Genomic DNA, 71452 nt, shown 5'->3' with positions numbered 1-71452 from the left:
ATTCAGGATCCGCTGACCGACCTATCGAAGTTGTTGAGGGGGGGGGGGGGCTGCAGGAATATGTCGGCTGTTTGAAGAGGAATACCTTTGTTAAGGTACCGCAAGATCACTTTTATCGGTGGCAGGAGAGGGGGCCCCCTCCCGCCGCTCTCCGGTGTCTTTATTATGGCAATTACTCTTGTTTTATCTATTTCACTACTAGGGGAGGGAATTATATAGATAAAACAATTTAGACATAAAGCGCCTTGAAAAAGTATTCACACCCCTTGAAATGTTCCTCATTTTCTCATGTTACAACTAAAAACGTAAATGTATTTTATTGGGATTTTATGTGATAGACCAACACAAAGTGTCACATAATTGTGAAGTGGAAGGAAAATGATAAATGTTTTTTCATTTTTTTTACAAATAAATATGAGAAAAGTGTGTGTGGGGGGGGGGGGGTACATTTGTATTCGGCCCCCTTTACTCTGATACCCCCAACTAAAATCTAGTGGAACCAATTGCATTCAGAAGTCACCTAATTGATAAATAGAGTCCACCTGTGTGTCTTTAATCTCAGTAGAAATACAGCTGTTCTGTGAAGCCCTCAGGGGTTTGTAAGAGAACCTTAGTGACTAAACATCATCATGAAGGCCAAGGAACACACCAGACAGGTCAGGGATAAAGTTGTGGAGAAGTATAAAGCAGGGTTAGGTTATAAAAAAAATCTCCCAAGCTTTGAAGATCTCACAGAGCTTCTGTTCAATCCATCATCCGAAAATGGAAAGAGTATGGCACAACTGCAAACCTACCAAGACATGGCCGTCCACCTAAACTGACCAGGCCGGGCAAGGAGAGCATTCATCAGAGAAGCAGCCAAGAGGCCCATGGTAACTCTGGAGGAGCTGCAGAGATCCACAGCTCAGGGGGGAGAATCTGTCCACAGGACAACTATTAGTCGTCTCTCCACAAATCTGCCCTTTATGGAAGGGTGACAAGAAAGACATTGGGGAAAGAAAGACATGAGAAGTCCTGTTTGTAGTTTGTGAGAAGCCATGTGGGGGAGGGGACACAGCAAACATGTGGGGGAGGGGACACAGCAAACATGTGGAAGAAGGTGCTCTGGTCACATGAGATCAAAATTGAACTTTTTGGCCTAAACGCAAAACGCTATGTGTGGGGGAAACTAACACTGCACATCACCCTGAACACACCATCCCCACCGTGAAACATGGTGGTGGCAGCCTCATGTGGTGGGGATGCTTTTCTTTAGCAGGGACAGGGAAGCTGGTCAGAGTTGATGGGAAGATGGATGGAGACAAATACAGGACAATCTTAGAAGAAAACCTGTCAGAGTCTGCAAAAGACTTGAGACTGGGGTGGAGGTTCACCTTCCAGCAGGACAACGACCCTAAAGAACAGCCAGAGCTACAATGGAATGGTTTAGATCAAAGCATATTCATGTGTTAGAATGGTCCAGTCACAGTCCAGACCTAAATCACATTGAGAATCTGTGGCAAGACCTGAAAATTGCTGATCACAGACACTCTCCATCCAATCTGACAGAGCTTGAGATATTTTACAAAGAAGAAGAATGGGGAGAAATGTCCCTCTCTAGATGTGCAAAGCTGGTAGAGACACCCCCAAAAAGACTTGCAGCTGTAATTGTAGAGAAAGGGGGTTCTACAAAGTATTGACTCCGGGGGGCGCCATACAAATGTACCCCCCACACTTTTCACATATTTATTTGTAAAAAATGTTGAAAACCATTTATCATTTTCCTTCCACTTCACAATTATGTGACACTTTGGGCCAGATTCTCAAAGACTTACGCCGGCGTATCAGCAGACACGCCGACGTAACTCCGAATCTAAGCCCGTCGTATGTTTAAGTGTATTCTCAAACTGAGATACACTTAAACATGCCTAAGATACGACGGCCTGCGCCGTCATATCTTAGGGTGCAATAATTACGCTGGCCGCTAGGTGGCGCTTCCATTGCGGTCGGCGTAGAATATGCAAATGAGTCGTTACGCCGATTCACGAACGTACGCTTGCCCGTCGCAGTAAATTTACGCCGTTTCCGTAAGAGATACGCGGCGTAAAGATAAACATGTACCCTAGGCGGCGTATCCAATGTTAAGTATGGCCGTCGTTCCCGGATCGAAATGTGAAAATTTTATGTCGTTTGCCTAACTCGTCCGTGAATGGGGCTGGACGTGAATTGTGAATCAAGCACTTGCCAGTAAAACTTGCGGCGGCGTAACGTAAATGCGATACGTTACGCCGCCGCAGATCTACGTGAATCTGGCCCTTTGTGTTGGTCCATCACATAAAATCCCAATAAAATACATTTACGTTTTTGGTTGTATCATGACAAAATGTGGAAAATTTCAAGGGGTATGAATACTTTTTCCAGGCGCTGTATAAGATAATGGTGACTGTTTACTCTAAGCACATACCTAGAAATCACTGAATGTGGGAATCTGACAACCTCTCACCAGCCTCCGGCCAGACACAGAGATGATTGATTATGGAGCAACTTCTGATGAAATTTTGAATTACACATCAATACATTCCTTTGATCTTATCGACCTACACATTCCAAATACTTGATCTGCCACCACATCCCCCCCCCCCCCCGGTCTGGGCTATAAATCCACATTTCTATTGTTTCTAGGGCGTTTTTCATTATATTAATCTCACCCACCCTAAAGCAGTAGTCAGAGGCGGCTCTTTAATTAGGCAAATTAGGCGTTTGCCTAAGGCCTCGCACTCACAGGGGCCTCGCGGCCACCTAACCTACCCAATGCATTACCCAAGTTTTTAGGGACAGGGGACCTTAACGCTGCTGTGCTCAGGCAGCATTAAGAGCCCTCACTCAGGAGCGGGGCCGCCAAAGTCCCTAACAACCAGTGAATATTGGTGACGCCACCCCTTGTGACATTAATGACTCAGCATGCCCTTAGTCAATGACGTCACAAAGGGGCGGGTTCACCAGGTGACATCACTGGGTGGCCCCAGGCATTTAGTTCTTAAAGAGCAAGATCTGGGGACCGCCTTGTTAAAGGGGGCTTCCAGATTCCAATAAGCCCCATGTCCGCAGACCCCCACAACCACCGGCCAGGGTTGTGGGGAAGAGGCTCTTGTCCTTGAATTAATTTTCCCATCATGGGCGTGAGTGGGGGGCCCCATACCAAGTTTTGCCTATGGCCTCACAAAGCCTAGAGCCGCCTCTGGCGGTAGTAAACCGCTGAAACCCCCCACTCCCCCCCTCCCGCCAAAAAAAAACCTGCAAGACAATTGCACAGGAATAAGCAATTAGCGGACCTCCAGCTGTTGCAAAACTACAAGTCCCATCATGCCTCTGCCTCTGGGTGTCATTCTTGTGGCTGTCAGAGTCTTGCTACGCCTCATGGGATCTGGAGGTCCGCTAATTGCGTATCCCTGCAATAGCATAAAGTGCTAGTATGTATCGCACCCCCCCCCCCCCCCCGATCCAGCCATGACCCCTGACATCCCTAAAGAGGTGCTCTAGTCCTGGAAACATGAACCACTTCCATGTCACCAGACTCCCTGCTGTCATCAGCTGTCATTCAAGGGACATTCAGGACCAGCACAGCCAGGGCAGCCATCACAAATTTTGGGGCTTACACAGCTTTAGGCAGGGCCCCCCTGGAGCAGAGAACCGTGGGGGGGGGGGGGGGGTGACGGATAGAATACAAGTGTAATCTCTTCTCTCCTGACGCAAGATAATAAGCAGGGGGGGGGGCCCTGGGGACCATCGGGCCCCTTACAGGTGTAATGCAAAAAAAAAGTCTGGGGGGGCCAGCCAGGCCTGTAAGGGGCCCTCGGGACCATTGGGCCCCTTACAGGTGTAATGCAAAAAAAATGGGAGGGGGGCCAGCCGGGCCCCTGTGGACCATCGGGCCCCTTACAGGTGTAATGCTTGTACCCCCCTGATGGCGGCCCTGAGCACAGCCAATAGTTAAACACTACGGCCCAGATCCACAAAGAACTTACGGCGGCGTATCTATTGATACGCCGCGTAAGTTCTACGATGCGCCGGCGTATCTTTGTTTTGTATCCACAAAACAAGATACGCCTGAATGTGGGCTAGATCCGACTGACGTACGTCTTAGTACGCCGTCGGATCATAGGTGCATATTTACGCTGGCCGCTAGGTGGCGCTTCCGTTGATCTCCGCGTAGAGTATGCAAATTAGGTAGATACGCCGATTCTCAGAACGTACGTCTGCCCGGCGCATTTTTTTACGTCGTTTGCGTAAGGCTTTTTCCGGCGTATAGTTACCCCTGGCTCTATGAGGTGTACGCAATGTTAAGTATGGACGTCGGGCCAGCGTCGAATTTTCCATTGTTTGCGTAAAACGTTCGCGAATAGGGCTTTGCGTAAATTACATTCACGTCGTCTAGCCATTGAGCGGGCGTAATTTAATTTGAAAATTCAACGTGATACTAAGCATGCGCCGTTCGAAAAAAGCGTCATTTACGTGGGGTCATGGTTAGTTTACATAAAACACGCCCCCCTGTTCCTCATTTGATTTAGGCGCGCTTACGCCGGAACATTTACGCCACGCCGCCGTAACTTTAGAGGCAAGTGCTTTGTGAATACCGCACTTGCCTCTCAAAGTTGCGGCGGCGTGGCGTAACTACGATACGCTATGCCCATTTGAAGTTACGCCTATCTACGTGGATCTGGCCCTATCAGAAGATGAGAGGGCTATGATGTACAAAGAAGGGCTTGCAAGATTGCAAGCTCAGAGGTCCATTGAAAGTGAATAGAAAATCATTTATGGAAAGGGAAAACGCTGCAAGCATTGACAAATGACAATTCCTGGTTTTCATCATTTCTCCTGCAATTTAGTAAAGTTGGTGACATGGGGCCAGATTCACGAAGAGATACGACGGCGGATCTCCTGATCCGCCGTCGTATCTCTGAGATCCGACAGTCAGATTTATGCGACTGATTCATAAGAATCAGTTCCGCATAGATCTCCCTTAGATCCGACAGGTGTAATTGACTTACACCGTCGGATCTTAGGCTGCAATATCCCGCTGGCCGCTAGGTGGCGCTTCGTTTTTTTACGCAACGAATATGCAAATTCCGATTTCCGACGATTCAGAAACGAACACCCGCCCGTCGCTTTTTTTTTACGTCGTTTGCGTTCACCTTTTTCCGGCGGATAGTTACCCCTGCTATATGAGGGGTAGCTAATGTTAAGTATGGCCGTCAATCCCGCGCCGAGTTTAGAATTTTTACGTCGTTTGCGTAAGTCAGTCGCGAATACGGATGGCCGTAATTGACGTTAACGCCGAAAACAATGACGTCCTAGCGACGTCATTTGGAGCATGCGCACTGGGAAATTTCTCCGGCGGCGCATGCGCAGTTAAATCGGCGCGGGGACGCGCCTGATTTAAATTGTACACTCCCCCTAGCCGCGGAATTTGAATTCCGCCGGGGGAGTTACGATCCGCCGGCGCAAGTTTGGAGGTAAGTGCTTTGTGAATACTGCACTAGCCTCACAAAATTGCGCCGGCGGATCGTAAATCACATAGATTACGCGGATCTAAAGATCCGCTAATCTATGTGAATCTAGCCCAGGGTCTCTTTAAATCGTCAGAATGTCATTTGACAACCCCGGTGCTTCAGAGTGGATACAAGATATGAGCTGGCACCTGTTCAATCCAGATATGCCACAATTTAGATCACAGACATGTATGGACCATGCAGATTGTGGTAGTTATCAGTTTCCTAGCAAGTCACCCTATAATTAGCAAGCTTGGGCCGGAGGCTGGGGAGGAGCTCACTGCAACTTCACATGAATGGTAATATCTTAAAAAGACAATTTTATTAGATACCAAGGAGTGGATTCACTAAAGGCAAAAAGACTGTGCACTTTGCAAAGTGCCGTTGGTCCAGAACTTAGTAAATGAGGGTGAGCTCCACTAGATGACTTCCATCATCCAATCACGTGCAAGCAAAAATTCCTTGACTAGGGGCAGTTCAGATATCTATTGAATAAGGACACTGGCACTGTATTGGATTTACATGGCCGGCTCGGCCTTTATTAACACAAAAGCAAATAAAATATAAACATTGTTAATCACTTCAGTACCGGGCACTTACCCCCCTTCCTGCCCAGGCCAATTTTCAGCTTTCTGCGCTGTCGCTGTTTAACCACTTAAGGACCGCCTCCTGCAGATATACGTCGGCAGAATGGCACGGCTGGGCACAAGCACGTACCTGTACGTCCTCTTAAAGTGCCCAGCCGTGGGCGCGCGCCTGCAACCTGGTCCGAAGCTCCGTGACCGCGGGACCCACGGACCTGATCTCCGCTGGAGTCCCCCGATCGGTCCCCAGAGCTGAAGAACGGGGAGAGGTGAGTGTAAACACACCTTTCCTGTTCTTCACTGTGGCGCTGTCATCGATCGTGTGTTTCCTGATATAGGGAAAGACGATCAATGACGTCACACGTCCAGCCCCGCCCCCCTACAGTTAGAAACAAAGATGAGGTCACACTTAACCCCTTCACCGCCCCCTAGTGGTTAACTCCCAAACTGCAATTGTAATTTTCACAGTAAACAATGCATTTTTAATGCATTTTTTGCTGTGAAAATGACAATGGTCCCAAAAATGTGTCAAAATTGTCCGAAGTGTCCGCCATAATGTCGCAGTCAGGAAAAAAAACGCTGATCGCCGCCATTAGTAGTAAAAAAAAATATTAATAAAAATGCAATAAAACTATCCCCTATTTTGTAGACGCTATAACTTTTGCACAAACCAACCGATAAACGCTTATTGCGATTTTTTTTTATACCAAAAAATAGGTAGAAGAATACGTATCGGCCTAAACTGAGGAACAAAAAAATAAAATTTTATATATTTTTGGGGGATATTTATTCCTTCCAATGGTGATCCCTGTCCTCTGCTTCTCGAGCAGTGATCTCTGTGCTCTGCCCTGCCGATAGGGATCCCTGTCCTCTGCTTCTCCATCGGTGATCCCTGTCCTCTCCCTTTCTAGTGGTGATTCTTGTCCTCTCTCTCTTTGGTCATGGTTCCTGTCCTTTGACTCTACAGTGGTGATCCCTGTCCTCTGCCTTTCCAGCGATGATCCCTATCCTCTGCCTGACCAGCGGTGATCCCTGTCCTCTGCCTGACCAGTGGTGATCCCTGTCCTTCTCCCTGCCAGCGGTGGCCCCTGTCCTCTGTCCTGTCAATGGTGATCCTTGTCCTCTACTTCTCCAGCAGTGATCCCTGTCATCTGCCTCTCCAGCAGTGGCAGCTGGTGCTCAATAATTTGGGGGGCGACAAACAAACCTTACCACCCCCCTCCGCGGTAGACGGACGGGAAGGTGGCAAACAGTGGCCTCACCTTAGGAGGCCAATGACCAGGTGGTTCTAGATCCGGGGGTAGGGCTCCTGGAAGCTTAAATAGGCTGTTGCTGCCTGTCCACCTCTCCGCCCCTTCCACCTACTGCTCCTCGCTCCAGCTTGCCGAGTCAAGAGCCGGGGCTTCTCCTCCCGGCCAAACAGGAAGTGGCTCATGAGACCGGATTGGTCGGGAGTGCTAGGACTCCCTGGCCAATCCGACTGACTGGGAGGAGAAGGGAACAGAAGCAGGAATACATTAGCGAATATTAAAGTGGAGGTTCACCCTAAAACAATTATATAACATTACATCCAGCATAATTCGGACATGGAAGGTCAGCAGGGGATGAGCCGAGGACAGGGGTAAGCAGGGAGGAGGACAGGAGCCCCTAATCTACATGTGGGGCACCGGACGCATGGATTTCAAGGCGCATAAGGCGCGTCACCAGTTTTCCAACAATAGCCGACCTGTGAGTCGGCTCTATATGGCGCTTGCGCAGTTAGCCCTATATGGCGGGCGCAGGCACCGTATAGAGCCGACTCGCAGGTCGGCTATTTATGGAAAACTGGTGACGCACCTTAGGCCTCGTACACACGACCGAACATGTCTGCCGAAACTGGTCCGCGGACCAGTTTCCGCGGACATGTTCGGTCGTGTGTACGGCCGACCGGACAATTTTCCGGCGGATCGGACAGGTTTCCAGCGGACAAATGTTTCTTAGCATGCTAAGAAACATGTCCGCTGGAAGCCTGTCCGTCGGACATGTTCGGTCGTCTGTACGACTCACCGGACATGTCCGCTCGGCCGAAAGCCCTCGCATGCGTCAAAGTGATTCGACGCATGCGTGGAAGCATTGACCTTCCAGGGTCGCGCACGTCGCCGCAGCGACGGCGCGGCCACGTCACCGAGTTCGCTGTCCGCGGAAAATTTGGTCTGATGGTGTGTACAGCCATCAGACCAAAATCCGGCAGCGGACATGTCCGATGAAAACCGTCCGCGGACCGTTTTCAACGGACATGTCCCGTCGTGTGTACGAGGCCTTATGCGCCTTGGGAAGTTTTTCACCAGACGTCAATCATCTACCTCTGAATAGGAACACCCAGTCCCGCGGGAATCAGAACCCGGAAGGCGGGGGGAAAATAACAATAAAACGGTATGTACGGCGAAAAAAAAAAAAAAATACCAGCATACTGTACATGTCCGAATTATGCTGGATGTAATGTTATATAATTGTTTTAGGGTGAATCTCCACTTTAATCTCACACAACTGGGTGGGCTCAGGTTGCAATGCTCTGTGCCCCAAGCCCACCCTTTTTTTGAGCCAATTAGAGCCCCAGGCTCTAATCATGTGCTTAAAAAGAAATAAAAAACATTGAAATCCTTGCGTCCGGTGCCCCACATGTAGATTAGGGGCTCATGTCCTCCTCCCTGCTTACCCCTGTCCTCAGCCCCTCCCCTGCTGACCTTCCATCCTTTGCGCTGCTGACCCTCTGTACATTGTACCAGATTCTGAGAGCTCCAGTTTTTGTAAATCTCCCTCCCTAGGTGTGTTACGTCGACGACATCTTTCTTTTCTTGTTTTCCGAGCCGCAAAGATGAATGTACAGAATATTGCTGAGCCATGTTCAGGTTGTGTGTGTGAAAATGTCATTGTCTAGACACACCCATAGGCGTGGAATGTCAGCTCCAGGCTACGTAACGTTCTATACAATATATAAATATTTATGGACAATTCCTGATTCTTGTCAGACTGCATCCACCTCGTCAAGCGTGCTAAAATGCGTGCCACCCCCAAACCCCCTCCATGGATCTGCAGGCTCATACCATTCCAATGGTTGGGTGGGTGGTGGGGGGGGGGGGGTTATACAAAAAAAAAGGGCATTTTCTGGGCACAGACTTTGTTGCAGCAATCATAAGATTTAACATGTGTCATTTTCAAAGCATTTCTGCTGAGAATGGTACAGGGTGTAGTCCTTGTTGGGCACCCCCCGCCCCTCTCTGTGGAATGGTACGGCCCTTTTAGGTGTATAAGCCCAGGTACTGGCTGGTTTGCATCAGTCTGCTGCTGAGAACTTTGCAACAATGAGTTGTGGAGGTCCGCGACTTGGGGGGACAAGTCCAGGCAGGACACCTACTAAGGAAGAACAAGCCATCCTCGACAAGGTAAGTGGTTGGGGAACCAATCCTAAAGGGCTTGATCACCGCCGGTATGTCGATCTGCATTGGGACGCTGAGAAAACAATTGTTCTCTGTGTGTCCTGTTCACACCATACAAGTGTGTTGGGGGTGTATTGCGTGTCTGCAGTTTTATGCCACGCACAAAAATGTTTTACAATGTGTGTCAGCATTGAATTAACTAAAGGTTTTCTTTTTCTCACTTTAACCACTTAAGGACCGGACCAATATGCTGCTAAATGACCCGAGGGGTTTTTACAATTCGGCACTGCGTCGCTTTAAGAGACAATTGCGCGGTCGTGCGACGTGGCTCCCAAACAAAATTGGCGTCCTTTTTCCACCCACAAATAGAGCTTTCTTTTGGTGGTATTTGATCACCTCTGCAGTTTTTATTTTTTGCGCTATAAACAAAAATAGAGCGACAATTTTGAAAAAAATTCAATATTTTTTACTTTTTGCTATAATAAATATCCCTCAAAAATATATAAAAACATTTTTTTTCCCCTCAGTTTAGGCGATACGTATTCCTCTACATATATTTGGTAAAAAAAATCGCAATAAGCGTTTATCGATTGGTTTGCGCAAAATTTATAGTGTTTACAAAATAGGGGATAGTTTTATTATTATTTTTTTTTTTTTTTTACTACTAATGGCGGCGATCAGCGATTTTTTTCGTGACTGCGACATTATGGCGGACACTTTGGACAATTTTGACACATTTTTGGGACCATTGTCATTTTCACAGCAGAAAATGCATTTAAATTGCATTGTTTATTGTGAAAATGACAGTTGCAGTTTGGGAGTTAACCACAGGGGGCGCTGTAGTAGTTAGTGTTCACTTAGTGTGTGTTTACAACTGTAGGGGGGTGTGGCTGTAGGACTGACATCATCGATCGAGTCTCCCTATAAAAGGGATCACACGATCGATGCAGCCGCCACAGTGAAGCACGGGGAAGCCGTGTTTACATACGGCTCTCCCCGTTCTTCAGCTCTGGGGAGCGATCGCGATAGGGCGGCTATAAATGAATAGCCGCGCCGTGGTCCCGGATCGTTCCCCGCGGGTTACCGACCGCCGCATGTACCGGGGGGGGGGGGGGTCCCGATCGTTCCCGCGGAAAGACGGGGACGTACATGTACGCCCATATGCCTGTACGTGCCATTCTGTGGACGTACATATACATGCGGCGGGCCTTAACCGGTTAAATAACAAACATGTCATACTTACCTCCACTGTGCAGCTAGTTTTGCACAGAGTGGCCCCCAACATCCTCTTCTAGGGTCCCTCGGTGGCTCTTGCGGCTCCACCCCACATTAGATAACCCCCTTGGAGAAGCTCTCTCCCAAGGGGGGGGTTACCTTGCGGGGCGCGCTCCTGAGTCACACACTCGGCATCCATAGACGCCCGCGTCATTGGATTTGATTGACAGCAGCGGGAGCCAATGGCTGCGCTGCTATCAATCTATCCAATCAAAGCCGGGACTCCGTGGAGAGGACGGCAGCGGGGATGCGCAGAGGAAATGAACGGGCTCTGGTAAGTAAAATGGGATGGGGGGTGGTGATTGCCACGTGTTTTTTCACCTTAATGCAGGTGAAAAAACACAAACTTTTGCAACCCCTTTAACTAAAGTATTTATTTTTATTTTTTTGTCTTTAACTCTTTGAGATCCATGCTATAGCTGAATGATGGCTACAGCGCGGACCTACATTGCCAGGAGGCCGTCAATAGACATCCTCCCCTTTGCACACTTCCCGCGCGCCCCCTGTGATCACAGAGTCAATGAGACCCCGGCCCCTTACCATGTGATCAGCTGTCAGCCAATGACAGCTGATCACGTGATGTAAACAGAAGCTCAGTAATAGTTATTTTTTTCTCTTCACACTGACAGCGTAAGGAGAAAAAAAAAACAGATCACTGGCTTCTGTGCAAGGGACATCTGTCCCGAAGAGAAAGAGACACAGGCACCATATCTGTGCCCACCAGTACTGCCTGCCAGTGCATAACAGTGCCACCTATCAATGCCCACGAGTGCCACCTATCAATGCCCACCAGTGCCACCTATCAATGCCCACCAGTGGCGCCTATCAATGCCCACCAGTGGCGCCTATCAATGCCCACCAGTGCATAACAGTGCCACCTATCAATGCCCACGAGTGCCACCTATCAATGCCCACCAGTGGTGCCTATCGATGCCCACCAGTGGTACCAATCCAGGGCCGATCCGCCCTATAGGCTCACTATGCAAGCCGCTTAGGGCCCCGCAAAGCTGCAGAGGGCCCCCCCAAATTACTAGAGGCCCCGCCTGGTGAAAAGTCATTTTCGGCCCCTCACCCCGCTTCTCAACTGGCTGGCTGCATGGGAGAAGAGGTAAGAAGTCAGCACCGCCCGCTTCTCACTTTAATGTGACATGTCACTGTCGGCAGCGTCCCTCCCCCCAGCTTTTCAACTTTTTTTGAGACATGTCATTTTGCTTAGGGCCCCAGGGAGGTCAGGATCGGCACTGTACTCATCAGTGCCACCTAGCAGTGCCATCCATCAGTGCCCATCACTGCCATCCATCAGTGCCCATCACTGCCACCTATTAGTGTCCAACACTGCTAGCTATCAGTGCCACCTATTAGTGCCACCTATCAATGCCCACCACTGGCGCCTATCAATGCCCACCAGTGGTGCCAATCAGTGCCACCTAGCAGTGCCATACATCAGTGCCATCCATCAGTGCCCAACACTACTAGCTATCAGCGCTACCTATTAGTGCCACTTCTCAGTGCCCACCAATGGCACCTATCAATGCCCACCACTGGCGCCTATCAAAGCCCACCAGTGGTGCCAATCAGTGCCACCTAGCAGTGCCATCCATCAGTGCCATACATCAGTGCCCAACACTGCTAGCTATCAGCGCTACCTATTAGTGCCACTTCTCACTGCCCACCAATGGCACCTATCAATGCCCACCACTGGCGCTTATCAATGCCCACCAGTGGAGCTAATCAGTGCCACCTAGCAGTGCCATACATCAGTGCCAACCATCATTGCCCAATACTGCTAGCTATCAGCGCTACCTATTAGTGCCACTTCTCAGTGCCCACCAATGGCACCTATCAATCCCTTTCGGTGCCACCTCTCAGTGTCACCTATCAGTACCCATCAGTGCCACCTTATCAGTGCCGCTTTATCGGTGCCCATCAGTGCAACCTCATCAGAGTACATCAATGAAAGAGAAAAATTACCTGTTTGCAACATTTTATAACAAAATATAAAACGGTTTTGTATATATATTTATTTTTTTAATTCAGGCTTTTTTTTTTTTAATTTTAACAAAAAATAAAAACCGCAGAGGTGATCAAATACCACCAAAAGAAAAGCTCTATTTGTGGGAAAAAAATGATAAAAATATCATTTGGGTACAGCGTTGTACGACCACGCAATTGTCATTCAAAGAGTGAGAGCGCTGAAAGCTAAAAATTGGTCTGGGCAGGAGGGGGGTTTAAGTGCCCGGTAAGCAAGTGGTTAAATAAAAAAATTGTCATACCCCTGAAATTTTCCACATTTTGTCATGTTACAACAACCAAAAACTTAAACATGTCCGATCCTGTGTACGCGGCTTTAGAGAACCTTAGTGAACAAACAGCATCATGAAGGCCAAGGAACACCCCAGACAGGTCAGGGATAAAGTTGTGGAGAAGTATAAAGCAGGGTTAGGTTATAAAAAAAATCTCCCAAGCTTTGATCATCTCACGGAGCTTCTGTTCAATCCATCATCGGAAAATGGAAAGAGTATGGCACAACTGCAAACCTACCAAGACATGGCTGCCCACCTAAACTGACCGGGCCGGGCAAGGAGAGCATTCATCAGAGAAGCAGCCAAGAGGCCCATGGTAACTCTGGAGGAGCTGCAGAGATCCACAGCTCAGGGGGGAGAATCTGTCCACAGGACAACTATTAGTGGTCTCTCCACAAATCTGCCCTTTATGGAAAAGTGACGAGAAGAAAGACATTGGTGAAAGAAAGACATAAGAAAACCTATTTGCAGTTTGTGAGAAGCCATGTGGGGGAGGGGACACAGCAAACATGTGGAAGAAGGTGCTCTGGTCACATGACACCAAAATTCATCTTTTTGGCCTAAAAGCAAAACGCTATATGTGGGGGGAAACTAACACTGCACATCACCCTGAACACACCATCCCCACTGTGAAACATGGTGGTGGCAGCATCATGTGGTGGGGATGCTTTTCTTCAGCAGGGACAGGGAAGCTGGTCAGAGTTGATGGGAAGATGGATGGAAACAAATACAGGACAATCTTAGAAGAAAACCTGTTAGAGTCTGCAAAAGACTTGAGACTGGGGTGGAGGTTCACCTTCCAGCAGGACAACGACCCTAAACATACAGCCAGAGCTACAATGGAATGGTTTACATCAAAGCCTATTCATGTGTTAGAATGGCCCAGTCACAGTCCAGACCTAAATCACATTGAGAATCTGTGGCAAGACCTGAAAATTGCTGATCACAGACGCTCTCCATCCAATCTGACAGAGCTTGAGATATTTTACAAAGAAGAAGAATGGGCAGAAATGTCCCTCTCTAGATGTGCAAAGCTGGTAGAGACATCATCAAAAAGACTTGTAGAGAAAGGGGGTTCTACAAAGTATTGACTCCGGGGGGCGCCATACAAATGCCCCCCCCCCACACTTTTCACATATTTATTTGTAAAAAATGTTGAAAAACATTTATAATTTTCCTTCCACTTCACAATTATGTGACACTTTGTGTTGGTCCATCACATAAAATCTCAATAAAATACATTTACGTTTTTGGGTGTAACATGAGAAAATGTCAAAAAATTTCAAGGGGTATGAATACTTTTTTCAAGGCGCTGTATCTAGCCACCCTGAGTGATGAGAACCTCCAGGCTGGTGGGACAGAGATGGATGATTAGATTCTGATCCTTGCAATAGTCGGGTGATTCCTGCCTTGCTGGGTGGAGGGAAAAGGGTGCGTTTGGCACTCAGATCTCATTACCATATGGAGGTGTAAAACTTCCCGGGGAAGGTCCCTGGCTGTGGGAACAATTCTCCTCGGAAGGTTTCATCACCTGGAACAGGTTGTTACTTGCTGCTAATTATTATATCATTAAACTGTATCGACTAAATACACCTGAGCACCATAAAACGTATTATACTATATACACTAAGGGCCAGATTCACAAAGAGATACGACGGTGTATCTACAGATACACCATCGTATCTCTGACTTACACTGGTCCTATCTATGCGCCTGATTCATAGAATCAGTTACGCATAGATAGGGCTAGATCCGACAGTGTTACACTGTCAAATCTTTTTTTCAATTTAAAAATGGCGCCCGGGGCGTTCCCGCTGATTTACGATAAATAATATGTAAATCAGCGAGATACGCAAATTCACGAACGTACGCGGACCCGTCGCAGTGTTCTTGCGTCGTTTCCGTAGCGGTTTTCCGTCGTATACTTACCCCTTCTTTTATCAGGCGCAGCCAATGTTAAGTATAGCCGGCGTTCCCGCGTCGAATTTGAATTTTCCTACGTCGTTTGCGTACGCCGATTCACGAACACGCGCGTCGCAAGTCCCGCTCACGTCGCAACCACTGACGTCAGTGGGAGCAATGCACGCCGGGAAATTCCCCGGACGACGCATGCGCATTTAAATCGGCGCGGGAACGCGCCTGATTTAAATATGATACTCCCCTAGCCGCGGAATTTGAATTCCGCTGGGGGATTTAGGATCCGACGTCGCAAGTTTGGAGGTAAGTGGTTTGTGAATTAGCCACTTGCCTCCTAAACTTGCGGGAGCGGATCTTAATTCACGTAGATCGAGCGGATCTATAGATCTGCTGAGCTACGTGAATCTGGCCCTATATTGTCAAAAGTATTGGGACACCTGCCTTTACACGCACATGAACTGTAAATGACATCCCAGTCTTCGTCCGTAGGGTTCAATATTGAGTTGGCCCCGCCCCTTTGCATCTTCTGGGAAGGCCGTCGACAAGGTTTAGGATGTTTAGAATGTTTGACCATTCTTCCAGAGGCACATTTGTGAGGTCAGGCACTAATATTGGACGAGAAGTTCTGGCTCACAGTCTCCGCTATAATTCATCCCAAAGGTGTTCTATTGGGTTGAGGTCAGGACTCTGACCTCAACAAGGCATTTTCCTCCACACAACTGCCGCTCACTGGATATTTTCTCCTTTTCCCACCATTCTCTTTTAACCCGAGAGATTGTGCGTGAAAATCCCAGTAGATCAGTGTAACGGTCACCACCGTTTACGACCTTCCATCAACTACGACAGCTTATCTGACACTCCAACCAACAGGACCCGATCCATCCCATTTCCCAGAATAAGACGAGACACAGCTCTGTGCTTTCTGGTTTCAAATGCAAGACATCTTTAATGGCTAGTTTCAGTCTTATATACAGTACAACAGGTTACAGAAATCATAGGAACAATCAAACGCTCCACCCCCCTCATCACACCATGGGGGGCTTCAATCACATTCTTTTACATAATGATATTCAGAGTTAATTATCCCCCAGACGTTACGTCTCCGACAAGTACATTCCACACATAAACAGTATACATAATGAGAGGTCTAGGAGCCAGGCTGACTCTCAGTTTCAATCCACAGAAGCAGTCTTAGTTAGCATCTCAACAACCTCACACAATTCAGAGTTAATTATCCCCCAGACGTTACGTCTCCGACAAGTACATTCCACACATAAACAGTATACATAATGAGAGGTCTAGGAGCCAGGCTGACTCTCAGTTTCAATCCACAGAAGCAGTCTTAGTTAGCATCTCAACAGCCTCACACAATGGAAGGCCTTTCAAGAGCCAGGCTCATTTAACATGTCACTAGCCAGGGCTAATCATTGAAAAGAGTCATTATTGACCGGTAGGGTCACAATATTCTTTACAGACATTAAAGGATATATGGTAGATTGCTGTCCATGTTGAAACAATCCAATATATGTCTCTTTAGTTCCTGGCTCAATCTGTGCCCAAAAGTGACTCCTGTTACAATCAGCAATTTTTTTAAATACTCAGACCAGCCATAGTTGCCAACATTGTAAAAAAAAAATATTTTTTGCATGTAGGCGGAATATTATTATAATTAGGGGGCGGGTCATTTGTTTGTAGGTGTGCAAAGAAAATTGGGCGTGGTTTAAGTGTCCGCCCGTCCGTGTCCCCAGCAGCGGAGCCCTCCTTACATTAGAGTCTCCATCAGCGGAGCCCTCCTTACATTAGTGTCCCCGGCAGCAGAGCTCTCCTTACATTAGTGTCCCCATCAGCAGAGCCCTCCTTACATTAGTGTCCCCATCAGCGGAGCCCTCCTTACATTAGTGTCCCCATCAGCAGAGCCCTCCTTACATTAGTGTCCGCGGCAGCGGAGCCCTCCTTACATTAGTGTCCCCATCAGCGGAGCCCTCCTTACATTAGTGTCCCCATCAGCGGAGCCCTCCTTACATTAGTGTCACCATCAGCGGAGCCCTCCTTACATTAGTGTCCCCATCAGCGGGGCCCTCCTTACATTAGTGTCCCCATCAGCGGGGCCCTCCTTACATTAGTGTCCCCATCAGCAGAGCCCTCCTTACATTAGTGTCCGCGGCAGCGGAGCTCTCCTTACATTAGTGTCACCATCAGCGGAGCCCTCCTTACATTAGTGTCCCCATCAGCGGAGCCCTCCTTATATTAGTGTCCCCGGCAGCGGAGCCCTCCTTACATTAGTGTCCCCATCAGCGGAGCCCTCCTTACATTAGTGTCCCCGGCAGCGGAGCCCTCCTTATATTAGTGTCCCTGGCAGCGGAGCCCTCCTTACATTAGTGTCCCCATCAGCGGAGCCCTCCTTACATTAGTGTCCCCATCAGCGGGGCCCTCCTTACATTAGTGTCCCTGGCAGCGGAGCCCTCCTTACATTAGTGTCCCCATCAGCGGGGCCCTCCTTACATTAGTGTCCCCGGCAGTGGAGCCCTCCTTACATTAGTGTCCCCGGCAGTGGAGCCCTCCTTACATTAGTGTCCCCATCAGCAGAGCCCTCCTTACATTAGTGTCCGCGGCAGCGGAGCTCTCCTTACATTAGTGTCACCATCAGCGGAGCCCTCCTTACATTAGTGTCCCCATCAGCGGAGCCCTCCTTATATTAGTGTCCCTGGCAGCGGAGCCCTCCTTACATTAGTGTCCCCAGCAGCGGAGCCCTCCTTACATTAGTGTCACCATCAGCGGAGCCCTCCTTACATTAGTGTCCCCATCAGCGGAGCCCTCCTTATATTAGTGTCCCTGGCAGCGGAGCCCTCCTTACATTAGTGTCCCCAGCAGCGGAGCCCTCCTTACATTAGTGTCCCCATCAGAGGAGCCCTCCTTATATTAGTGTCCCTGGCAGCGGAGCCCTCCTTACATTAGTGTCCCCATCAGCGGAGCCCTCCTTATATTAGTGTCCCCAGCAGCGGAGCCCTCCTTACATTAGTGTCCCCATCAGCGGAGCCCTCCTTATATTAGTGTCCCTGGCAGCGGAGCCCTCCTTACATTAGTGTCCCTATCAGCGGAGCCCTCCTTACATTAGTGTCCCCGGCAGCGGAGCTCTCCTTACATTAGTGTCATCAGCGGAGCCCTCCTTACATTAGTGTCCCCATCAGCAGAGCCCTCCTTACATTAGTGTCCCAATCAGCGGAGCCCTCCTTACATTAGTGTCCCCGGCAGCTGAGCCCTCCTTACATTAGTGTCCCCATCAGCGGAGCCCTCCTTACATTAGTGTCCCCATCAGCGGAGCCCTCCTTACATTAGTGTCCCCATCAGCGGAGCCCTCCTTACATTAGTGTCCCCATCAGCGGAGCCCTCCTTACATTAGTGTCCACGGCAGCGGAGCCCTCCTTACATTAGTGTCCCCGGCAGCGGAGCCCTCCTTACATTAGTGTCCCCGGCAGCGGAGCCCTCCTTGCATTAGTATCCCGGCAGCGGAGCCCTCTTTACATTAGTGTCCCCGGCAGCGGAGCTCTCCTTACATTAGTGTCCCCATCAGCGGAGCTCTCCTTACATTAGTGTCCCCATCAGCGGAGCCCTCCTTACATTAGTGTCCCCGGCAGCGGAGCCCTCCTTACATTAGTGTCCCCATCAGCGGAGCCCTCCTTACATTAGTGTCCCCATCAGCAGAGCCCTCCTTACATTAGTGTCCGCGGCAGCGGAGCTCTCCTTACATTAGTGTCCCCATCAGCGGAGCCCTCCTTACATTAGTGTCCCTCTCAGCGGAGCCCTCCTTACATTAGTGTCCCCATCAGCGGAGCCCTCCTTACATTAGTGTCCCCGGCAGCGGAGCTCTCCTTACATTAGTGTCACCATCAGCGGAGCCCTCCTTACATTAGTGTCCCCATCAGCGGGGCCCTCCTTACATTAGTGTCCCCATCAGCAGAGCCCTCCTTATATTAGTGTCCCTGGCAGCTGAGCCCTCCTTACATTAGTGTCCCCATCAGCAGAGCCCTCCTTACATTAGTGTCCCCATCAGCGTTACCCTCCTTACATTAGTGTCCCCATCAGCGGAGCCCTTCTTACATTAGTGGCAACTGAGCCCCCCTTACATTAGTGTCCCCGGCAGCGGAGCCCTCCTTACATTAGTGTCCCCGGCAGCGGAGCCCTCCTTACATTAGTGTCCCCATCAGCGGGGCCCTCCTTACATTAGTGTCCCCATCAGCGGAGCCCTCCTTACATTAGTGTCCCCATCAGCGAAGCCCTCCTTACATTAGTGTCCCCATCAGCGGAGCCCTCCTTACATTAGTGTCCCCATCAGCGAAGCCCTCCTTACATTAGTGTCCCCATCAGCGGGGCCCTCCTTACATTAGTGTCCCCATCAGCGGAGCCCTCCTTACATTAGTGTCTCCATCAGCGGAGCCCTCCTTACATTAGTGTCTCCATCAGCGGAGCCCTCCTTACATTAGTGTCCCCATCAGCGGAGCTCTCCTTACATTAGTGTCCCCATCAGCGGAGCTCTCCTTACATTAGTGTCCCCATCAGCGGGGCCCTCCTTACATTAGTGTCCCTGGCAGCGAAGCCCTCCTTACATTAGTGTCCCCATCAGCGGAGCCCTCCTTATATTAGTGTCCCCATCAGCGGAGCCCTCCTTACATTAGTGTCCCCAGCAGCGGAGCCCTCCTTACATTAGTGTCCCCATCAGCGGAGCCCTCCTTACATTAGTGTCCCTGGCAGCGAAGCCCTCCTTACATTAGTGTCCCCATCAGCGGAGCCCTCCTTATATTAGTGTCCCCATCAGCGGAGCCCTCCTTACATTAGTGTCCCCATCAGCGGAGCTCTCCTTACATTAGTGTCCCCGGCAGCGGAGCCCTCCTTACATTAGTGTCCCCATCAGCGGAGCTCTCCTTACATTAGTGTCCCTGGCAGCGAAGCCCTCCTTACATTAGTGTCCCCATCAGCGGAGCCCTCCTTACATTAGTGTCCCCATCAGCGGAGCTCTCCTTACATTAGTGTCCCCGGCAGCGGAGCTCTCCTTACATTAGTGTCCCCTTCAGCGGAGCCCTCCTTACATTAGTGTCCCCGGCAGCGGAGTTCTTCTTACATTAGTGTCCCCGGCAGTGGAGCCCTCCTTACATTAGTGTCCCCATCAGCGGAGCTCTCATTACATTAGTGTCCCTGGCAGCGAAGCCCTCCTTACATTAGTGTCCCCATCAGCAGAGCCCTCCTTACATTAGTGTCCCCATCAGCGGAGCTCTCCTTACATTAGTGTCCCCATCAGCGGGGCCCTCCTTACATTAGTGTCCCCATCAGCAGAGCCCTCCTTACATTAGTGTCCCCGGCAGCGGGGCTCTCCTTACATTAGTGTCCCCGGCAGCGGAGCCCTCCTTACATTAGTGTCCCCATCAGCGGAGCCCTCCTTACATTAGTGTCCCCGGCAGTGGAGCCCTCCTTACATTAGTGTCCCCGGCAGTGGAGCCCTCCTTACATTAGTGTCCCCATCAGCGGAGCCCTCCTTACATTAATGTCCCTGGCAGCGGAGCCCTCCTTACATTAGTGTCCCCGGCAGCGGAGCTCTCTTTACATTAGTGTCCCCGGCAGCGGAGTCCTCCTTACATTAGTGTCCCCATCAGCGGAGCCCTCCTTACATTAGTGTCCCCGGCAGTGGAGCCCTCCTTACATTAGTGTCCCCGGCAGTGGAGCCCTCCTTTTAATGTGTCTGTGCCCACCAGCGACGGCTACAGTTTCCAGCTTTCTTATGTGTTCAGTGGAGAGGGGAGGGGCCTCTGAGCCGTGCAACCAATCTGCTTCAGTGTACAAGAGAATTGTCTACTTGTACACTGTAGAGAGAAGCCGATTGGCTGCCCCTCCCCTCTCCACTGAACACACGGGGAAATAGTCCTCGTGGAGGCAGCCATCTTTTTGTAGCCCGCCAACCGTTTTTGCCTAAAACATTCCCAATTTCCTGGGACAAAGGCGAAATCCCGGGAATTTAAGCGGGATGAGCTCCGATTGGCATGAGGGTCCCAAAATCTGTATTGTCCTGGGAAAATCGGGACTGTTGGCAAGTATGGACCAGCCCGTCTGGCACCGTTAACCAGGCCATGTTCAAAATAACTTAAATCCCCTTTTTCTCCCCATTCTGATGCTCGGGTTTGAACTTCAGCAAGCCGTCTTCACCACATCTAGATGCCTAAATGCATTGAGTTGCTGTCATGTGATTGGCTGATTAGCAATTTGTGTTACCAAGCAATTGAACAGGTGTTCCTAATAAAGTGGCCAGTGAGTGTGTGTATATGTGTGTGTGTATATATATATATATATATATATATATATATATATATATATATATATATATATATATATAAATACAAATGAGTATTTAGTCATATTGGCCTGGATTCACGTAGCACTTACGCCGACGTATCTCGAGATACGCCGCGTAAGTGTAAAGATGCGCCGTCGTATCCGTGCGCTGTGCCCATAGAACTAGATACGCATGAAAATAGGCTTCTTACAAAAGATGTTACTTGCCTACGCCGGCGTATCTTGGGCGCATATTTACGCTGGAGGCATATGGGAAATTTGATTCCCATATGCAAATGAGTGAGATACGTTGATTCACGAACGTACTTGCGCCCGGCGCATTAATATACGCTGTTTACGTAAGTCGTACATCCGGCGTAAAGTTAAGCCTCATAAAGCAGGTGTAAGTCATGTTAAGGTATGGACCAGGGAACAGCCGTCGTATTTTACGTCGTTTACGTAGTAGTACGTGAATAGGGCTGGGCGTAGGTTACGTTCACGTCGTAGGCAGTGATTCGACGTATCTTATGGAGTATTTACTACGTGATTCTGACGCATGCGTACTGGGATGCGTCCATGGGACGGCGCATGTGCCGTTCGTTCAGGCCATCATTTGCATGGGGTCACGCTTCATTTAAATGGATCACGCCCACCTTCCACCTACTTTGAATTAGGCGGGCTTACGCAGAGGAATTTACGTTACGCCGGCGCAACGTTGGGAGCGAGTGCTTTGTGAATACTGGCCCGGATTCAAGTAGATTTGCGCATTTTTTAGGGAGGCGCAGGGCAACGTTTTTGCCCTGCGCCCCCACAAATTTACTGCGCTGCCCTTGATTCACGGAGCAGTAGCTCCGTAAATTGCGTGGGCGCGCCGGCAAAATGCCCGCCGTAAGCGCGCGCAATTTAAATGATCCTGTAGAGGGCGGGAATAATTTAAATTAGGCGCGTTCCCACGCCGAGCGTAGAGCACATGCTCCGTCGGGAAACTTTCCCGACGTGCATTGCGGCAAATGACGTTGCAAGGACGTCATTTGCTTCAAAGTGAACGTGAATGGCGTCCAGCGCCATTCACGATTCACTTACGCAAACTACGTAAATTTCAAATTTCGCGACGCGGGAACGACGGGTATACGTAACATTAGCTGCCCCTGCTAATAGCAGGGGCAGCCTTACGCGAAAACCGCCGTACGGAAACAACGTAAATTGCGTACGCAGGGCTCGCGCAATGTTGTGAATCAGCGTTAGTATGCAATTTGCATACTATACGCTGAGCACAACGGGAACGCCACCTAGCGGCCATCGCAAGAATGCAGCCTAAGATATGCGGGCATAAGAGCCTTATGCCGCGCATATCTTAGGCTGCAGTCGGCGTAACGAGGTTCCTGAATCAGGAGCATTCGTTACGCCGGGGCAAGTAAGCAATTGCGCTGTGTAACTTATGGTTACACAGGCGCAATTGCTTCTTGAATCCAGGCCACTGTGCTCGCCGCTCTGCTATACGTCGGCATAGCGTATATTCGATATGCTACGCCGGCATAACTATGCGCCGCTCTATGAGAATCCGGGCCTATATATTTAGAGGTATATCTATTTTGAATGGTCTTAGTCTATAGGTTAGACTTGTGTCTTTTTTCAACCTTGCCTACTATGTAACTATGTATATCGGTCTTTCCAAACTTGACGCACTTTGTTTGTTTTCAGGTGAAAGATCAATTTGTGAAGCAGTCCGGGACGAACCCCAGCGTATTTAAGGCCGTCCTCGTCAGTACTCAGGTTGTTGCCGGAACAAATTACTTTTTCAAGGTAATGTTGGTTTTTATGCAACATTGTCACCATTCTGTACCAGAGGAGCTTATCCTCTAATATACTATTATTCTTATTATCCTCCAATGGATTATTATTATTCTCTAATGTCCCCTCATATTTTTGCTTGTTTTCATAAACCTTTTTACATCTGTCATGATCCAGCCAGGGGGACCGAAAATTTAGATCAGGGGTCTCCAAACTTTCTAAACAAAGGACCAGTTTACGGTCTTTCCGACTTTAGTGGGTCCGGAGTGTGGCCAGTGGAAGTAAAAAATACCCCAGTGTCAGTGGGAGTAAAAAAAATACATAGAGCTAGATTCAGGTACCCTTTACGTCGGCGTATCTATAGATACGCCGCGTAAGTTGAAAGATGCGCCGTCGTATCTATGCGCGCTATTCAGGGAACTAGATACGCCTGAAATCGTGCTTCATCGGACCGACGTAAGTCTTAGTACGCCGTCGTATCTTGGGGTGCACATTTACGCTGGCCGCTAGGGGCACTTCCGTAGATTTACGCGTAGAATATGTAAATGAGCTACATACGCCGATTCACGAACGTACTTGCGCCCGCTACGCCGTTTACGTAAGGCTTACGTCCGGCATACAGTTATCCCTGCTATATGAGGCGCAGCCAATGTTAAGGTATGGACGTCGGAACAGCCGTCGAATTTTACGTCGTTTACGTAAGTGGTACGTGAATGGGGCTGTGCGTATATCAGTGAAAATACAAAATTTAAGGTGTAATTTGTTTCTAATGAACGTTCTTTTTCTGATCTTCGCAGGTTGAGACTGGAGCTAACGCTTACAGCCACGTTAAAGTGTTCGTACCTATGCCTCAAAAAAACGAAGGACCGTCTTTGACGGCATTGCAGCTGAATAAGACAAAGGAGGATAAACTGTTTTATTTCTAAGATGGAGACGACGACGACAATGAATTGTATCCCGGATGTTCCTTCTGTATCCAAAATTGTCCTGCAATCCTCTTCAACTCTCCTTTTTGCCAGTTCCTTCAATCCCTTCCCCCTCATTCCCATGGTGTCCTGGCACCTCGGAGCTACAAAAGGCAAATTTACTTCTGCTATGTCTTCATTTCAAGTAAAATTCCCTGTTATCTGTATGTGGGGCTGGATTTACGATCAGAAAAGGCAGGCTTGAGCCTATAGGTTGTTGGGGTAAGCTGGTCCAAACAAACTATTTCCGTTTGAAATTGATACCGCTTGAATGCCTCAATCTGTTATCCCAGCTGACTGGACAGAGTGTTTGCAGGTACTGGTTGGGTTGAATACTGGCTCATCGGACACATTGAGGCAGAGGCGGCTCTTTAATTAGATGATTGCCTAAGGCCTCACAATCACAGGGGCCTTGTGGCCGCCTAACTTACCCAATGCATTACCCCAATTTTGAGGGACAGGGGGCCTAAACGCTGATGTGCTCAGGCAGCGTTAGGAGCCCTGACGCAGGAGCTGGGTCGCCGGTGATCTGACGATATGGTTCCGGCTAACGAGCTGGTTACTGTAAGGACTGCGCAGGCCCAATCCTTGCCGACGGAAATCTCCGAACCTCGGCCGGCATCCAGGGCGACGTGGAATTTGAGGAAAGTGGCCAGTCGGCCTCACGTCCTCGCTTCGCTCGGATGGTCTTGCTGCGCTCGCTCGGCCTCCTGGCTCTTTTTTTAACATCCTCCAATCCACAGGGATGTTAAAGAATGAGCGTGGATGCCGCCAGAGGTTCGGAGATTTCCGTCGGCAAGGATTGCGTCTGCGCAGTCCTTACAGGAACCAGCTCGTTAGGGGAACCTTAAAGTCACCGGCGTCCCTACCAACCAACCAGTAAATATCGGTGACACCACCCCTTGTGACTTCAATGACCCAGCATGCCCTCAGTCAATGACGTCACAAGGGGGTGGGTTCATCAGATGACATCCCCCGCCCCGTAATTAGTAAAGAGCAGGATCTGGGGGCCACCTTGTTAACCACTTCATTACTGGGCACTTAAACCCCCTTCGTGCCCAGACCAATTTTCAGCTTTCAGCGCTGACGCATTTTGAATGACAATTGCGCGGTCATACAACACTGTACCCAAATTATATTTTTATCATTTTTTTTTTCCACAAATAGAGCTTTCTTTTGGTGGTATTTGATCACCTCTGCGATTTTTATTTTTTGCGCTATTAACATAAAAAAACAGAAAATTTTGAAAAAAAACACAATATTTTTTACTTTTTGTTATAATAATATCCGATTTTTTTTTTTTTAAATAAAAATTTCCCTCGGTTTAGGCCGATACGTATTCTTCTACATATTTTTGTTAAAAAAAATCGCAATAAGCGTATATTGATTGGTTTGCGCAAAAGTTATAGCGCCTACAAAATAGGGGATAGATTTATGATTTTTATTTTTTACTAGTAATGGCGGCGATTTGCGATTTTTTTATTTTTTTTGTCAGGCGTGCGATATTGCGACGGACATGTCGGACACTTTTGACACAATTTTATGACCATTCACATTTATACAGCGATCAGCGCTATAAAAATGAACTAATTACTGTATAAATGTGACTGGCAGTGAAGGGGTTAACACTAGGGGGTGAGGAAGAGGTTAAATGTATTCCCTCATTGTGTTCTTACTGTGTGGGGGGAGGGGACTGACTGGGGGAGGTGACCGATGCTGTGTCCTTATGTAAAGGGACACAGATTGGTCTCCTCTCTCCCTGACAGGACGTGGAGCTCTGTGTTTGCACACAGAGCTCCACATCCTGCTGTGTCACCGACGATCGCGGGTGTCTGGCGGACATCGCGGCCGCCAGGCACTCGCATCGGCTCCCGAGCGATGCGCCGGGCACGTTGTTTCCCCGCTGCGCGCCCCCAGCGGCGCGCACGGGGAATCACAACAACAGGACATCTAAAGACGTCCACTCAGCACTTGAGAGCCGCGCTGTGGACGTCTATAGCGCGGCCCTCTAGTGGTTAAAGGGGTCCTCCAGATTCCAATAAGCCCCCTGCCCGCAGACCCCCACAACCACCAGCCAGGTTTGTGGGGAAGAGGCTCTTGTGCTTGAATTATTTTTCCCATCGTGGGTGTAAGTGGGGCCCCATGTCAAGTTTTGCCTAAGGCCTCACAAAGCTTAGAGCTGCCTCTGCATTGAGGACTACAAGAAAATGGCGCCCGTCCACACAATGCCTCAGCACATGGTGAGCTCCTCTTAGTAAAAAATGGCTTGGCCTTTGTCTCCTACCTATGAGAGAACCCCCTCTAATATGTATCACCCAGTAGGCACTTAATTGTAGCGGTCATTACTAAGAAATGTGGCTGCTATCAGAGCCGTAAGAACTTTGTATTCATCGGCTACATACATTGTACAGCACTGTCTTCCAGCAGTGGTAAGGGGGACTTCTTGTCCTGCATCTGGAACAAAATAGAGAGCTGCTCAGCCATTCACAGGAAGCTTTGTATTTTTATAAATGAATAAAAGACTTCCTATGGATGAGATAGAGACCTGTGACATCATCCACCCATCTCTCTACCTCAGCCAAACAGAGGAAGCCTTCTATTAAGAAAAATTCTTAAAGCTACCTGTGAATGGCTGAGCAGTGCTTTATTTTGCTCCAGGTGCGGGACAAGAAGTCCCCCTTACCACTGCTGGAACACTGCACCATATAATGTACATAGCTGATGCATACACAATTTATACAGCGCTGGCAGCGGCCACATTTCTTAGAAATGGCCTCTATGATTAGGCCCCTACTGGACGAAACATGTTAGAGGCAGTTCTCTCATAGGTAGGAGACCAAGCTCAAGCCATGTTTTAATACTAAGAGGAGATCACTTTATGCAAAGGCAGTGTGTGGATGGGCACCATTTTTTGCAGTTTTTGATGTGTCCACTGGAAAAACATGTTAGAGGGGGTTCTCCCATAGGTAGGAGACCAAGCTCAAGCCATTTGTAACCAAGAGGAGATCACTTTATGCCAAGGAATTGTGTGGATGGGTGCCATTTTTTTGTAGTTCTTGATGTGTCTACTAGAAAAACATGTTAGAGGGGGTTCTCCCAAAGGGAAAAGGAGACCAAGCTCAAGCTATTTTTTTTACTAAGAGGAGATCACTTTATGCCAAGACAGTGTATGGATGGGTGCCATTTTTTTGGTAGTTCTTGATGTGTCTACTGGACGAAACATGTTAGAGGGGGTTCTTCCAGAGATAGGAGACCAAGCTCAAGCCATTTTTTACTAAGAGGAGATCACTTTATGCCAAGGAATTGTGAGGATGGGTGCAATTTTTTTGTAGTTCTTGATGTGTCTACTAGAAAAACATGTTAGAGGGGGTTCTGCCATAGGGAGGAGACCAAGCTCAAGCCATTTTTTACTAAGAGGAGATCACTTAATGCCAAGACAGTGTGTGGATGGGTGCCATTTTTTGTAGTTCTTGATGTGTCTACTGGACGAAACATGTTAGAGAGAGTTCTCCCATAGGTAGAAGACCAAGTTCAAGCCATTTTGTAACTAAGAGGAGATCACTTTATGCCAAGGAATTGTGTGGATGGGTGCCATTTTTTTGTAGTTCTTGATGTGTCTACTAGAAAAACATGTTAGAGGGGGTTCTCCCATAGGTAGGAGACCAAGCTCAAGCCATTTTTTTTACTAAGAGGAGATCACTTTATGCCAAGACAGTGTGTGGATGGGTGCCATTTTTTTGTAGTTCTTGATGTGTCTACTGGACGAAACATGTTAGAGGGGGTTCTTCCAGAGGTAGGAGACCAAGCTGAAGATTTTTTTTACTAAGAGGAGATCATACTAAGAGGATACTGTATACGTTTATACAGCGCAATTTTTTTGTAGTTCTTGATGTGTCTACTGGACGAAACATGTCAGAGGGTGTTCTCCCATAGATAGAAGACCAAGTTGAGTACAGTGGAGCCTCGGATTGCAAGAAACGCGGGTAACGAGCGTTTCGCAATACAAGCACTGTATTTTAAAAAAATCCTGACTCGGTTTGCGAGTGTTGTCTTGCAAAATGAGCAGATTCAAGCCACAGTGGTGTGCAGTACCACGTTTGGCCTGAGGTGGGGCGGCGCCGGAGATGATCGGTGGCGATCAGGAAAAAATACTCCGTTCCCGAGCCTTTCCAAGGTTTTCCCAGTTCAGCCAAGCTGTCCTCAGGCCTTTCTGAGGCTCTCTGGCGCCCCCCCCAACCACCTCTGGCCACATGCGGTATTGCATACCATTGAAGTCAATGCGGAACAAATTATTTTCATTTCCATTGACTTCTATGGGGAAACTCGCTTTGATATGCGAGTACTTTGGATTACGAGCATTCTCCTGGAACGGATTATGCTCGTAATCCGAGGTTCCACTGTATAAAAGAAGGCACAACATTTAGCAACATATTGCTACACTTAGAGGCGCCTCTCTTCTCTTTTATACTCTGGAGCTCCTGCTGGATTTTGCTTCTAATCCCCTTGGGGAGGCTTCCATTTGTGGATGGACATTTTATGGTTACACAACCCATCACATTGCTATAATCTTTTTATAGGGACTATAAACTGAAGGACTTATGAATAAATGGTTGTGGAACGAATCATTTGAGTTTCCATTGTTTCTTATGGGAACATTTGCTTTGATATACAAGTGCTTTGGATTACAAGCATGTTTCTGGAACGAATTATGCTCGCAATCCAAGGTTTTACTGTATATCCAACCTGAGTCTAAACTTGAACACTAACAGTATATATAACATTGATAATATGTACCTATTTGTAAAATCCTGTTCAGTTTTATATCTTGTTCACTGTGTAACAAAAAATGCAATAAAATTTTTTTTTGGGGAAAAAATATGTTTGTTACATACATTTGCATATACAGGTAAAGCCACATTGGCGCATCAATGTACCGGTAAATAGTTTAGTACCCAACCCTAAACTATCTGAACTCCCAACTTTATCCTGGATCTTCCTCCGCCTTACATATTTGAGAAAATGGTAGACATGTGCAATTCGTTTAGTTTCTAATTCGTTTTTTAATGTTAATTTCGAATTTTCATATTAACAAATTTTTTATTTTCGTATTTTCTAAATTTTCAATTTCCGAATTTTTGCACTTCCGAAATTTCGAATTTCCGAATTTTTTAATTTCCGAATTTTTAATTTCCGAATTTTTAATTTCCGAATTTTTAATTTCCGAATTTCGGAAATTCGGATTTTCGGAAATACGAAAATTTTTTTTTTTTTTTTTAATATTTCGAATTAAACAATTTTTATATTTAGAATTTTCAAATTTAGAATTTTCAAATTTAGTATATTAGAATTTTCGATTTTTGAATTTAGAATATTCGAATTTTTCATTTTCAAATTTCAAATTTCAAATTTTTCGAATTTTTCATTTTCGAAAACTCAAAATTCGAAAATTAAATGATTTCGAAATTCAAAAATTAAATAATTTGAAATTCGAAAATTAAATAATTCGAAATTCGTAAATCAAATAATTCTAAGATTCGAAAATTCGAAAATAGAAAAAATTTGAAAATTAAAAATTGCGAATTTTAGACTTTTAAAATTTTCACACTGTAGACCCTTATATTATAGAGGGTCATGAACACCTTCCCTTGCGGCTGTAGGCTTATTCTGTTGTGCTGGGGTATTCTTCCAGCCCCGGTACTGCAGGTGGCAGCAGTGGAGTCAAGGTTTGGGTGCTCTTTCCCAGCAGCCAATTAGGAGGGTTTGTCCTCGCTGTGCATGCTGGGGAGGGTATCTGGGTCTTCTTCGTCCAGTGTGGCACCCACCTTTAGGGTGGCCACATCACGGCGTTATGGCCTACCTGGCCGGGGCGTGCGTGCCACTCGGTGTTCCTGGTTCCGGGCCATGTTGGCCCGGAGCATCTGAACAGCGACGGGAATCCAGTGAGTGACTGGGATCCCACCTTTGAAGATCCCAAGCTGTACTGCTGATCGGTGGGGAGTCAGTCTGAGGAGCACCATTGAGAGGCTGGCGGTCCAAAAGGGCCTGGACAAACCACCGGGGATCGAGGTAGCCGGACACTGAGGGATTGATCACCTGTCAGTTGGTATCTGGCCGTCAAGTTGAAGGAGATCCAGGCGTAACTCATCTAAGGAGGATTACCTCCAAGAATTCAATCCAGAGAGGGCCTGTGGCAGAGGTGCCTTTCTGAGGCTCACCAAGGAGGGTCTGTGGCAGAGACTTCATCCTACAAATGTCCGAGTGATACTCCGGCTGCCAGGTCAGTGAGAGAGGCCTGTCCGGGTACACTAAACCCACTCCGGCGAGAGTGGCGCAGAGAAGGGTTACGTTTGGGAGCAGGACTGTTTCCTATCATCACGCCTGAATCTGCTATCCTCCATTCTTCTTCAACTTTACTTTCCTCACCACAAGTTTACTGTTTTTACCCGGCTGGGTAATAAAGAGCACAGCAAAGAGCACCTGTCTGGACATTCCTTTACTTCTACCAAATGCAATTCGCATCATCTACCCCTAGGAATTTCGGAGGAGCCATGAGGTAAATGTGCCGCCCAAAAATCCAGCAGCTCCTCCGGGGGTAGTGCTACATATGTAAAAATAAAATGCACTTACAAAACAGGGCACTCCACCAGTGCCCAGTAAACAGCGTGAAAACAATAATGTGTACGATGGCTGCGGCTAGGAAGGTCATGACGTCACCAGCAGCCATTGTACACATTGGGCTAGATTCAGAGAGAGTTACGCCGGCGTATCAGTAGATACACCGTCGCAACTCTGAATCTACGCCGTCGTAAATTTAAGCATATTCTGGAAACCAGATACGCTTAAATTAGGCTAAGATACGAGCGGCGTAAGTCTCTTACGCCGTTGTATCTTAGTAGCATATTTACGCTGGCCGCTAGGTGGCGCTTCCGTCGTTTTCGGCGTAGAATATGCAAATGACCTAGATACGCCGATTTACAAATGTACCTACGCCCGGCGCTATTTTTTTACATCGTTTACGTTAGGCGTTTTTTCGGGGTAAGGTTGCTCCTGCTATTATGAGGCGTACGCAATGTTAAGTATGGACGTCGTTCCCGCGTCGAATTTTGAATTTTTTACATCGTTTGCGTAAGTCGTTCGCGAATAGGGCTGGACGTAATTTACGTTCACGTTGAAAGCAATGACGATTTGCGGCGGAATTTCGAGCATGCGCACTGGGATGCTTTCACGAACGGCACATGCGCCGCTCGTAAAAAAACGTAAAATATGCGGGGTCACCATTAATTTAAATAAAACACGCCCACATCATCCCCATTTGAATTAGGCGGGCTTACGCCGGCCCACATACGTTACGCCGCCATAACTTAGGGCGCAAGTTCTTTATGAATACGGAACTTGCGCCCTAATTTACAGCGGCGTAACGTATCGGAGATACGTTACGCCCGCACATTATTACGCTGGGCTACCTGAATCCGGCCCATTATTGTTTTCACCCACGCCGTTTACTGGGCACTGGTGGAGTGCCCTGTTTTGTAAGTGCATTTCATTTTTACATATTAATAGTTTCTGTCTGGCAGAGAGCACTATGGCCCAGATTCACATATATAACACGTTACGCCGACGTAAGAGCAAATGTGCGCCGGCGTATGTGTGCGGCAGACCCACAAACCAACATGAGCCTAAAACTAGGCTACACCCCGCCGACGTAGCTTGCACACGCCGGCGTAGGGTGGGCGCACATATGGGCTGGGCGCATTGATTAGCCATTCAAACATGCAAATGAGGGAAATACGCCGTTTCACGAACGTGCGTGAGCCCGGCGCATGCTACGCGAGATGCGCGTACGTTGTACGTCCGGCGTAAAGTTATTCCCCATAAATGAGGTGCAACCCAGCAACAGACATGCACAGGTCTGCACCGAGGAACACAAGTCGGCGTATTGTGCGTTGGACGTGTGTCTGGCTGGGCGTACGTTATGTTCACGGCGTACGCGGTGATCCTGCGTAGCTTAGGCAGTTGTGCCGGCGTGGTTGTGAGCCGGCGCAGGGGGGTGTGCTGTGCATGCGTCCACATGACGGCGCATGCGCAGTTCGTGATACGTACCTGTCTGGCGCTCGGCCCATCATTTGCATGGGGTCACGCCTCATTTGCATGGGTTCACGCCCACTTCAACCTACGCCGGCGTGCGCCTTCGAAACCCACGCCACGCTGGCGCAGCGTTGGGAGCACTGGCTTGCTGAATGCAATGCTTGCCTCTCCGCGCTGCGTTGGCGTGGCGTTACAGTGTTTGCTCTACGGCCGCGTAATGTGCGCCTTGCTCTCTGTGAATCTGGGCCTATGTTTCTTCTTTATGCTTCCATGATCCACATCATATGCTCTAAAAATGCACTGATTACTGTGTAAATGACACTGGCAGGGAAGAGGATAACCACTAGGGGGCGAGTTAAGTGTGTCCTAGGGAGTGATTCTAACTGTGGGGGGATGGGCTACGTCGCTGCTTCCGACGACAGGGAGCAAAAGATCAGTGTCCTGTCACTAGGCAGAACAGGGAAAATGCCTTGTTTACAACGGCACCCCCCCCCGTTCTGCCGCTCCGTGACACGATCGCGGGACACCGGCGGACATTGAGTCTGGGGGTTCCGGCGGGCACGGTCACGGAGCTCGCGCTGGGCACTCCCCCACTAGGCGGCGGATTCATAGCAAAGTACCTGTATGTTGATTTGCCTGCCTGTGCCATTCTGCCGACGTACAAGTGCGCGAGGCAGTCGGCAAGCGGTTAAAGGTGACCACTTTAGACAAAGTTCAAAACATTCGTAATTTAATTTGAAACAATGGATAAAACGTATTTGTATAAAAAAATATTCAGATCTGTATGGATTGTGAGGCAAAATAACAGGTACCGTATTTATCGGGGTATACCGCGCGCCGGCGTATAACGGGCACCCCAAGCTGAGAAGGGAAGTTTTGGAATAAACATACTTTTTGGATGCTCAGCCTTGTCGGCGTCCATCAGCGGCCTTGTCCGGCGAACGTCTGCGGCCTTTGCGCGGGGCCTGTCCAGCCTTGTCGGTGTCCGTCTGCTGTCTTGCCCGGCGTCCATCGGCGGCCTTGTCCGGTGTCTGTCTGCCGCCTTGCGCGGGGTCCGTCCAGCCTTGTCGGTGTCCGTTGCGTCCGTCTGCCGGTCCGCCCAGCCTTTTCTGTGTCCGTCGCGTCCGTCTGCCGGGGGTTGCAGCGTTGAATTTGGCGCCGCGGTCGAGCTGTGCAGAGCCGGTTTTCCGGTGTGTTCTGCTCCTCTCGGCTCCTCTCGCGTGGCTGCGGGCGGAGCCGAGCGTGGCCGAGCCTAGCTGAGTGCGCAGTACACTCGGCTTGGTCTTTGTCGGCGGCGCTCAGAGACAGCGAGGATCGTCTGTCTCTGAGGAGGATCGGCGTATATCGCGCACCCGCGATTTTCCCCTGATTTTAAGGAGGAAAAAATGCGCGGTATACGCCGATAAATACAGTATATCATGAAATAAACATCTGGTGCCAGATTCACAAAGAGATACGACAGCATATCTCCTGATCCGCCGTCGTATCTCTGAGATCCGACGGTCGGATCTATGCGACTGATTCATAAGAATCAGTTACGCATAGATCTCCCTTAGATCCGACTGGTGTAAGTGACTTACACCGTCGGATCTTAGGCTGCAATATCCCGCCGGCCGCTAGGTGTCGCTTCGGTTTTTTACGCGAGGAATATGCAAATTCCGATTCAGGAACGAACGCCCGCCCGTCGCTTTTTTTTTTACGTCGTTTGCGTTCGGCTTTTTCCGGCGTATACTTACCCCTGCTATATGCGGCGTATCCAATGTTAAGTATGGCCGTCGTTCCCGCGTCGAGTTTTGAATTTTTACGTCGTTTGCGCAAGTCCGTCGCGAATACGGATGGCCGTAATTTACGTTCACGCCGCAAACAATGACGTCCTAGCGACGTCATTTGGAGCATGCGCACTGGGAAATTTCGCCGGCGGCGCATGCGCAGTTAAATCGGCGCGGGGACGCGCCTGATTTAAATTGTGCACTCCCCCTAGCCGCGGAATTTGAATTCCGCCGGGGGAGTTACGATCCACCGGCGCAAGTTTGGAGTGCTTTGTGAATACTGCACTAGCCTCACAAAATTGCGCCGGCGGATCTAAAGATCCGCTAATCTATGTGAATCTAGCCCCTGGCATCTAGGCTGTGAATACCTGCAATTATAATGGAACAAACACCCAACGCGTTTCAGTTCCTTCGTTCCTCAGGGGTGTGTCCATACATGGGATTGTAGTAAGTATTCAAAACAAAATGCCAATTTTTATATTACCAGAGAATTAAAAAAAGTTCTGTTCCTGGGTACCTTTCCCGCAACGGGCCCTGAAGGAAAGCCAGGATCCAGGTAAGAGGGTACCTGCCAGCGGGGGCTACTAGAGCCAGAAGACGGCCCACCCGGAGGTTAATCCACAGCTTGCAGGGATCACTGTAGTTTGCAAAAGGTTATACCCCGGCCACAGAAGAAATGGAATGCGGTTCCTCATGGGAGGAGCAGGAATTACATGTTCTCGCTGCAGAGTGGGATAAAAGGGACTTCAGCCTGTGGGTCAGCCTGACAGTGGGAGGGGTCATTACACAATTTATTAGATAATAGAAAATGTCACCCGGTGAACCCGCCCCCTTGTGACAACATTGGCTGAGGGAATGCTGGGTCATTGACGTCACAAGGGGTGGTGTCACCGATATTCACTGTTTTTTAGGGACGCTGGCGGCCCCCCGCTCCTGAGTCAGGGCTCATGACGGTGCCTGAGCACAGCAGCGTTAAGGTCCCCTGTCCCTCAAAACTGGGGTAATGCATTGGGCAAGTTAGGCAGCCGCAAGGCCCCTGTGAGTGCGAGGACTTAGGCGACCGCCTAATTAAAGAGCCGCCTCTGAAAATAAGTGTTTATCAATGCAGCATCACCAGTGCCATCAATGCAGCCTGATCAGTTCCCATCTGCAGCCTCAACAATGCCCATCAATGCAGCCTGATCAGTTCCCATCTGCAGCCTCACCAATGCCCATCAATGCAGACTGATCAGTGCCCATCTCCAGCCTCACCATTGCCCATCAATGCAGACTGATCATAGCCTATCTGCAGAGTCACCATTGCCCATCAATGCAGCCTCATCAGTGCCCATCTCCAGCCTCACCATTGTCCATCAATGCAACCTGATTAGTGTCCATCAAAAGCCTCACCATTGCCCATCAATGCAGCCTGATCAGTGCCCAACTACAGCCTCACCATTGCCCATCAATGCAGCCTGATCAGTGCCCAACTACAGCCTCACCATTGCCCATCAATGCAGCCTGATTAGTGCCCATCTGCAAACTCACCATTGCCCATCAATGCAGCCTGATTGGTGTCCATCAATAGCCTCACCATGCCCCATCAATGCAGCCTGATCAGTGCCCATCTGAAGACTCACCATTGCCCATCAATGCAGCCTGATTAGTGCCCATCTGCAAACTCACCATTGCCCATCAATGCAGCCTGATTGGTGTCCATCAATAGCCTCACCATGCCCCATCAATGCAGCCTGATCAGTGCCCATCTGAAGACTCACCATTGCCCATCAATGCAGCCTGATCAATGCCCATCTCCAGCCTCACCATTGCCTATCAATGCAGCCTGATTAGTGCCCATCAATAGCCTCACCATTGCCCATCAATGTAGCCTGATCAGTGCCCATCTGCAAACTCACCATTGCCCATCAATGTAGCCTGATCAGTGCCCATCTGCAGCCTCACCATTGCCCATTAATGCAGCCTGATCAGTGCCCATCTGCAGACTCACCATTGCCCACCAATGCACCTGATCAGTGCCCACCTGCAGCAACACTATTGCCCATCAATGCAGCCTGATCAGCGCCCATCTGCAGCCTCACCATTGCCCATCAATGCAGCCTGATCAATGCCCATCTCCAGCCTCACCATTGCCTATCAATGCAGCCTGATTAGTGCCCATCTGCAGCCTCACCATTGCCCATCAATGCAGCCTGATTAGATAGAACACTGGTCCAATGCCGTTCGAATGTTCTGGTGCGAACCAAACGGGGGGGGGGGTGTTCGGCTCATCCCTTCTCAGCAGCATGGGTCGAGATCTACAGGGTTTTCCCCATGGACTGACTGACAGCAGTATTGTGGAGCCCTGGCCAATCCCAAGATGAGAGCTTGATGGGGCGGGCACCACATAAATACTGCTGGGGCCTGCCATGTGGGGGAGTCGTGTGGTAAGATGGAGTGTTGAGCAAGGAGGGGGCCGCCCTGTTCCTGTGCCACAGTCAGGACTGCCTGCTGGCATTAGACATGCGCACTACCGAAAAATGTGTTTGTTTTCGTTTCATTTGTTTTTTTCATTTTTCGGGTCATCGTTTCCTCTCTAATCTTCAGGTACAGCTAGCATGAGGTGGATAAGCCTGACAGCACCTTAGCAATTGCCCTTTGCAGGCAGGGACTGCAGGCCCCTATGGTGTAGTAAAATAAAACAATTCTCTGATGCTAGCTGTCCTATTTACAGCTACTGATCCCATGAAGCCCTCTTCAGGCTCTGCCAGCCCTCCTGCCTTTTTCCACTGCCCCTTCCACCCAGGGCAGCCATCACAAATTTTGGGGCCCCTTACACAGCTTTAGGCAGGGCCCCTCTGGAGCAGAGAACCGGGGGGGGGGGGGGTGCTGACGAAAAAAAAAAAAAACAAGTGTAATCTCTTCTCTCCTGACGTGAGATAATAAAAATTTAAATAAAAAAATGGGAGGGGGGCCGACCGGGGCTTTAAGGGGCTTCTGCACCCATCTCAGACTGCAAACTCCCAGGGCCGGATTCAGATACCTGAGCGTATCTGTCCGGCCGGCATTACGTATCCTAGATACGTATCTGTCCGGCCGGCGTAACGTATCCTAGATACGTTACGCCGCCGTAACTTTGGGCGCAAGTTCCGTATTCAGAAAGAACTTGCGCCCTAAGTTACGGCGGCGTAACGTATGTGGGCCGGCGTAAGCCCGCCTAATTCAAATGGGGATGTTGGGGGGCGTGTTTTATTTAAATTTGGCTTGACCCCGCGTATTTTACGTTTTTTTTTGAACGGCGCATGCGCCGTTCGTGAAAACATCCCAGTGTGCATGCTCGAAAATCCGCCGCGAAACTTCATTGCTTTCGACGTGAACGTAAATTACGTCCAGCCGTATTCGCGAACGACTTACGCAAATGACGTAAAAATTTCAAAACTCGGCGCGGGGAAACAACGGCCATACTTAACATAGGATACGCCGCACATACCCCTCATATAGCAGGGGTAACTTTACGCCGGAAAAAGCCGAACGCAAACAACGTAAAAAAAAAGCGCCGGGCGGTCGTTCGTTTCTGAAACAACGTAAATAGTAATTTGCGTAAACAAAGGGAAGCGCCACCTAGCGGCCAGTCTGAAAATGCAGCCTAAGATACGACGGTGTAAGACACACCTGTCGGATCTTAGGGATATCTATGCGTAACTGATTCTCTGAATCAGGCGCATAGATACGACCAAGCGCACTTAGAGATACGACAGCGTATCAGGAGATACGCCGTTGTATCTCTTTCTGAATCTGGCCCCCAGTCCTCCTGACTGTGCTTAACTCACCAGCCCTCTTGGCTGTGACCAGTTGTCCTCCCTGGAGTCTCTTAGCAGTGCTCCCTCTCACTGTCCTGACTTTGCTCTCTCTTGTGAATGCGGTCCAGGACCTCTTCATGCGTTCCTGAAGGTAGTCCAGTCTTATACATATTTTTGGTAAAAAAAAGTGCATTAAGGCCCAGATTCTCGAAGGCGTTACGACGGCGCAACACCATTAGCGCCGTCGTAACACCTCATCTGGCCCCGGGTATCTATGCGACTGATTCTTAGAATCAGTTGCGCATAGGTACCCATTAGATCTGACAAGCGTAAGGCTGTTACGCTGTCAGATCTTAAAAGTAATTTTTTTTCCCGCCGCTAGGTGTCGCATCGTCGCTTTTCCCCGTCGTCTATGCAAATGAGGTAAGTACGGCGATTCCCGAAACATACGCGAGGTCAACGCAGCGAATTAACGTCGTTTGCGTAGCGTACCCGACGCGTAAGGTTGCCCCTGCTAATTAGCAGGGGCAACCAATGTTAACTATGGCCGTCGTTCCCGCGTCAAATTGAATCAAAATTACGTCGTTTGCGTAAGACGTCCGTGAATGGCGCTGGACGCCATTTACGTATACATCTAGGCAAATGACGTCGGGGGGACGTCATTTAGCGCAATGCACGTCGGGTAATTTACCCGACGGAGCATGCGCAGTACGCTCGGCGCGGGAGCGCGCCTAATTTAAATGGTGCCCGTCCCATTTGAATTGGGCGGTCTTGCGCCGAGCAATCTAACGATTCACCGCCGCAAGTTTACAGGTAAGTGTTCTGAGAATCAGGATTTAAACCTGTAGACCTGCGGCGGTGAAACGTAGAGCTCATACATTACGCTGCCCAGGAGCAGCGCTAATGTATGAGAATCTGGGCCTAAGTGTATATTGATTGGTTTGCGCAAAAGTTATAGGCCCAGATTCAGAAAGGAGTTACGTCGGCGTATCTCCAGATACGCCGTCGTAACTCCGAATGCGGGCCCTCGCATCTGGGCGCCTGATTCATAGAATCAGATACGCCTCAATGTTGCCTAAATACGAGCGGCGTAAGTCTCCTACGCCGTCGTATCTTAGGGTGCAATATTTACGCTGAACGCCAGGGGCGCTTCCCAAGACTTCCGCGTCGAATATGCAAATTAGGTAGATACGCCGATTCAGAAACGTACGTCCGGCCGGCGCATTTTTTCACGTCGTTTACGTAAGGCTTTTCCCGGCGTAAAGTTACCCCTGCTATATGAGGCGTACGCAATGTTAAGTATGGACGTCGGGCCAGCGTCAAATTTTCCGTCGTTTGCGTTAGTCGTTCGCGAATAGGGCTGTGCGTAAGTTACGTTCACGTCGAAAGCATTGACTATTTGCGGCGTAATTAGGAGCATGCGCACTGGGATAAGGTTCACGGACGGCGTATGCGCCGTTCGTTAAAAACGTCATTTACGTGGGGTCACACTGAATTTACATAAAACACGCCCACTTCTTCCAATTTTGAATTAGGCGGGCTTACGCCGGCCCTTATACGCTACGCCGCCGTAACTTCGGGCGCATATTATTTCTGAATACCAAACTCGCCTCACAAAGTTACGGCGGCGTAGCGTATAGGAGATACGCTACGCCCGCCTAAAGATACACATTTGTATCTGAATCCGGGCCACAGCGTCTACAAAATAGGAGATAGTTTTATGGAAGTTTTTATTAGAAATGGTGGCGATCAGCGATTTTTATTATGACTGTGACAATATGGCGGACACATCGGACCCTTTTGGCGCTATTTTGGGACCATTGTCATTTATACAGCGATCAGTGCTTTAAAAAATGCACCGATTACTGTGTAAATGACACTGGCAGGGAAGGGGGTTAACCACTAGGGGGCAATGAAGAGGTTAAGTGTGTCCAAGGGAGTGATTCTAACTGTGTGGGGGCTGGGGTACATGTGACACGACACTGATCACCGCTCCCGATGAGCATCAGGATGCTTTCTGCATGAAACAGAATAGACTCCTAGAGAGGGATCATCTCCCCCGATGCAAAGCCCTCGGAAGACCTCATCTGGAATATGCAGTTCAGTTTTGGGCACCAGTTTGCAAACAGGGGGGTAGATTCAAAGAGCAATTGCGTCTGCGTAACCATAGTTACGCAGCGCAATTGCTTACCTGCGCCGGCGTTACGAATGCTCCTTATTCAGGAACCTCGTTACGCCGACTGCAGCCTAAGAAATGACTGGCATAAGGCTCCTTATGCCGTCATATCTTAGGCTGCATTCTTACGCAGGCCGCTAGGTGGCGTTCCCGTTGTGGTCAGCGTATAGTATGCAAATTGCATACTAACGCCGATTCACAACCCTACGCGAGCCCTGCGTACGTAGTTTACGTACGTCGGTTTTTGCGTAAGGCTGCCCCTGCTATTAGCAGGGGCAGCCAATGCTACGTATACCCGTCGTTCCCGCGTCGCGAAATTTGAAATTTACGTCGTTTGCGTAAGTGAATCGTGAATAGCGCTGGACGCCATTCACGTTCACTTTGAAGCAAATGACGTCCTTGCGACGTCATTTACCGCAATGCACGTCGGGAAAGTTTCCCGACGGAGCATGCACACTACGCTCGGCGCGGGAACGCGCCTAATTTAAATGATCCATGCCCCCCTACGGGATCATTTAAATTGCGCGCGCTTACGCCGGGCATTTTGCCGGAGCGCCCACGCAATTTACGGAGCTACTGCTCCGTGAATCGAGGGTATCGCAGATAATTTGCGGGGGCGCAGGGCAAAAACGGTGCCCTGCGCCTACGTAAAAACTGCGCAAATCTAACTGAATCTACCCCAGGGTGATCATTTCCAGTATGCATGATAAGCTAGTGCCTCTGAGCTTCCACCCACAGACAGAGCCTCAGGGCCACCCAGAGGTGGTGCGTCCATAAAGGGCGCAGGAGCGCCACCCCCAGTAGCTGCGTTTGATGGGCACAGTGGCTGCTTTTGATAGCACAGTGGCAGCAATTGATGGGTACAGTGGCTGCGTTTCATGGGCACAGTGACTGCAATTGATGTTTTTTTTTTTTTAGTTTGTTTGCGTCCCCCCAAAAATTTTGAGCACCAGCTGCCACTGGTTGGGGGTGAAGAATATAAAAAAATACTTTTCTCAGCACAGACTTTGTTGCAGCAATCACAAGATTTGTACGGAATCATTTCCATCCTCTAGTATCAGTTTTCTCCTGAGAATGGCCCATCGCCTGCAGGGTGTGGTGATTATTGGACACCCCCGCCCTCTCTGTGGAATGGTACAGCCCTCAGGTATATAATCCCAGGTATTCTCTGATTGGGATCAGTCTTTTGAGAACTTTGGAAAGATGAGTGAGGAGAAGGCAGTACTTGGAGGAATGGGGGAGCCCAGGGAACCTACTGAAGAGGATCAATCCATCCTGGACAAGGTAAGTGGTCGGGGATCCAATCCTAAGGACTTGTTATCACTGGGTGTAATGATCGGTGTTGGGATCCTGAGATAACAATTCATCTGTGTGTGTCCTGTGCTCTCCATACAAGTGTGTTGTACTAAAATGTATTTGTGTGTGTGTGATCTGCTTTAGCCTCTCCTGGATCCCTAAAATGGAAACCACAATGGGGGAGATTTATCAAACCTGGAGCAGCTGTGCATTGGCAACCAATTGGCTTTTATCTTCAGCTTGTTGAGTTTTGTCAATGGATGTTAAATGCTGATTGGTTGCCATGCACAACTGCTCCAGATAATGGATGCTCCTGTTTTGATAACTCCCAGGTCCCCCCAAAAAACAGTACCCTTAAATCATTCTTGGGTACAAACAATTTAAAGTTTCTGTTTAATCTAAATATAAAACAGAGTTAACAAATCTGGGGGTTCATCCTGATGTGTGCTGAAGCTGTGTGTAGGTAGCAGTGGCGGTGCGTCCATAGAGGGTTCAGGAGCACCGCCCCCTCTCTCCTGCACTGCCACTGATCAACAATACATAAATTCATGCATTGCATAAATCCATGTTGTTGGTGCCCGCCGCTATTCAGATGGCCGGCCCCCTTGTGAGTGCCGGCCATCTGAATAACGGCAGCTGGTTGGCTGTGGAAGTGTTTATCAGAGCCAGTGGCTCTGATAGGCTTTCCGATTACAGCCTGAGGGCTGTAATCGGCTTCCACATAGTCAACCAGTGGACACACGGGGCGGGGGGGGGTGCGTTCCCTGGTTAACACTGACAGGCGTCTCAGCCAATCAGGTTCACCGGTTCTGGTTACCAGTAACCTGATTGGCCGAAGCAACATCGAGGGACAGTGGAAGGATGGCTGACCCCAGAAAGATAGGTGCTGGGTGGGGTGGCAATCTGGCAGCATATTGAGCAACAGCCGCCACTGGTAGGCAGCATGTTGTGCTATGGGGATGCAGAGCAAAAGCTACATAAACACAGCTGCAGGTGTATGGGTGGCGGGCGGCCCCTGGACACATTTTTGCGTTCAGGGCTGCTCGCCCACACCTGTCGGCTTGGGACTTGCGGCTGTGTTCATACAGAGCAGTGATGGGGAACCTTGGCACCACAGGTGTTTTGGCACTACATTTCCCATGTTGCTCAATTACACTGCAGAGTGCATGAGCATCATGGGAAACGTAGTTCCAAAACATCTGGGGTGCCAACGTTTGTCAGAGTAATGGGCAGACCCAGTGCTGATCCTGACCTCTCTGGGGCCCTAAGCAAAATGACATGTCAAAGTTAAGAAGTGGGGGGGGGGGGGGGTTTAAAGATTAAAGTTCAGAAGCAGGGGGTGGGGGTGTTCTGCTGTTGGAAATTACATCTTACATTAAAGTGAGAAGCGGGGGTGCTGACTTCTTACCTCTTCTCCCATGCAGCCAGCAAGTTGAGAAGCTGGGTAAGGGGTCGAAAATGACTTCTCACCAGGCGGGGCCTCTAGTAATTTGGGGGGCCCTCTGCAGCTTTATGGAGCCCTAAGCGCCTTGTGAGCCTATAGGGCGGATCGGCCCTGGGCAGACCCAACTGTTCATCCACATGGCCAGATTATGTGTAATTGAGCACTAAAAATGTTTTGAGGGGTGTTTATTTGTTTTCCCTGCCAGAAGCTCATGTGTGAGATCAGCATTGGATGAGAAGACCTGGCTTATGATTCCAATTCATCTAAAAGGTGATCAGTAGGGTTGAGGTCAGGACTCCATAGTGGCAGGGCCGGATTAACAATGTGGCTGATGGAGCTGCAGCTCCAGGCCCCTTTCTCAAGATAGGCCCATTTGCCCCAAAAAAAAAAAAAAAAAATTTTTTTTTTTTTAAGATCGAATTTGGGGGGTTGTAGCTCGATGACCAGAGGTCACAGAAACCCCACATTTGGGGGTAGGCATGGGATTAGCTACCCCACAACTGGTTAAACAATGGGACAGCTATCATTTATGGTTCCGGAGATACGGGCCTGCTTGCACAGCCTGTCAGAAGCTACATTCAGAGCGGCCAATATAAATACAAGCTGACACACTACAGCAGACTGATAGGATCACAGTGCTTATAATAATTATTTGTATATTACTCATGGTAATTAACCCCTTGCCACCCAGGCCAATTCTGACACTTCTCTACTACATGTAAAAATCATCATTTGTTTTTTGCTAGAAAATTACTCTATGGTGGTCTTTGCACTTTTTTTATGTTGCAGGGTACAGAGCTGCACGATTCTGGCTAAAATGAGAATTGCAATTTTTTTGCTTAGAAGATAGATCACGATTTTCTCACGATTGTTGCGGCGTAACATCATCTTTCACATTAAAACAAAAAAAAATGGGCTAACTTCACTGTTTTGTTTTTATGGTTTTTATTATTCTTTGAAGTGGGAAAATGCAGTGTGACATAACATATTGCAGCAATTGCCATTGTATTCCCTAGAGTCTCTGCTAAAATATATATAATGTTTGGCAGTTCCAAGTAATTTTCTAGCAAATAATATTGCTTTCTAACTTAAGAAACAAGTGTTGGACTTTAAGTAGTTAAATTTAGTTACAATGTTAGTTAGTTACAATGTTAGTTAGTTACAATGTTTCATTTTGTTTACAAACTTCGCAGACTGCCCAGATTTGTTCTTTACACACAGAAGTGTATCCCTTTGATCTAAGAAGGAAGTGTCGGTTACAATGTTTCCTGTTAAAAACTTGGCAGACTGCCCGGATATTTTCTTTGACAGCTGAAAGTCTCTCCACTTGTTAGGGTGCATTCACACCACGATTTTGTCATCCTTTTTTTACTCACGATTTTTGCTTTTAAATCGTCCAAATCTGTATGGCAAAACGGATCCATTCACTGCCATTCATTAATTTAGGTCCCCAAGTGCATCTGATTTGATCCGCATACGATTTGATACGATTTAAAATCGTATCAAAAAACGTGTCTGCCCACGATTTTTGGTCCGGATTTGAAATCGTATTACAATCGTGTCCTTTTTTTTTTTTTTTTTTTTTTTTTTTTTTTTATATTGTGGTCAATCTGAATCGTACTAAATCGGATGACTGTGCGATAAATCGTACCCGATTTGTTATGGAGGTCCCCGCAAATTCAATAACCAGACCCTTTAGGTCTGGTATGGATATTCGGGGGAACCCCGCCGTCAATTTAAAACAAAAATGACGTGCGGTTCCCCCTAAATATCCATAACCAGACCCATTATCCGAGCACGTTGACCTGGCCGGCCGCAGAAAAGAGGGGGGGACAGAGTGCGGCCCCCCTCTCTCCTGAACCGCACCAGGCCACATGCCCTCAACATGGGGAGGATGTCCCCATGTTGATGGGGACAAGGGTCTCATCCCCACAACCCTTGCCCGGTGGTTGTGGGGGTATGCGTGCGGGAGGTTTATCAGAATCTGGAAGACCCCTTTAACAAAGGGGACCCCCAGATCCTGACCCCCCCTGTGTGAAATGGTAATGGGGTACACTGTACCTCTACCATTTCACGAAGAAAGTGTAAAGTATTGTAAAAAAACACACTGACACCAAAGAATAAAGTCCTTTATTAAAAAAAAAAAAAAAAAAACATCCAGCGGTGAGAAATCCACTCGTTCCCGGCTTCCTGCTTTGTCCTGATCCAGCGACGGGTGCGGGTGATCTCCGGCGATGAGAAGATCCAGCGTCGGGTGATCTCCGCTCCGGCGATGTGAAGATCCATCCATCCGGCACAGCAGCATCCCGGACCTCCTCTCACCGCTGGGCACAGCCCAGCGAATGAGCGGCTGAAGCTGTGACATTTCTTATATAGAGGAGGCAGAGCCACCCGTCACGTGACCCTGCCCCCTCTGACGTACCCTCTGCTACGTCACTGGGTAAGACCAAGAAGAGGAAAGACCTTTCCTCTTCTCTGGCTTACCCAGTGACGTAGCAGAGGTACGTCAGAGGGGGCAGGGTCACGTGACGGGTGGCTCTGCCTCCTCTATATAAGAAATGTCACAGCTTCAGCCGCTCATTCGCTGGGCTGTGCCCAGCGGTGAGAGGAGGTCCGGGATGCTGCTGCGCCGGATGGATGGATCTTCACATCGCCGGAGCGGAGATCACCCGACGCTGGATCTTCTCATCGTGGGAGATCACCCGCACCCGTCGCTGGATCAGGACAACGCAGGAAGCCGGGAACGAGTGGATTTGTCACCGCTGGATGTTTTTTTTTTTTTTTTTTTTTAATAAAGGACTTTATTCTTTGGTGTCAGTGTGTTTTTTTACAATACTTTACACTTTCTTCGTGAAATGGTAGAGGTACAGTGTACCCCATTACCATTTCACACAGGGGGGGGGTCAGGATCTGGGGGTCCCCTTTGTTAAAGGGGTCTTCCAGATTCTGATAAACCTCCCGCCCGCATACCCCCACAACCACCGGGCAAGGGTTGTGGGGATGAGACCCTTGTCCCCATCAACATGGGGACATCCTCCCCATGTTGAGGGCATGTGGCCTGGTGCGGTTCAGGAGAGAGGGGGGGCCGCACTCTGTCCCCCCTCTTTTCTGCGGCCGGCCAGGTCAACGTGCTCGGATAACGGGTCTGGTTATGGATATTTAGGGGGGACCGCACGTCATTTTTGTTTTAAATTGACGGCGGGGTTCCCCTGAATATCCATACCAGACCTGAAGGGTCTGGTTATGGATATTTAGGGGGAACCGCACTTCATTTTTGTTTTAAATTGACGGCGGGGTTCCCCTGAATATCCATAACTTCAAAAATCTTCTTTTTCCCAGACATTATTTAAAATCAGGATCCGATTTTTTTTTTTTTAGTGACAATTTTGACATACGATTACATACGATTTTGTCACATACGATTCCATCCGATTTAACGGTCCGTTTATCGGATGGTAAAATCGTGGTGTGAACCTAGCCTAATATGAAAGAATCAGCAAACTCTGCATTGAAGATCGTCAGGGGGGTTGAATCGAGATCACGATTTTTTTAACGATTAATTGTGCAGCTCTAGCACGGTATTTGCGCAGCAATTTTTCAAACATGTTTTTTTTGGAAAAAAATGTTTCATTCATTAAAAAACAGTTGGTTAGTTAAGTTAGCACATTTTTTTTTTTTTTTTTTTTTTTTTGGTATCCTAAGCGATGCTTTACATTTTTTTAGGTTACATGTTTAGAGTTACAAAGGAGGTCTAGTACTAGAATTATTGTTCTCGCTCTAATGATCGTGGCGTATGTAACCTGTGTGTATCTGGCTCTGATACTACCAGTGCCTACCCAGCCACTGACTAGTATCTCTCCCCAGCCTGTCCCCACACACCCTCTCACCTGCTGACCTGTGGATGGGGGAATCACTCCTGCAGTGTTATGTTCTGCCAGTGCATACAATGATCAGTGTTGCTAACTTTAGCTGGCAGCACTGATTGTTTTAAGAAAAAAAAAACAGGCTGGTTGTACTCAAGTTGATTAATAGATTGACTTGTGTAAAACCAGCTAGCCCATACATAGTTTGACTATGGCTGGTCTCTGCATAATTGGCGTAATTTCAATCCATGTATGACCCGCTTAACCACTACTCGGTCCCTAAATATCCTTCCACTCCTGTACATAGTGCTCACTGTCATACTCTCCACACTCCTCTCCTGTACATAGTGCCCACTGTCATACTCTCCACACTTCTCTCCTATACATAGCGCCCACTGTCATACCCTTCACACTCCTCTCCTGTACATAGTGCCTGCTGTCATACACTTCTCTCCTGTACTTAGTGCCCACTGTCGCACCCTTCACACTCCTCTCCTGTACATACTGCTCACTGTCATACCCTCCACACTCCTCTCCTATACATAGTGCCCACTGTCATACCCTCCACACTCCTCTCCTATACATAGTGTTCACTGTCATACCCTCCACACTCCTCTCCTATACATAGAGCCCACTATATACCGTCTACATTCCTCTCCTGTACATACTGCCCACTGTCATACCCTCCACACTTCTCTCTGGTACGTACTACCCTCTGTCATACCCCCTCACTCTTCCTGTACATACTGCCCATTGTCATACCCTTCACACTCCTCTCCTGTACATAGTGCTTTTTTCCGTACCCTTTGTACTCCTCTCCTGTACATAGTGCCCACTGTTAGACCCTCCACATTCCTCTCCCTCACCTGCACATACTTCCCACTTATATACCGTCCATACTCCTCCCCTATTTCGCTTACCCACCAAAACAGTTCTTTAAAATTATACTGAATATCCTCAATGTTACCAGCTCTAGAATGGACACACTTTTGTTAGTTCAACTAAAGGAAATATCAGTTCTCATATTTGTTCTGCCCCATTATTAGTACTTGTTTAATTTTGTGATTACTACTGTGATGTATAGAGGAACATAGGGGATCTCAGCTACTCTAAATATAGCACTTATATAAAAAAGTGGCCCTGAAAATATTTTTTAAATGTTGGCAACTGTGCACTTAGGCACTGCCCAAGGGCCACCGTCCACCGGGTCAGTAGGGGGCCCCATGAGAGGCTCCTGTGATAATAAAGCGGTAGTAAACTTTCCTGACATTACTACTTTTTAGAGGCCCTGGGGTAGGTTATGCCACAACGTACAAGTATGCACAGCATATTAGCACATTAGTGTACACTTACATTTTCAGACTGAGCCCTCCAGTGCTGCGATGAATCAGGCGGGGCCTGGACACTTCCATCTTCACCCGGTCTTCCTTCTGGGTTCTGTGCCTTTGGTCACTTGCCTTGGCCGGGCTGCATTCATGTCATTCCCACGCATTTATTTATTTATTACACCCCATTCACACCTCCGCGACAAAACGCCGGCCGCTCGTGCCGCTGGAGGGGAGAATTCCCATTGCTGTCTATGAGATGGTTCACATCTCATAGACGCCGTACACCTGCGGCATGAAAAAAAGTCCCGGACCCTTTTTTCAGGCGGCATTGGCGTTCGGCCATACAAAGCAATAGGAAGGATTTGTAAAAAAAAAGTTACACTATTCGTGGCAAAATACGCCACGTACGCGGCGTTACTTGTCGCGGAGGTGTGAATGCAGCCTAAAAGGCCCCACCAAAATCCTCAGAACCAGGCCCATGATGTTCTTAATCTGGCCCTGCATAGTGGGCACTTTAGTTCTTCCGCACCAAATGCCTCAAACCATGTCTATGGATGGTGATCAGTAGGGTTGAGTCTCTGCACAGATCCCAAGTTCACTGGCATCACTAAAGGCCACTGGTGGGCACTTAATTGTAATTTGTGCCCTGATTGCGTCCCTAGATGTTCTGACAATTACCGGCATCTGTGTTTACATGTGACCGGCCGTGAATGGACACAGCTGATCGCATGGTAAAAGCCGTGGCTTTTTACAGAGATCGGGGTCGCGCCGAGTCCTAGCAACATGGCACAGCTGTGCACGATCGGTCGTTCTGGGAGGCCGTCCTATGACGTCCACCCAGCTGTCTGACAGTGGGTGGCCGGCAAGTGGTTAAAGTGGACCATCCCCCTACTCTAAAAGAGCCTCCTACAGCTTTGCATGTTGACATAAAATTCTCTTGCATTCATTTAAACTTTTTTTATTTTTTATTTGACTTTTTTTTTTTGTTTTTTTTTTCAGGTGAAGGAACAGTATGAGAAGCAGTCCGGGACTAACCCCGGGAAATTTAAGGCAATCCTCGTCGGTACTCAGGTTGTTGCCGGAACAAATTACTTTTTCAAGGTAATGCTTTGGGTTTTATGCAACATTGTCAGGTTAAAGCCTCATACACACGATCGGACTTCCATCGGACAAATCCATGGATTTTTGTCCGAAGGGCATTGGCCGTGAACTTGTTCTGCATACACACGGCAGAACTTTCAGCCAACATTCACAAAACTTTTTAATTTTTCTGCTCTTTAGCGCCACTTTTTGGGCAACTTCTGCTAATGTTGTCTGATGGTTAGCATTGGTTTGGATTTTAGCCTGGACTTGTGTACACACGATGGGATGATCCAACGGAAAACACTTTTGTTGTCGGACAATTTGACAGCATGACCATCCAACATTTGTTGTTGGAAATTCCAACAATTGTCTGGAGCATACAGATCCGACAAAACATGTCAAACGGACAATTGTCGGAATATCCAATCATGTGTACGGGCCTTTAGGCTCAATGCTCTGTCACACTATTATACATTTATATAGCTCTGACAAATACCGCAGTGCTGTACAGAGAACACTGAACCAGTCACATCAGTCTCTGTACCAGAGCAGCTGTCCACCTACTACACTTCTATCACTAATGTAAAGAAAATGTCTATCCATTCTTACCCTTGGGTAGGGATGAGCCGAACACCCCCCTGTTCGGTTCGCACCAGAACCTGCAAACACACCAAACGTTTCTGTGAACTTTAGAACTCTAAAGTCTATGGGACTCGACCGTTTGAAATCTAAAGTGCTAACTTTAAAGGTTAATATGCAAGTTATTGTCCTAAAGTGTTTGGGGACCCGGGTCCTTCCCCAGGGGACATGTATCACTGCAAAAAAGTTTTAAAAACTGCAGTTTTTTCAGGAGCAGTGAATTTAATGGTCAAAGTGAAACAATAAAAGTGAAATATTCCTTTAAATTTCATACCTGGGGGTGTAAAGTATGCCTGTGAAGTAGCGCATGTTTCCCGTACTTGGAACAGTCTCTGCACAAAGTGTCATTTCTGAAAGTCATTTAAAACTCACTTGCGGCTATAATGAATTGTCGGCTCCCAGCAATTCAGAGAATTTATTCATAAAAAAAAAAGTGCGGGGTCCCCCCAAATTCAATTACCAGGTCTGGTATGGATATTAAGGGGAACCCCGCCATCAATTAAAAAAAAATGGTGTGAAGTTCCCCCAAAAATCCACACCAGACCCCTTATCCGAGCATGTAACCTGGCCGGCCGCAGAAAGGGGGGGGGGGAAGAGGACAGAGCGGCCCCCCTCTTGAACTGTACCAGGCCACATGCCCTTAACATGGGGACAAGGGCCTCATCCCCACAACCCTTGCCCAGTGGTTGTGGTCTGTGGGCGGGGGGCTTATCAGAATATGGAAGACAAAGGGGACCCCAGTGCCTGGCCCCCCTATGTGAATTGGTAATGGGGTACATTGTACCCCTACCATTTCACAAAGGAAGTGTAAATGGTTGTAAAAAAAACACACACCGTGGAAAAGTCCTTTATTAAAAGAAGGGGGGGGAAATTCAGCGGTGGTAATCCACTCTCAGTCCGGCTCCCCGCTCCAACATTGTCGGTATCCAGCGACGGGTGATCTCCTCCTCCTCCTCCTCTCCAGCGATGAGAAGATTGTCCGGGATGCAGAGCGCATCATCGCCGGCCGCTTGTCATTTAAACTGGACTCGCGGCTATAATGAATTGTTGGCTCCCGGCAATTCGGAGAATTCATTCATAAAAATGAAGAAAAAAAAGCGTGGGGGTCCCCCCAAATTCAATTACCAATTACACTAGACCCCTTATCCGAGCACGTTAACCTGGCCGACCGCAGAAAAGAGGGGGGGGGGACAGAGTGGCCCCCCTCCTGAACTGTACCAGGCCACAGGTGCCAATCAGGTGCTCGGGTCTGTTACCTGTCACCTGATTGGCTGAAACGCAGGCGCTGTGATTGGACGCTGCCTCAAGCATCCAATCATAGAGGGCGGGAGAAGAGGTCAATGTGCATGGAGGACATGGCACCACGAGAAGAGGTAAGTGGCAGCAGTCGCTTGGCAAAGTGGCTGTCTTTTGCGCACTCCCCAAAAAGAGCACCAGCTGCTACTCCTGTCACGTCAGTCTCTGTACCAGAAGAGCTTGCAGTCGAGGCTAGTGCATGATTCACCAAGCACTTACCTCGAAAATTGAACCGTCTCGTAACTCCCCTGGCGGAATTCAAATTCCGCAGCTAGGGGGAGTGTACAATTTAAATCAGGCACGTTCCCGCGCCGATTTAACTGCGCATGCGTCGCCGGCAAAATTTGCCAGTGCGCGGCGGCTATGTAAATATCCGGCCATCCGTATTCCCGATCGACTTACACAAACAACGTAAAAATTTGAATCTCGGCGCGGGAACGACGGCCATACTTAACATTAGCTACCCCTCATATAGCAGGGGTAACTATCCGCCGTAAAAAGCCGAACGCAAATGACGTAAAAAAAAAAAGCGGCGGGCGCTCGGTCTTGAATCGGCGGTTCTCATCATTTGCATATCCGACGCGTAGAAAACTGCGACAACACCTAGCGGTAGATTGCAGCCTAAGATCCGACTGGTGTAAGTCACTTACACCAGTCGGATCTAAGGGAGATCTATGCGGAACTGATTCTTATGAATCAGTTGCATAGATCCGACCGTCGGATCTCAGAGATCCGCCGGCGGATCACCTTGATTAATCTGGCCCCAAGTGTCTAGACATCCAATATATTTTCAATGCTTTATTCCAAGGCCCAACACGGCCAACATGGCACACAATAGAGAAAGGCCGAGCAAGAAGAGAACTTTAGTATCAGGCCCTGGATATGAAAAAAAGCAAGTCTGCTCTCGGCAACAACTTAACTCAGCTCGTCGCCACCCCAGATCAGGGTGGGTAAAGTGCCCCCGGACAGGCGGTTATCTCAGGCCTGGCAGCCGGAGCACCACTTACAGATCACTGGGAGGAAATGGACCTCTGCCACAGGCCTAGTAATTTGAGGTAATGAAGATCAGATTGAGTAAATCCTCCCAGTCAGTTCAGATAGTGTCACCACTGACGGCTTGAGCATACCTGTCATGCAGTGTGGTGACTGGATCCCCGATGGGTCATCTAGGCTTCCCGGACAACCTATCTCTCTAGGTTCTCCCCGAGCCAATTCCCCCACCGTACAGCTCCCGGCTTAGGATCCTTTCAGCAGAAGATTTGGACCCAGCAGGTCCCTGGGGCCCCTCTCAAAGCTAGGATGAAGCTGCGCACATGGCGAGACCTCGGCCAAGCAGGCTACGGTGGCGGGGCCCATGAATGCGTGTACCCTGAAGGTGGGATACCGCACCTGGAACTTGGGGGCCCCACACAGAACTACTAAATGGCGGTTGCCACAGATATACCCCCTCCCAGCATGCCCAACGAGGGAAACTCTCCTCTGATTGGCGGGTCTGTCAGAGTCCCTCTAGCGCTAACTGTCACCCAGGGGTGGTAATGCACCCCTGAAGCGCAGTCTGACCCACAGGACAACTCTGAAATTACAACAGCCTAATTTTCATAAATTGTGAATGGAAGTAAACCAACCCTCCCATTCTTACTAACTTTTAGTGTAACACCCATACTGGAAGTAAGGGGGTGCTACAATTATTTTGGTGAAAATGCACAATTAAAGGTGGATTTTTTTTTTTTTTCTTTTCTGTTTTTCAGGTGGACATCGGAGAGGACACTTATATCCACGTTCGGGTCTTCGTACCTCTGCCTGCTTCAGATGAGGGACCCACTTTGGAGTCTTTCCAGGCGGATAAGACAAAGGATGATAAACTGGAGCTTTTCAAAGCTAAAGATGAGGAACAAGCAGCGGTCACATGTTCCAAAACACCACAACCCGTCCTTCTTTAAAGGACCAGCAACAAGGGGTTAAAGAACCTGAAAGTATATAATGTGACCGTCCAGAAAAGCACTTGGCTGAGAACACACCACATTTTTGTGGACTGATCTGTCCTGACTTTAAGCCTGAACACTAATTTGTGTATATAACATTGCTAATATGTATCTATTTGTAATGTACTGTGCAGTGTTATGTTGCTCATTGTAATGTGAAATGCAATAAAACATATTTTTGAAGAGTTTTGTTGCCTGAATTCGCAAATGAATCTAAAGCCACATTGTGCATCAAAGCATTTCTAAATGTTCAAATCTTAACTCATCTGAGCTATTCTTCTTCCCCCCCCCCCACTTTACATAATTTAAAGACCGAGCCTTTTTCAGATGTGGTGTTTACAAGTTAAAACAAATACTCAAATTACTTGAAACCCCCTCAACATAATTTTTTTATATATATGGAAAAATACACTTTTTTTTAATAATAAAAAAAAATTATCTTACACTTTGTGTAAAAAGAGAAATTGGGTCACTTTTATTCCTATTACACAGAATGTAAACATCCCTTGTAATAGAAAAAAGCATGACAGGTCCTCTTAAAGCGGAAGTGCCATGGGAAAATAATATTAAAAGCCAGCAGCTACAAATACTGCAGCTGCTGACTGTTAATATAGGACACTTACCTGTCCTGGAATCCAGCGCCGATCGCAGCAGAGGATGAGCGATCGCTCGTCTCTGCTGCTCCCCCCCCCTGCTGAGGGAACCAGGAAGTGAAGTGCTGCGGCTTCACTGCCCGGTTCTCTACGGCGCATGCGCGAGTCGCGCCCGCCGATTGGCTCCCGCTGTGTGCTGGGAGCCGAGTGTTCCCAGCACACAACGGGGGGGGGGGGCGACGGGATGTGAAGGAATGCCCGTCTTTTGCCTGTGAATGCCGGGCCGGAAGTGGGTGCAAATGCCTGTCTTTAGACAGGTAACTGCACCCCCCTCCCCCCTGAAATGTGACACCGGAGGGGGGGAGGGTTCCGATCAGCGGGACTCCACTTTAGGGTGGAGAACCGCTTTAAATATGAGATCTGGGGGTCAAAAAGATCTTGCATCTCATATTTACACTTAAATGCAGTAAAATTGTCATTAAAAAAAAAAATGACAAGTCCCTTAAAGGGGGTTGTAAAGGTAGCCATTTTGGGGGGGACTGTACCTTTTTACACCCCCCCCTTTAAGGGTGAAAGTGAATTTTGACATCACTTCAGCCCTGCTGTGGGGGGCCATCCAAGCAACAAGAAGGACCCAATCACCGGCTCTGGGGAGCCTCCAATAACGGTGATCTCTCTGAGAATCGCTGCAGAGACCACAATGATCGTAAACCGGACCGCTGCCTGAAGAGATGGGATACCTGGGTTATGGTAGCAGCTGCTGCCATAACCGATATTCCTCTTCAAATTCCCGACGTATATAGTTGTGCGGCCGTCCGGACGTGGTTAATGTTTTTTTTTTTTTTGCCTTAGTGCTGCAAAACGGTACTTCTGCTTTCCTTGCCTAGGCTCCCTTTACTCTACCACCTGGGAAGTCCACATCCAGGACTGAGGAATGTGTATGCATTTGGGGTTGCCACCTGTCTGGTATTCAGACAGTCCAGGTTTTGAACCATGCGTCTGTTTTTTTGACATTTTTTTCAGACTGGACTGTGGCTCCTTAAAGTAGCTAGAAAGAGACTTGGGTGTTCTCCTCCTTCCAGCCTGCAGGAGGCGATACAGCTCAGTGTCAGCATGGGAGTGAAGATTGGAGAGGAAGGAGGAGCAGTGTTTTTCAGTGTGAGTGGGGTGGAGGACAACTTTGTGGGGGGTACATGATATAACAAGGACTGGGGGGGTCACTACAGCCACCGGGTCCCAGAGGCTTGCAAGATACTGTAAGTAAGCTCAGAGCAGCTATGGGGTGGGAGCAGACTTCCCCTCTAGTATACATGTGCACTGCCAAAAAATTTTTTTATTTTTTCAGGAAAATCGAAAAATTATTTCTTTTGCTTTTTTTTTTCGGAAATTTTGAAAGCAAAAAGCGGGAAAACGAAATTTCTCAAGCGTCTTCCAGGACAGCCCATGAGACCTAGGGCTCCTCCTACCAGGACAGGAAACACGTTAACCCCCACCAGATAAAAGGGCGGTCCTCCAGGCCCCATGCCAGTATTAGTGTTTCCTCCGGATGGGGGGTAACATGTTTCAGGAACCTGGTCCCCTAGGTCTCATGGGCAGGGGCTCTAATGACCGTTCAAAGGGGTATGTATATATTTTGACTGACCTCCTTGCCATTAGCAGTTTTCCATGGGGAAGTTTTGCTGCTGCCCTTGCTGCTTTGTGCCTGGAGAGGGCCAGGACCGGGATGGCGTCGGGTCCCTTGCGCTGTTCGCAGCACAGGCTGTATGTTGGTGAGAGTGTTTCCCGCACACAGCATGGCTGATTCGTGCTGGGAAACGTGGAGCTCACTAGCGCTGGTAGGGGCGGAGCCTCTGCGCTTCAAGCTGGCTACAGGAAGATCCGGCGAGGGTCACTTCCGGGTCGCATGACGTCATCCTCGGGCGCCGGAGACATGGTTCCTGTCTCCATAAAACGTCGCGAAACGGGGGCTAATGGCTGCTGGTGATTTCTGGTAAAAACAGCACAGGCTGTAGGACTACCAGACGGACGGCATGGACAATCCTGCGATAATCGCTCAGGCAACGGATGCAGTCCCCAACACCAGCACCTCTCAGGTAAGCTGCAAGTGTTTTATGATCACTTTTCTTGCTATCCTGGTGAAGGTTTTTACCCCCCCCCCCCTCCCAATCATAGGATTAGGTGTTAGGGGACACATTTTCTTCTCCTGCACGTGGTGGAGTATTTTTTTGTGGCTTGGGTTACTTATGGGGTCATTTAATTTGTGTCTTTCAGGCCAAGACTCAGGACAAAGCCCAATCACAGCCACATAAGAGAAAATGTGCGGTGTGCGGTAACAAACTGAGTTCCACTTGGGGAAAAGCAGTTTGCCGCACTTGTATAGATGGTTTAGTGAAGGATGACCCAGTGACCTCATGTCAAAAAATGTTGACTTCGGTCAGGGATGAGCTTGCTTCTACCTTTGGCTCATTTAGGGAGTTAATTGACAAAATGCAGGTTCCCCAACAGGGTACATCTTCAAAAAGAAAGGCTTCAGTGGTTAGCACCCCGCAGGTGAGCGTAGAGAGTGAAGACTCTGAGGCTGAAGCCAAATCTACCCATTCTTCTCAGGAAGACTCAGGGTCAGATACAGAGCCCAGGGATAGAGTATCCTCTAAGGGCTCAAGGTTCAAATTGTCTCTGGAAGATGTGGATAATTTGTTAAAAGCCATCTATACCACCCTTGAAATGGAGGAGGAGGAGGTACAAATGTCTAAGCATGACCTTATGTACAAAGGTTTGCACAAAAAGAAAAGTAAAAACTTTCCAGTGCACGATTCCCTCCTTAATACGATCAAACTGGAGTGGGAGAGTCCAGAGAGAAAACCTTTCTTTTCCGGTAACCTAAAAAGAAGGTTTCCATTTGATGAGGATGCAGCGCTACCGTGGAATAAGAACCCAAAGTTAGACGCTCCTCTTTCAAAAGTTTCAAAAAATTCGGACCTGGCGTTTGATGACATGGGTACGCTTAAGGATCCTATGGACAAAAAAATGTGATGTCCTTCTTCATAGAGCTTGGGATTCAGCTATGGGGAATCTCAAACCAGCTCTGGCCTCTACTTGTGTAGCCAGAAATCTGGAGGAATGGCTTACACAAATCCAAACTCATCTTTTAGCTGGTACTTCTAGGGAAGAGATTTTAAAATCCTTTCCTCTCCTTTTTAGTGCCGTGGGTTTTCTGGCAGATTCGTCTGCGGAATCAGTAAGAATGACAGCCAGAACTTTAGCTTTAGTGAACTCAGCCAGAAGAAGCATTTGGCTTAAAACATGGTCTGGGGATGCAGCATCTAAATTACGATTATGTGGGCTTCCCCTAAACGGGGATCATCTTTTTGGCCCAGGTTTGCAGGAGGCACTGGAACGTACGGCCGATAGGAAAAAGGCCTTTCCAGAAAAGAAAAAGCAGACGGGAAGAAAGTTTTTTCGTGGCCAAAATAAAGGCTTGCCATGGCAACAAGGTCCTAAAGAAAAGGACAATATGTGGTGTCCCAGTACAGGTATTTGTTGTAGTCCCTGTCAGATTGAGGCCCTCGGCTTGTGGGATCTCCCCTGCAGGGACTCAGATAGTTATGATGTGATTTATATACTGTTATGGTTGATAATACGTTTATTAGGTGTGTATAGCTTTAAGAGGTTTAGTCAACCATCTCATGTTAAGTCAGTGTATTAGAGTCAGGAGGATTAAATGCTAGATAAGACCTTATTGTGTTATGTTATCCTACAAGGCAGTCTCTATGATCCACAGCTCTCAACCAATGAGCTTCAGCCTCATCAGGCCCTTATAAGGGATTGTACTTCCTGTTTAAGCCAGTCTAATGCTTCCCTCAGTTCCTGGCAGAGCAACACACAGTCAGAGAAGCATTGCAGGCCTGAAGCCTCCAGGATAAAATACAGCAAAGAGTGGAGTATCCCTAAACATTACAGAACCAGTACTTCAGCTCATTTATCAGATCAATCCGTTATTCCGGCGAAAAGCCTCAAGTCTACAGACACTCCAGTAAGTGTATCTATTTTTCAGCCTAGTTAAGCATAGGCCCTGAATTACTATCCGGCTTTTGCAGCCGAGTATATACAGTATATGATCAACTAAGCTCAAGCATTATCAGCTGTGTGATCCAGAGACTGCCTGCAGAACATTTTGACACTCTGTTTAAAGCTGTGAAGATTTTGACACCTGCCTTCATGCCAGTAAAGCCTTTGTTGTTTTAACCCCCTGTTGTGGACTGTATTATTACCATCTTAACTAGCGGGGATACGGAGGCCCCTGGAGCTGTAGTTTCCCGGGGTATACCAAGACTACAGTGGCGTCACGTGACAGAGAGGGTTAATACCATCTGGCCCTCACTAAGGGTTAATACCACCTGACCCTGGGCTCCTAGCCCCAAGAACCAAGTAGCTAACCATCAAGCGCATGTGTGTGGCCGTGGGACTCACCCTCCCCGGTCACCACATAGTTTTCTGGCGTCACGAACAGGATACGGGTGTACGCCTTAACCATTCAGCCACTAAAGCAAGTCCTCCCCCCCCCCCCCCCCCCCCAGAATCTGAACTGTGTCATTGAAAGTAATTTACTCAGCGAGGCGCATATACAAGTGGTGGGGGAGGTGAAGGAAAGACTGTTAGCTGCCATTGTTAAGTGGAGAAAGTCTGTACCTGAAGGGGTTAAATTGTTTCCAGCATTTCCTGCGCGCGGGAGCGGTCGCAGCTCCGCCCAGTCAAGCCCCAGCGGTGACGCCTCTTCAGTGTGCAAGCCGGAACTAGAGAATCCACTCTGTGTTGCACGGAGGAAACAATTGCTGACCGGACCAAAAAAAAAAAAAAGAAGTTGCCGGGCGCAGCCATAGCAACGTGTCTGGCAATAAAAGACAGCGCACTCAAAGACGTCGCACTCAAAGACAACGCACTCAAAGACATCGCACTCAACGACATCGCACTCAACGACATCGCACTCAACGACATCGCACTCAACGACATCGCACTCAACGACATCGCACTCAAAGACAGCGCTCTCAAAGTTTCTTAAAGTGACAGCGCACTCAAAGTTTCTTAAAGTGACAGCGCACTCAAAGACAGCGTTCTCACAGTTTCTTAAAGTGACAGCGCACTCAAACAAGGCTACAACATGTCAGCCCCAAGATCACCAGATGCAGGTGATGTACCAGATCCTCTTGCGGCTCCTGCACAAGCTACCCCTCCGGGATCACCTCCAGTACGACGTCATGACAGTGGGGCCCCCCCCTTCTACCTGGGGAAGCCTGTGTTGCCTAACTACAGAGGGGATCCCTTTTCCCTCAAGGATTTCCAGGAGAGCTTCCAAAGCATTTTCTCTCTCTACTCTCTCCCCCCTAACCAACAGGTGCTGTTGCTCATGGGACAGTTGCAGGGACCTGCACGTGAGGAAGTCCGTACCTGGCCCACTTCTGAGAAGACTACAGTAGATCAGATCTTCGAGGGATTACATCAGGTATTTGAGTCCCACTCACCCTCAGAGGTCCGCCTCAGGCTGTACGAGAGGCGACAAAAGCCGGGGGAAACACTAAGGGCATATGCAGTAGCCTTGCAGAATGCCCTGGAGGCAGTCCAGAAACTGGACAATATCACCCCTGACCAGGGTAACAAACTATTGATGGATAGATTCATAGAAGGGGTCTAAAATAAATGGGACAAGGCGCAATTAAAGATGTTAGCTGTACAGAACCCCAATATGTATTTTTCTGCCTTTAAGCGCCTAGCCCTTCAAGTTATAGAGCAGGGGGCAAGCCCCGAGGAGCATCCTGACCCTAAAACGGAACCCATGGGTGCGGCGGCGTGCCCTGCACCACTGTTACCACCAGCCCCCGCACCCGTGGCTGTCCCCCCGGCCTCCACTACAATTACTGAGATTCAAGAGGTTAGACAAGATATTGCCCAGCTTACCCAAGTGGTAAAGGAGTTGGCTAATCACACCACTCGGGTACTTAGAGAGCCTCCAGAGACTAAGAGACCTACTCCTGCCCCTCCTCCCCGTTATAGCGGGCCTCGCTCGGGACCATCTAGTAGGCCTTACTGTGATTTCTGTGACAAACCCGGTCATTGGAAGATGCAATGCTGGGCTTTAAACGGGCGTCCCCTGAGGTCGAGGACCGGCCCTCAGGAAAACGAATCACAGGTCCAGCAGAAGAGCCAATATACTCAGGACAGTCCTTATACATTGCATCCTGCCCCTATGTAAATGTTACCATAGATGGTGTCCAACTGCAGGCCCTGATTGATACAGGCTCGCAGGTGTCTACCATCTCTAAGGGCCTATTCTATAGGTACTGGAATGTCGATTCATTGTGTGAACCAGATGATATGGATTTTAGTGTCCTGGCAGGGGACGGGAAACCAATTCCCAGACATGGGTACTGGGAGCCCACTATTCAGCTGAGAGGTCACACACTTAGAGGTCAAGGTATAATTGTCACTAATGTCACGGTACCAGGGGCCACAGAGTTTATATTGGGGATGAATATAATGAGACATTGCTTCAGTGATATTTTGGATGCCTTGCATGCCTCTCTCCCCCACATGTCTTCCTCAGGTCAGAGGACTGCGCCAGTGGCATCTTAAGAGCATTATAGGCCCCCGGGCAATACAGTGCACTGGGGCCCTGTCTACACAATCGTGCATGAGAATTTACTGACAAAAATCATGAAATTTACGGGCAGAACCACATTTTTTTTACTGGCACTGCAAAAAAAAGTACCTACAATTACAGTTTTACAAATGTCTTCATTGACATGAAGGTTAGGTTACTATAACCCAGCCTGCTCAGAGTTTCCTCTTACATCAGAGTCTGCAGGAGTCCCCCAGAGTCTACAGTTCTGACCCGCTGCTCTCCACCATTTTTTACTGGGGTCGCTGGGCAGCCGATGGGGGCCCCCCAGGCAAGTGGGGCCCCCGGGCAACTGCCCAGCGTGCCCAATGGAAAAGACAGCCCTGGACTGCGCAACACCATCTCAAAATTCTAAAAGCAGAACAGAAGTTTGCGAACCGGAGAGGAGAAATCGGTAAAGTTCGGATCCAAGACATGAGGCCCGTGACCCTGCAGCCGAACACAGAGACAATTTTGTGGTGTCGGGCGCGCCCTGGTGTAAGGAATCAGGACTATCAGGCCTTACTGGAGCCCATACAATCTGAAGATTTTCCTTTGGTCCGAGCTGCAAGGAGCCTAGTGACGGTGGTGAATGGACGGGTCCCAGTCTGCCTAGTTAATTTGTCCGGCGTATTCACCACCCTACCAAAGTACACTCCAGTGGCCCAACTTGTTTTCTTGGACTCCAGTGACATACTCTCTTCACGGAAGGCGGCCCAACAGCTGAGTGCCCAAACCGTGTCAGGGGCTACCGAAAATTCTCCAGAACCTTGGTGGCGCCAACTGCAAATAGGAGGATCTCTCACCCCACCAGAACAAGTCGAAGGGGTCATCGAGGTGGTGAAGGAGTGCCAGAGTGCCTTCAGCAAACACCCAACCGATTTTGGAAAAAACCTCCATGATTAAGCATCGAATCCTGACCGGCGACAAACCCCCCATCAAGGAAAGGCATCGGCCTGTGGCACCAGGCATGTACCAAACCGTCAAGAAACTGTTAACCGACATGAAGGAGGCAGATGTAATACAAGAGAGCCAGAGTCCCTGGGCAGCACCCATGGTGTTAGTTAAGAAGAAGGATGGGACCATCCGTTTCTGTGTTGATTACAGGAAGTTGAACGACATCACCCATAAAGACGCATACCCTCTCCCCCGGATTGAGGAGTCACTCACCGCGTTGGGTTCTGCGGCCTACTTCTCTACATTGGATCTGACCAGCGGATACTGGCAGGTGCCCATGGCCGTCGAAGACAGGGAGAAAACAGCCTTTGTCACCCCCATGGGTCTTTTCGAATTTAAAAGTATGCCCTTTGGGCTGTGCAATGCCCCAGCTACCTTTCAACGGCTGATGGAGAGATGTCTGGGACACCTTAACTTCCAGAGTGTCCTACTCTATCTGGATGACGTGATTGTGTATTCCAAATCCTATCAGGAACATTTGACTCACCTGTCCGACGTCTTCCAAGTACTGATCCAGCATGGTCTGAAAGTCAAACCCTCCAAGTGCCACCTACTCAAGCCACAAGTACATTACCTGGGCCACGTCGTCAGTGCCGAAGGGGTCCAACCTGATCCAGCTAAAGTCGAAGTTGTCAAGAATTGGCCTATCCCACGCACCGTTAAGGATATTCGGAGCTTCTTAGGATTTTCAGGATATTACCGCCGCTTTATTCCTCATTTTGCACAAATTGCCGAGCCATTGACCTCTCTCCTGCGAGGCACGGCGAAGGGGAACTATAATGGCAAGCTGCCTGTGGAATGGGCCAAAGAGCAAGAGGTGGCCTTCCAGGCTCTAAAACATCTATTGACAGAGCCTCCCATCCTGGCCTATCCGGATTATACTCAGCCTTTCCGACTGTATACAGATGCCAGCTTTGAAGGACTCGGGGCAGTGTTGTCCCAGATGCAGGGAAAACAAGAGAGGGTGATAGCTTACGCCAGCCGGAATCTGCGAGGGGCTGAGAAGAATGATTCTAACTACAGTTCCTTCAAGTTAGAGCTCCTGGCCCTCGTGTGGGCAGTCACCGAAAAATTTAAGGACTATTTGTCAGCCACCTCATTCACGGTCTACACCGATAACAACCCCCTGGCTCACCTGAACACCGCTAAACTAGGTGCCCTTGAGCAAAGATGGGCCTCCAGACTGGCCAACTATGACTTCTCTATCAAGTACCGAAGTGGCAAGTCTAATATTAATGCGGATGTGCTATCACGCATGGCTCCTGGCGAAGATCCCCCAGTGGAGGACAAGTGGGAAGATGTGGAGATGCCTCCCTTCTATCAAAGATTTGTGAATCAGGATGTGGTCGTCACCTGCGAGGGGAGTGAATCTGGGTCTAAAGCAATCCAGGAAGACCTGTATACCTGGAGGACCCTACAGGAAGAAAGTCAGACTATGGGAGATCTGCAGGAGTATTTATTGACCAGGAGGGTACCTCCCCGGTTGCGACGGGGCCAGAATGACTACGAATTGAAGCGATTGTGGCGTCAGAGGAAAAGACTATTTGTGCACAAAGGAATGGTGTACAGGAACTTCTTGGACCCAGTGTCGGGTGAAAGGCTACACCAAATTCTGATCCCTCGGAGAGATGCCGCCATGGTATTGAATGCCTACCACGACCAGTCAGGACACTTTGGGGTCCATAAAACAGAAGCCACCATCCGACGCCGGTTCTACTGGATTAGAATGAGGAGCGACGTTGAAAAGTGGTGCAGTGAGTGTGCAGTCTGCAATATCACCAAGAATGGTCGCAAGAATGCGCGGGCACCTCTCCATTCCATTCAGAGCGAGAGGCCCAACCAATTGGTCGCCTTGGATCATGTCAAGCTGTCACCTACCCGGTCCGGGTATTCATATGCTCTCACCATGGTGGATCACTATTCCAAGTGGGTAGTGGTTGTGCCAGTCAAAGACTTAACAGCCAAAACAACAGCCCAGATGTTCTACACCCATTGGGTACAGATACTTGGATGTCCTGAAACTGCCTTGTCCGACCGAGGTCCGGCCTTTGAGGCCCAACTGTTTCAAGAATTGTGCCAGTTCCATGCTTGTAAGAAACTCAGGACCACTGCCTATCATCCGCAAGGGAATGGACTCTGCGAGAGGATCAACCAGGTGTTTATCCACATGCTGAGAGCGGCTTCTGTATCCCGACCTGAAGAGTGGCCTCAACTAATGCCCGAATTGTTGGAAATCTACAACAATACCATCCACTGTTCCACTGGTTATACTCCATTTTACCTCATGATGGGCCGACACGGTCAACTGCCTAAAGACAGGGTCTTTGGACTTCAAGCACCTTTCAACCACTCCCCCCAAGCCTCTTCGGAGTGGGTCTCGGAACATCAGAAAAGGATTCAGGAAGCGAGAGAGATAGTCAACAAAAAGATGGGCGAGGCACACTATAGGCAGCAACAGGACTACAACCGCCATGCCTCTGCCCAGCCGTTGCAAGTTGGTGATAAAGTCTGGCTGAAGAAGCATCCTAGAACCCATAAGTTGGACTCCCTTTGGGAAACTGAACCATACACAGTGATTTCCATCCCTTACCCGGACTCTGATGTCTACTCAGTTCAAAAAGCCGGATATGAACCACAAGTTGTCCACCGAAACCGGATCAAGCTGTGTCACAAAGGGAACCTGCCTGTGTTGGTGCCTCCTTCTGCACCACCAAGTCTTCCACCTCCAGTTCAGCCAGCACAAGTGCGGCCCACCAAGCCAGTTGAGCCTGAGAGGCCACTCCTGATGTTCGAAGATGATCCTCTCTTTCCTTCTGACCAAAACGTCTTCTTTGGTTATGTGCCAATCAGTTCCATTCCATCAACCTCAGTCTTGGCACCAGAAGCTCCAGAGTTTACTCCAGCCATCCGCTCACCTGCTGCAGTCCCATCAGAACCTTCTAATGTGGGAGAAAGCTCCATAAGTCAAGAGCCATCACTGGCCCTCATTGTCCAAGATGAAGGTGCAGCTGTCAGTCCAGAAGAAGCAAGTGTTCAAGGAGAAAACAGTGCTCCAGAAAACTCAGAAATGGTGTTGCGTAGATCCGCCAGACCTAATTTCGGATATCCCCCAGCAAGATATAGGGATTAATCCATTAATTATACCTACAATATATGTAGATAGACTACATACACCTCAGTTAGTATACATCTCAAGTATACATCATTACTAACTAATATGTCACTAGTTACCTACTTACCTTATTTAGTGTATAGGAACATACCTGGCCAGTAAGTCTCCTATCCCTCACTTAAGCACTACAAAAAGAAAAAGGGTATCCTCTAAGAAATGTCTAATTGTGTACTTCAGGCATAGAATAAAAATGTCTAGCAAATATTAAAGTGTGTTCTGGGGAGAAGAGCTAATAGCCTAAGGGCCCCAGTAGCCAAGGCATTGGGTAGAAAGCCTCCGGCAGCCCAATCCAAAACCTGTTCAGTCTTAAAAGTGTGATCTAACAATAATATACTGTTCAAAACTGAGTGATAACGTTTAACAGGTATGTATTCTGTCTGGGACCCAGATAACCACTTACCCTGCACAAAATAATGATCTCACTTATCTAATAAGCCTGCAAGGGACATTTATGTGTATAATGCCTCAGGACTTATAATATGATCCTGTTCTTATATGTTTATTTTTTCCCAAAGAACCTGGAACGGACATTGGTGTACAAATGCCTCAGGACTTCTAGTGGCCCCAAGGTCACCTCATTCCTCAATCCGTCAGTGCCTTAATCGTCGAGGACGACTTCTGTTTAGTGGTGGGGTTTGTGGTGTCCCAGTACAGGTATTTGTTGTAGTCCCTGTCAGATTGAGGCCCTCGGCTTGTGGGATCTCCCCTGCAGGGACTCAGATAGTTATGATGTGATTTATATACTGTTATGGTTGATAATACGTTTATTAGGTGTGTATAGCTTTAAGAGGTTTAGTCAACCATCTCATGTTAAGTCAGTGTATTAGAGTCAGGAGGATTAAATGCTAGATAAGACCTTATTGTGTTATGTTATCCTACAAGGCAGTCTCTATGATCCACAGCTCTCAACCAATGAGCTTCAGCCTCATCAGGCCCTTATAAGGGATTGTACTTCCTGTTTAAGCCAGTCTAATGCTTCCATCAGTTCCTGGCAGAGCAACACACAGTCAGAGAAGCATTGCAGGCCTGAAGCCTCCAGGATAAAATACAGCAAAGAGTGGAGTATCCCTAAACATTACAGAACCAGTACTTCAGCTCATTTATCAGATCAATCCGTTATTCCGGCGAAAAGCCTCAAGTCTACAGACACTTCAGTAAGTGTATCTATTTTTCAGCCTAGTTAAGCATAGGCCCTGAATTGCTATCCGGCTTTTGCAGCCGAGTATATACAGTATATGATCAACTAAGCTCAAGCATTATCAGCTGTGTGATCCAGAGACTGCCTGCAGAACATTTTGACACTCTGTTTAAAGCTGTGAAGATTTTGACACCTGCCTTCATGCCAGTAAAGCCTTTGTTGTTTTAACCCCCTGTTGTGGACTGTATTATTACCATCCTAACTAGCGGGGATACGGAGGCCCCTGGAGCTGTAGTTTCCCGGGGTATACCAAGACTACAGTGGCGTCACGTGACAGAGAGGGTTAATACCATCTGGCCCTCACTAAGGGTTAATACCACCTGACCCTGGGCTCCTAGCCCCAAGAACCAAGTAGCTAACCATCAAGCGCATGTGTGTGGCCGTGGGACTCACCCTCCCCGGTCACCACAAATAGGCCCAAAAAACATTGGTCCGGGTACAAAGGCAAAGGGAGAGGAGGTGTGTTGTTTAACACACCTCAGCAGCCCGCCAAGCCACAATGACCAACATCTGCCAGTGGGGGGAAGACTGAGGGCCTTTCTCCCACAATGGGCAACCGTCACCTCAAGTCCCTTCATTCTGGATCTGGTGGCAAATGGATACAGGCTAGAGTTTTCCTGTCGGCCACCAGAACGACTCTTGATCACATCTCCTCCCAAAGATCGGGAGAAAGCAAGAGCTCTGGGTCTCCAAGTAGGAGAGTTGTTAGACCAGAAGGTCCTGATTCCGGTTCCTCGGTCAGATCAGAACAAAGGGTTTTATTCCCACATTTTTGTCATCAGAAAGCCGTCAGGGAAGTATCGGCTCATTCTGAATCTTCGGTCTCTAAATCGATCGATCCGATACAAACACTTCAGGATGGAGACAGTCTTCTCTATCAAGAATCTGCTTTACCCAAACTGTTTTATGGCCACGTTGGACCTCAGGGATGCTTACCTACATGTCCCAATCCATCCGGCTTTCCAGAGATTCCTGAGAATAGCAGTAAAGATGGGATCGGAAATCAGGCACTTCCAGTTTCAGGCCCTCCCCTTCGGTCTATACTCCTCCCCTCGTATCTTCACAAAGGTATTGGGGGAGGCGCTGGCTCCACTAAGATTAAAGGCGATAACTATCATCCCTTACCTGGACGATCTATTAATAGTGGCAGAATCCCGCCAGAAATTACTAGCAGATCTTCAGACTGTACTCGACTTCCTTCAATCCCTGGGCTGGTTAATAAACAGGGAAAAGTCTTCCCTAGATCCAGCCCAGAAGGTGAAGTACCTGGGTTACGACTTTTGCTCAGTAGTCCAAAAAGTTTTCCTCCCAGAGGAGAAGGTCTCCAAGATGGTGCAAGCAGTGTCAGCCTTACAGACCAATCAGTTGGTCTCGCTGAGGGAAATTTCAAGGACGGTAGGTCTCATGACCTCGTGTTTCCCTGCGGTACCATGGGCAAGGTTCCATCAGAGACCATTGCAGAGATTCCTTCTGGAAAATTGGGACGGGGACGCCAGGTCCCTAGAGTCAAAAGTTTGGTTACCGACCAAGGTAAAGAGAAGTTTGTGGTGGTGGAGGAAAAATCTGCACCTAACAAAAGGCCTGCCTTGGTCCATCTCGATATCCAAGAGGATCACGACGGACGCAAGTGCCTGGGGGTGGGGAGCCCACCTCAAAGACCAGGTCGCACAGGGGAAATGGTCCTTGAAGGAAGCAAGAGCCTCATCGAACCAGAGGGAGCTGCTAGCGGTGCAAAGAGCCCTGCAAGCTTTTCAATCGGAGGTCAGGATTCTTCAAGGAATTGCACAAAAAATTTTGTCTTGGGCAGAAGTAAATCTAGGCTCAATTTCAGCAGTGCACCTGAAGGGGACGCAAAACAGTTTGGCAGACTACCTCAGTCGCCACAGGGTGGAGCGAGACAATTGGTCACTTCATCCAGAAGTCTTTTTGGAGATCACCAACAAATGGGGTTGTCCCGAAGCGGATCTGTTCGCAAATCAGGACAACCGCAAGACAGAGGAGTTCTTTTCTCTAAACCCAGAGGATCGATCACTGGGGATAGATGCCCTGGCGAATCCGTGGCCCTTCAACCTCTGCTACGCCTTTCCGCCAATCAGACTCATTCCGGAAGTGCTCCGGAAGTTTCTCCTAGAAGAAACAGATCTTATTCTGATCGCCCCCTTCTGGCCCAAGAGGCCATGGTTTTCCCTGCTACAGTCTCTGGTCTCGGAGCCTCCACTGAGACTTCAGAACAGAGAGGACTTGCTGTCGCAGGGTCCAGTGTCACACCCACAGGTGGTTTCATTAAGCTTGACAGCTTGGTATCTGAAGAGAAGATACTGAAGGCTCAGGGGTTTTCTGACAAGGTGATTAGAACCTTGGTAAATTGCAGAAAACCAGTCACTAGAGCCATTTATTCCAAAGTTTGGAAAAAGTTTAATTCATGGTTGTCTGAAAACCAAAGATCAACGCATGATGTTCCTTCTATTTTGGAATTTTTTCAAGAGGGTGTCGACAAGGGTCTTTCAGTTAGTACCTTAAAGGTACAGGCGGCAGCTATCAGCGTTTTCCTCCAGTTTTCTCTTTTGGAAAATCCCATGGTAGCTAGATTCTTTAAATCCATTTCAAGGGCCAGGCCAGTAGTGGTAAGAAGTTGTCCAACTTGGGACCTGTCCCTGGTACTTCAAACTCTGGTAGAGTTTCCCTTTGAGCCTTTAGAGGATATTTCTGTTAAATTACTTACCTTAAAAACTATTTTTTTAGTAGCTATTACCTCAGCTCGTAGAGTAAGCGAGTTACAGGCCTTATCAGTGAGGGAGCCTTTCCTCACGATTTTTGAGGATCGAGTTGTATTGAAAACTGATCCAGGTTTTTTGCCTAAGGTAGCTAGTACATTTCACAGATCACAAGACATTGTACTGCCATCCTTTTGTAGTTCACCACAGGGTGATCAGGAAAAGAAATTTCGTTTTTTAGATGTAAGAAGAACCCTTCTTGCATATTTGGAGGTCACCAAGGTCTTCAGGAAGACAGACGCTTTATTTGTCCTTTTTTCAGGTACACACAAAGGTAAAGGTGCATCTAAAGCCACATTGGCTAGATGGATTAAGCAGGCCATCTCAGAATCCTATAAAATCAGAGAAGTTCCTACACCTTTTGTTACAGCACATTCAACAAGAGCTTTGGCTGCATCTTGGGCCGAGAGGGCTGGTGCTTCACCAGAACAAATCTGTAAAGCTGCCACATGGTCCAGTTATTCGACCTTTATTAAACATTATCGCCTGGATCTGCTATCCGCTCAAGAACAGGCGTTTGGTCGAAAGGTCCTTCAGGCAGTTGTCCCACCCTAGACTGGTAAGTTCTGGCTCATCGTCTCATGGGCTGTCCTGGAAGACGCTTGAGAGAAAAGCTGAGTTAGGCTTACCGGTAACTCCTTTTCTGAGAGTCTTCCAGGACAGCCGGATTCCCACCCGGTTTTGTTGTATGGAAGTTATGTGTTATTAATGCATATGTTTTTCAGGGTAGTCCTACGGTTCTCGAGAAGACTGGCATGGGGCCTGGAGGACCGCCCTTTTATCTGGTGGGGGTTAACGTGTTTCCTGTCCTGGTAGGAGGAGCCCTAGGTCTCATGGGCTGTCCTGGAAGACTCTCAGAAAAGGAGTTACCGGTAAGCCTAACTCAGCTTTTCCGAATGGAAGAAAACCTTTTCGGAAATTGTGAAATTCGGAAATTTCTCATTTTAGATTTTCGAACTTTAGATTTTTGAATTACAATTTCAAAGTTTTTTTATAAATTTCGAATTTGTCATCTTTGATTTTTATTCGAATTTCGAAAAATTCAAAATCCAAATTTCCATAAATCAGAATTTCGAAAATAAAAAAAATCTAATTCCACAATTTCAAATTCTTGATTTTTTTTTTTTCTTTAGCTTTGTTAAATTTTTCATTTTTGTAAATTCGAAAAATAAAAAATCGAATTTTCGAAAATTAAAAATGTGGAATTAACCAATTTTCGTTAAACAAATTAGAAACTAAACAAATTGCACATGCCTACTCTCTAGCCTCGTGCACACGATCTGATTTTCTGCAGACAACGCATAGGACTTTTGTCCGAAAGGCGTTAGCCAGGAACTTGAATTGCATACAAAGAATTGTTGGCCAACAAACTAATCTTTTTTCCAGTTCTTTAGCGCCACCCTTTGGGCAACTTCTGCTAATGTTGTGCTATGGTGAGCATTGCTTCTGAGCATGTGTGTTTGTACTCTGGAGTTTTGTCCGGACTTGTGTACACACGACTGGATAATCCGACAACACACATTTGTTGGCAGACAATTTAAACCATGCTATCCCACATTCGTCTGGAAAATCTGGCAATTGTCTGGAGCGTACAAATGGTCGGTTTTCCGACAACAGCCTGTCATCACACAATTCCCGTTGGATAATCCGATTGTGTGTACGAGGCTTAGGTGTTAACTAAACCCTGAATTCACTATATCTGGCCTCCCACATTACACAAATGCAATTTTTAGCGAATATAAACTGCGCCCACATTTTTTTATTCCCCCACACAGCAGTCTTGTGACTTCTATCAGTGTCTGGTAAAGCTTGTAGGAGGAGTTTTCATTCTCCTGTCTGTCCTATGAGGCTGCATGACCCTCTGTCTAGACAGTTCTGATTGGCCCGGTACTGATCACATGCATCCTCAAAAGAACTCTCTAGCAATACACACAACTGAGCATGTGCAGAGTGCCTCCAAGGCTCTGTTTCTATCAGGAGATGGATTGGGGACAGAAGAAAGGGAGGATCAAACTGCCTTTTTACACAATGCGGAGGATTGACCCCCCTTATGTTCCATAGTATTAGAACAAGCATGCTTTACTGCATGTACAGACTGATTTTACGGTTGTGGGTTAGTAATACTTTAACCACTTCCCGACCTCCTCATGTACATTTACGTCGGCAGAATGGCACGGACAGGCACATCAACGTACCTGCCTAGCCGTGGGTTCGATCGGGACCCCCCCCGGTACTTGTGGTGGTCGGATTCCCTCGGGGAGCGATCCGGGACGACGGCACGGCTATTCGTTTATAGCCGCTCCGTCGCGATCGCTCCCCAGAGCTGAAGAACGGAGAGAGCCGTATGTAAACACGGCTTCCCCGTGCTTCACTGTGGCGGCGTATCGATCGAGTGATCCCTTGTAAAGGGAGACTCGATCGATGTCAGTCCTACAGCCACACCCCCCTACAGTTGTAAACACACACTAGGTGAACACTAACTCCTACAGCGCCCCCTGTGGTTAACTCCCAAACTGCAACTGTCATTTTCACAATAAACAATGCAATTTAAATGCATTTTTTGCTGTGAAAATGACAATGGTCCCAAAAATGTGTCAAAATTGTCTGAAGTGTCCGCCATAATGTCGCAGTCACAAAAACAATCGCTGATCGCCACCATTAGTAGAAAAAAATAAAATAATAAAAATGCAATAAAACTATCCCCTATTTTGTAAACGCTATAAATTTTGCGCAAACCAATTGATAAATGCTTATTGCGATTTTTTTTTTATTTATTTATTTATTTATTTTTTTTTACCAAAAATAGATAGAAGAATACGTATCGGCCTAAACTGAGGGAAAATTTTTTTTTTAGATATGTTTTTGGGGCATATTTATTATAGCAAAATGTAAAAAATATTGAATTTTTTTCAAAATTGTCGCTCTATTTTTGTTTATAGCGCAAAAAATAAAAACCCGCAGAGGTGATCAAATACCACCACAAGAAAGCTCTATTTGTGGGGAAAAAAGGACACCAATTTTTTTTGGGAGCCACGTCGCACGACCGCGCAATTGTCTGTTAAAGCGACGTAGTGCCGAATTGTAAAAACCCCTTGGGTCATTTAGCTGCCTAAAGGTCCGGTCCTTAAGTGGTTAAGGACAGATATGCATTTTGCACCTCCAAGACCACCACTGCCTTGCTGAAGAAGGTGATGGACTGGCCAAGCATGTCTCTAGACCTAAACCCTATTGATCATCTGTGGGGCCTCCTTTAAATGGAAGGGGGAGGAGCG

The 71452-nt window shown here is 48.2% G+C and overlaps 3 protein-coding genes across 3 annotated transcripts; all 3 read left to right on the top strand.

Annotated features, from left to right (window-relative positions):
• Positions 1-9396: 9396 nt before the first annotated feature.
• Positions 9397-24641, top strand: LOC120928059 (cystatin-A-like). Its single transcript, XM_040339136.1, has 3 exons — positions 9397-9534; positions 23043-23144; positions 23930-24641. The coding sequence occupies exons 1-3, from the start codon at positions 9454-9456 to the stop codon at positions 24056-24058; spliced, it is 312 nt and encodes a 103-aa protein (XP_040195070.1). The 5' UTR covers positions 9397-9453; the 3' UTR covers positions 24059-24641.
• Positions 24642-41087: 16446 nt separating this feature from the next.
• On the top strand, positions 41088-52936 carry LOC120928057 (leukocyte cysteine proteinase inhibitor 1-like). Its single transcript, XM_040339135.1, has 3 exons — positions 41088-41187; positions 48834-48935; positions 52601-52936. The coding sequence occupies exons 1-3, from the start codon at positions 41107-41109 to the stop codon at positions 52790-52792; spliced, it is 375 nt and encodes a 124-aa protein (XP_040195069.1). The 5' UTR covers positions 41088-41106; the 3' UTR covers positions 52793-52936.
• A 14258-nt stretch (positions 52937-67194) lies between these two features.
• On the top strand, positions 67195-69011 carry LOC120928056. Its single transcript, XM_040339134.1, has 2 exons — positions 67195-68739; positions 68906-69011. The coding sequence occupies exon 1, from the start codon at positions 67350-67352 to the stop codon at positions 68733-68735; it is 1386 nt and encodes a 461-aa protein (XP_040195068.1). The 5' UTR covers positions 67195-67349; the 3' UTR covers positions 68736-68739; positions 68906-69011.
• The last annotated feature ends 2441 nt before the right edge of the window (positions 69012-71452 follow it).

The sequence above is a fragment of the Rana temporaria genome, chromosome 2 (assembly GCF_905171775.1).
Source record: "Rana temporaria chromosome 2, aRanTem1.1, whole genome shotgun sequence".
NCBI lineage: Eukaryota > Metazoa > Chordata > Amphibia > Anura > Ranidae > Rana > Rana temporaria.
The sequence above is the reverse complement of the archived record's forward strand: the minus strand, read 5'-3'. Positions and strand labels throughout refer to the sequence as shown.

What these genes read in the sequence shown, in the direction of transcription:
- LOC120928059 (XM_040339136.1), top strand. Translation starts at nt 9,454, where the DNA reads ATGAGTTGTGGAGGTCCGCGACTTGGGGGGACAAGTCCAGGCAGGACA. An exon ending in AACAAGCCATCCTCGACAAG is followed by an intron (nt 9,535 to 23,042) that starts GTAAGTGGTTGG and finishes GTTTGTTTTCAG; the next exon opens with GTGAAAGATCAATTTGTGAA. An exon ending in GAACAAATTACTTTTTCAAG is followed by an intron (nt 23,145 to 23,929) that starts GTAATGTTGGTT and finishes TGATCTTCGCAG; the next exon opens with GTTGAGACTGGAGCTAACGC.
- LOC120928057 (XM_040339135.1), top strand. Translation starts at nt 41,107, where the DNA reads ATGAGTGAGGAGAAGGCAGTACTTGGAGGAATGGGGGAGCCCAGGGAA. An exon ending in ATCAATCCATCCTGGACAAG is followed by an intron (nt 41,188 to 48,833) that starts GTAAGTGGTCGG and finishes TTTTTTTTTCAG; the next exon opens with GTGAAGGAACAGTATGAGAA. An exon ending in GAACAAATTACTTTTTCAAG is followed by an intron (nt 48,936 to 52,600) that starts GTAATGCTTTGG and finishes TCTGTTTTTCAG; the next exon opens with GTGGACATCGGAGAGGACAC.
- LOC120928056 (XM_040339134.1), top strand. Translation starts at nt 67,350, where the DNA reads ATGGGGTTGTCCCGAAGCGGATCTGTTCGCAAATCAGGACAACCGCAA.